The sequence below is a fragment of the Amia ocellicauda genome, chromosome 14 (genome assembly GCF_036373705.1).
Source record: "Amia ocellicauda isolate fAmiCal2 chromosome 14, fAmiCal2.hap1, whole genome shotgun sequence".
Taxonomy (NCBI): domain Eukaryota; kingdom Metazoa; phylum Chordata; class Actinopteri; order Amiiformes; family Amiidae; genus Amia; species Amia ocellicauda.
This window is the reverse complement of record NC_089863.1, coordinates 36100677-36172765: the sequence shown is the minus strand read 5'-3', so window position 1 is coordinate 36172765 and position 72089 is coordinate 36100677. Positions and strand designations below refer to the sequence as shown.

Here is a 72089-nt window from a genome sequence, read left to right as displayed (position 1 = left end):
AGCGGGATTTTCCCCCATTCATCCATTATGCATTTCCTCAGCTGCGCAACTGCACAGGGCCTTCGTTGTCTTAATTTGCACTTCATAGTGCGCCACACATTCTCAATTCGGAGACAGGTCAGGACTGCAGGCAGGCCATGCTAGCACCCGCACTCTCTGCCTACGCAACCATGCGCTTGAAATCTGAGCAGAATGTGGTTTGGCGTTATCCTGCTGAAAAATGCAGGGACGTCCCTGGAAAAGATGATGTCTGGATGGCAGCATATGTTGCTCCAAAATGTGTACATCTCTTTCTGCAAAAATGGTGCCCTCACAGATGTGCGAGTTACATGACAGACAGACACTCATACACACTGTCACACCCACACACACACACACACTTTCACAGACAGGCACACACACACACACACACACACACACTTTCACAGACAGACACACGCACACACACACACACACACACACACACACACACACACACACACTTTCACACAGAGACAGACACACACACACTTACATACATACATACATACATACATACAGTGAGGGAAAAAAGTATTTGATCCCCTGCTGATTTTGTACGTTTGCCCACTGACAAAGAAATGATCAGTCTATAATTTTAATGGTAGGTGTATTTTAGCAGTGAGAGACAGAATAACAACAAGAAAATCCAGAAAAACGCATTTCAAAAAAGTTATAAATTGATTTGCATGTTAATGAGGGAAATAAGTATTTGATCCCCTATCAATCAGCAAGATTTCTGGCTCCCAGGTGTCTTTCATACAGGTAACGAGCTGAGATTAGGAGCACTCTCTTAAAGGGAGTGCTCCTAATCTCAGCTCATTACCTGTATAAAAGACACCTGTCCACAGAAGCAATCAATCAATCAGATTCCAAACTCTCCACCATGGCCAAGACCAAAGAGCTGTCCAAGGATGTCAGGGACAAGATTGTAGACCTACACAAGGCTGGAATGGGCTACAAGACCATCACCAAGCAGCTTGGTGAGAAGGTGACAACAGTTGGTGCGATTATTCGCAAATGGAAGAAACACAAAATAACTGTCAGTCTCCCTCAGTCTGGGGCTCCATGCAAGATCTCACCTCGTGGAGTTTCAATGATCATGAGAACGGTGAGGAATCAGCCCAGAACTACATGGGAGGATCTTGTTAATGATCTCAAGGTAGCTGGGACCATAGTCACCAAGAAAACAATTGGTAACACACTACGCCATGAAGGACTGAAATCCTGCAGCGCCCCCGCAAGGTCCCCCTGCTCAAGAAAGCACATGTACAGGCCCGTCTGAAGTTTGCCAATGAACATCTGAATGATTCAGAGGAGAACTGGGTGAAAGTGGTCTCAGATGAGACCAAAATCAAGCTGTTTGCCATCAACTCAACTCGCCGTGTTTGGAGGAGGAGGAATGACCCCAAGAACACCATTCCCACCATCAAACAAGGAGGTGGAAACATTATGCTTTGGGGCTGTTTTTCTGCTAAGGGGACAGGACAACTGCACCGCATCAAAGGGACGATGGACGGGGCCATGTACCGTCAAATCATGGGTGAGAACCTCCTTCCCTAAGCCAGGGCATTGAAAATGGGTCAAATACTTATTTCCCTCATTAACATGCAAATCAATGTATAACTTTTTTGAAATGCATTTTTCTGGATTTTTTGGCTGTTATTCTGTCTCTCACTGTTAAAATACACCTACCATTAAAATTATAGACTGATCATTTCTTTGTCAGTGGGCAAACGTACAAAATCAGCAGGGGATCAAATACTTTTTTCCCCCACTGTACATACATATATATGGAAAAGAAACATTACAAGTATAAATCACAATAAGATGTAATAAAGTACAGATAAACAAAATGTAATAAAATGTGATCTTTTTGAAAATGCAGGGACGTCACTGGAAAAGATGATGTCTGGATGGCAGCATATGTTGCTCCAAAATGTGTACATCTCTTCTGCAAAAATGGTGCCCTCACAGATGTGCGAGTTACATGACAGACAGACAGACAGACACTCACACCCACACACACACACTTTCACAGACAGACATACACACACACACACACACACTCACTTTCACACAGAGACAGGCACACACACGTACAGACACACACACTCACTTTCACACAGAGACAGACACACACACACACACATACATACATACATACATATGGAAAAGAAACAATACATTTATAAATCACAATAAGATGTAATAAAGTACAGAAAAACTAAATGTAAGAAAATGTGATCTTTAATACACACAAATATGTATGGCTGGTCGGATGCGTCTTGGACTCGGGTTCCTCTTCATTACGTATAACGCTTTTGCCTTTTGCTAAAGCTTTCCGTGGAGGGGATCGTGGGTGAGTTTGTACCATTTTTGGGAGGATCTGCCTTGTTGGGGCGGAGCTGTGATCCAGGTGAACAGCAGATCGGGCATAGGTGGGCATGTGGGCAGAGGAGTAGGAAGGCCGGTCAAGCAAATAAGCTTGCTAAGGTACGCAGCAGCAGCAAGCAGCCCCCCCATCCAGCCAGCCAGCCAGTCTGGCTGGCAGTGACTGAGTGGTTGACAGACGGCAAGCAACGGAATGTACGTGCTCTGTGATGTCATAGCAGTCAGCTGAGAGAGGCTCGTGATGTCATCGCTGAGCTGGCTGGCTGGCTGGCTCTGTGTGTGTGTGTGTGTGTGTCTATGTCTGTCTGTTTTTCTGTTTGTCAGTCTGTCTGTCTGTCTCTCTCTCTCTCTCTCCCTCTCAATTCTATTCATTTGTATTGTCAAAGCAATTGGACATACATACATAGATACATACATATATATATATATATATATATATATATATATATATGTATGTAGCGTAAGGTACACTTTTAAATTTCAATTAAAGAAGTGAATTCATAGTATCACCTTATCACGAATCCTGGAGTCTTGTAGAACTCAATTTCTGTAATAATTGGACGCAGACACCAATTCCAAAGATATAAATTGTCAAATTTATTTAAAAACAAAGACTAAATGTAGCACTACACTAATTATACAAAAGGGAAAAACTAATTAAAATTCAACTCTAGATCAACAAATCAAAGACAAATCACTTCCGTGACCAAATCAAAGACCATGGGATCCCATAGGATAACACACAAATCGTTAAACAAAAAAGGTTATAAACACATTGACTACAATACCGGTTAGTAATTCTAGGAATCACTAAGAAACAGTTGAAAGTGCTAAATTGCAGTTTCAGAAGATGAAAAAAAACAGTAACTGATGGGATATGTAGTACTTTATACTCGAGTGGTCTATGCGATTACACCCTGTTGGTGTTATTAAGAACGCCAAGTACCAGAATGCAGAGCGGGACTGTTTTTTGTGCCGTGACTTGTCGGGGGAAAAAGGCGCAGAAAAAACGGACGAGAAGGTGAAGGTAGTATGGCGGTGATGCACGCGTTGGTGAAGTGGGAAAGCGGGGTCGACAAAGACTCTTACAGCGTGATTCCCACTGCTTGCTTTCGCAATTTTGATTTATTCAGCATTGCTGATGATGACGAAGAGACGACTCGAAACTTCAGAGCAGAGTGGAGAGACACGAACAAACCTCCAAAAGGTGGATGGCCTGTCCATGAAGCGCAGATCATTATGACTGGTAACAATGTTTATTTAAAAAAAAAAAACATTAAAGTCTTTACATGCTATTTGATATATACAATCACAGTATATTTGAAATGAATGTTTAAGTTATTAATGTGTTGTACTTCTAACATACTCTTATAACATGGTAGGTGGTGGTGAGGGCGCTAAAACTCGTCATACTTGACTGGCATTTGTAAGAACGATTTATTGTGTGTTGTGCTTTACAATAAAATCCCCCAAATCACAAAATAAATTAAACCAGATATAATTTAACTTCAGTTTTGATTCAGTGTTGGCTGTTCATCTTAATTTGTATGGTCAAAGCACAGTATTTTTATGACAAATAAATATAATCCCCAAATATCTGTGGACATAATGCAGGGTTTTATTTATTTTATTTTTATTTTAGGAAAAGAAGGCGAACTAAGAAGAAAACTTAATGACCTAACAAAAATGCCCTGTCCTAAAATGAAGAGAGTACCTAAACCAAACAAAAAACTTCAAATTTCAGATGATAGTGACCTTGATGAACCACAGTTACCGGTGAGATAATTACTGCAAATATTAAATAAATGTATTGCAGGATTGTTTTTTTTTAATCATATTCATATATATATATATTTTCATTTTAAACTCTTTTCCTCTCTGAATACAGCACAAAATAAGAAAGAAAACCGATGGAGCTTCAAGAATTAGATCCCGTCATATTCTACAGACATTTAAAGAGTCCAGTGAAGTTGAGCTACAGCAAAAAGTTAAGCAGTTCGAAAAGGAAAACACAAGACTTAAAAATGAAAACCAATGTCTTCGAAACCGTATGATTGATGGTAAGTTTTTTTATTTATAGCAAATAATTCCTTACCTTGATAAATGTTATTCTTCAGTAATTTAGATTCCAGAGTAATGTATTATAGTTGATCATACTGAAGTAATCTAGAACCACAATACAGACTCTTAATGTGCACTGTCTAATAGTTTAATAATACTGATTATTAAATAAAGTTTTTCAACATAACTTCATAATCCTACATTAATGACTATATGCATTACATTAGACCTGGTAATTCTTGTATTTTATCTTTTTTATTTTTTTCGTAGCTAATGTTAATGACCCACAAAAAGGTCAGTTTGCCAATAACATAGAGCAAGTCTCTCAAGTATAATTGCAGGCATTGATGGTTTTGTTTTCACTTTGTATTAAATATATTACTAGAAATGATTATCATTTAATACTAAGGTTTTTTTCTCCAGAGATTCCAGACCTTTTGGACAATCTGAAAAAAATTGTAACAAAAGCCACATTTATCAGCAATGAAGACAAAAGTGTGTCACCATCAAGTGGTTCTGACAGCCCCACAGCAAATTGTTCTGAATCTGACAAAGAATCACCAAAACAGGTATAACACTCTTGGTCTACAATATTACAAAGACAAGGTAAAAATATATATATTGAAAACAAATATTGGTTGTAAACAATCTAATGATGCTACATTATCAGTTATATTCATAGTTATAGTTGATAATAAGAATGTAATTGAATTATGGGTGTCACAGATTCACTGACTTTATTATGTGTGTAAATTAATAAACTTAGAATTGAGACATACTGTGGTCTTTAATAACACATTTCTGTAACAAAATCACAGCCTTACTGATAATGTATTCCACTTAACATAATATAAGAATAGTTTGGGGATAAACTTGTTTTTTATTTACCATTGTCTTTTAGGTGGAAAAGTTCCCAGGCACTGGAGTTTACATTGACAAACTGTCCTGGATCCTTGCAGAGAGGTGCAGCACGAATACGTCATATGCAAGAACCCTGACGGTTGCTGTCTTTGACTTTCCAACATTACTAAAGAGCAATCTTCGTGGTGGTGGCAGCAAGAGAGATCCAACTTCGGAGACATTAAGATCCTCATTGATGTTATTGAGGATCATATACAGCTGCCTTCGGAAGGACACGACGTGTTTCAGTTGCGGGGCTTTGCAGCCCAGCGGGACCCTCTTAATGCCGGACATCAGCTGCCCGAGCCGGTGCGGATGAACGGAGGGACGTTAGACAGCGTTACCTTCCGGGCAGGAGCAGCGAGCGGCAACACCGGGGTGAAAGTGTCGTCTAACACTGTGCCATTAGCCACTAGCTGATTGAGCAGATCAGTGGTTTTTAAGAAGATAACAATGGCAGCAGACTTGATATTTTCACACCCTGCTACCTCCCCAACCGCTAACACACACTGCTCTAGGGGGCAGAACTGCACCGGAGCGATCTTGACTCCATGGCGTCGGGTCAGTTTTTCAAAAGACGCATTCAGGGGGTCCGACCCCCCGACCCGGGAAGAACTACCGGTACTCCCCCCTCCCCTCCCCTGTTCCCCCACAATAAGAAAAGCACTGAAAACAGAAGACAAAATAAACAAACTGAAAAAAGTAAAGCAACAAAAAAACGCAGCCAAAGGACAGAGCTCTCAGCAGCACTCCCGCTCACTGCAGACCCCTCCCACACACTCCCAGCTGAGAGAGAGAGAGAGAGAGAGAGAGAGTTAGTGTCTGTCTGTCTCTCTCTCTCTGTAGATGCATCATAGGGAACATATGTAACAATCTCTCTTTTTGTTTACCAAAAATGAGAATGAACGTATTTCAAGTGGGTGTTGCCTTGGTTGGAAACGTTTTAAGATTATTTATGAAGTGTAAAGTGGATTTGTCTCAGTTCTCCGTAGTTTTCAATGTATGTGCCATTCAGTAGCGTTCATGTTACAGATGTGCCCTATGCAGTGGTAGGGTCAATAAAATGTCAGTAAAACTTTATTTTACCAATTATGGAGGGGAAGAACTGCAAATAGAGGGTCCCCACTAATTATCTAACTTACCAACAACGTTTCAAATTAGGTCTTGCGAAGCTGCCAAATAATGCTGTATAATCGTATGTGTCTTCATACACCGGCTGCTATAGTCTGATAGCTTTGATTATATATATATATATATTTTCTCGTGAACCACAAATGCTATTTGCTTGATTTTTACAGAGTATGTTATAAATACCATTCTTATGAAGCCTGACAAATTGTATGCTGTAATTATGAATATTTTCAAATCATTTGTTTGTTTTTCCTAACATGTTACAAATGTTCCCTATGTGAAAGATGCATTATATCTTAATAACGTCTAAACAATTAAAGATATACAGATTATTATTTTTGGTAAAGTTATAATACATTGCTATTAACTATGTGTGTCAGTAAAAGTTTAAATTTCCTAAAGGATTTTTATTGATCTTGCAAAATAAGTGTTTAGGGAACATTTGTAACATAGAGGTGGGTTAGCCACCGGCTAAGGGCAGCGGCTCCGGCTCCAGCACCGTCACCATGTCGCTGGAAAAGCGCTAAGTGAGCTCACAGTGAGCTCAGTGTAATGTCTGCTCTGGTGAGCTCACAGTGTGACCTAGTCGTGAGTTCACGTCTTCACTGGGTAGTCCTTGACAACTTAATTGACTCAAATCTTGGGCTTAATTGGTCAAAATGACCATTGGTTGAAGGTACTCAGGGACTGATGTGTAGAGAGACTTATTAAACCTGCAGGATTGTGGTTTTCCCAGATCAGAATTAACCAGATCACCACAAAGGAACATGGTAGGTGCTATTGCAACACAGATTACACAAATACATTGAAATCCAAGTTTGCAGTGGTCCTTGGGCCATTGGGTGGTGATCCAGATCACTTCAGCAGGAATTTTGCAGTGGTCTGGACTACAACTCTCTCTCTCTCTCTCTCTCTCTCTCTCTCTCTCTCTCTCTCTCTCTCTCTCTCAATTCAGTGCATTTGAATTGTCAAAGCAATTGGACATGCATACATACATACATACATACATATACACTCACCTAAAGGATTATTAGGAACACCTGTTCAATTTCTCATTAATGCAATTATCTAACCAACCAATCACATGGCAGTTGCTTCAATGCATTTAGGGGTGTGGTCCTGGTCAAGACAATCTCCTGAACTCCAAACTGAATGTCTGAATGGGAATGAAAGGTGATTTAAGCAATTTTGAGCGTGGCATGGTTGTTGGTGCCAGACGGGCCGCTCTGAGTATTTCACAATCTGCTCAGTTACTGGGATTTTCACGCACAACCATTTCTAGGGTTTACAAAGAATGGTGTGAAAAGGGAAAAACATCCAGTATGCGGCAGTCCTGTGGGCGAAAATGCCTTGTTGATGCTAGAGCTCAGAGGAGAATGGGCCGACTCGATTCAAGCTGATAGAAGAGCAACTTTGACTGAAATAACCACTCGTTACAACCGAGGTATGCAGCAAAGCATTTGTGATGCCACAACACGTACAACCTTGAGGCGGATGGGCTACAACAGCAGAAGACCCCACTGGGTACCACTCATCTCCACTACAAATAGGAAAAAGAGGCTACAATTTGCACAAGCTCACCAAAATTGGACAGTTGAAGACTGGAAAAATGTTGCCTGGTCTGATGAGTCTCGATTTCAGAGTCAGAATTTGGCGTAAACAGAATGAGAACATGGATCCATCATGCCTTGTTACCACTGTGCAGGCTGGTGGTAGTGGATGTAATGGTGTGGGGGATGTTTTCTTGGCACACTTTAGGCCCCTTAGTGCCAATTGGGCATCGTTTAAATGCCACGGCCCGTTGTTTCTGACCATGTCCATCCCTTTATGACCACCATGTACCCATCCTCTGATGGCTACTTCCAGCAGGATAATGTACCATGTCACAAAGGTCGAATCATTTCAAATTGGTTTCTTGAACATGACAATGAGTTCACTGTACTAAACTGGCCCCCACAGTCACCAGATCTCAACCCAATAGAGCATCTTTGGGATGTGGTGTGTAGCGTTATGTTGGGTGTATTTGGATAAGAGTATTTGGGCTCTGAGCTGAAGCACGGATCTAAAGAAGACCTCTCCCCCCCAAAGTTATCAGATTTCCTTAGCTCATCAGCTTGGAACTGGTTTGCATCAAAGTGACAGTTTTGGGGAGGATGGCACCGAGAAGAGGCCAAATAGTTTGTTATTCTGCTATGAGATGTCTGGAGAAAGGGGCCTGTGGGTGATAAAAACTCTTTGAAGTGGATGAGAGCCGAAATCCCGACATAGAGCTACGAACCCAGGCCAACCGGCATTTCCAAAAGATGGCATGGATTGACATCAGTCATAAATCCAAAGTCACAAAAGATTAAGTCTGTTTTAGTTACTTGTGATAAATTGTTGATATCCTAAGCGTTGGCATTAGAGTCATTAGGTGATTAATCGAGTACTGTTCTGTTGGGTTGTTACTGAATAGCCAAAACAATGATTACCCAAATGTCCCCATGTGAAGCATTGATTGTTAAGGTACCAGGAACAGAGATTCCTGAATTCCTTGGACAACTAGGCAGTTTGGACTTTGAAGTAGAGTCGCGTCGAACTCAGTTGGTAAACGACACTACGACGCAACTCGAAAAAGAGTCGATAGAGGTGATGAAAGTTATGGCTAGCTTAGCACTTGCGAGCTCAAGGGTAGTGAACTGGATCATAAGCAAGTTTGAAAAACTGAAAAAGCTAGGAGAAAAGTATGCTAAAGCGAAAGAAGAAAGAGCCAAACGGCATGGAATGGTTTTAGAATTTGAAGGAAAGCTAGATACTTGTGGAAAACAAGTCATTGTGTTGAATGCTGAAAAAGAGGACTTAATTGAACAGAGAGAGCAATTAGGAAATGATTTAAGACAATGTCAAGTTGAATTGGAAACAACTCTGATCCAAGTAAAAGGTCTGCAAAATGACAGATGTAAAGCGGTTGAAAATGAAAGGATAGTTTTGAAGGACCGGGATGTTTTGGAAATGTGTCTTTGCAAAACAGTCAGGGAGAAAGATTTGGGCACTGTAAAAATGGAGATACTCGAAGGCGAGGTCATACATTTAAAAAGGGACAGTGAAGAAATGAGGAGAGTAAATCAGGTGCTTAGGGGAGAACTCAAATCAACTGAAGTTGAAAATGAGCGTCTCAAGCAACAAATAGGGGCCCTGAAAGCTGCCTCTTGGTGGGCTGCAAAGCTGACACCTGACAGCATAAAGGAACAGCCGGAACCGGCCAATGCACGGAGTCGCACACCGTCTCCACATTTAGGCCCCGGGTTGCCTCGTCCTGATCGTACCCCTCCCTGTAGTCTTTCTCCATCCAGGGTAAGAAGCTCGTCGCACAGACGAACTTCCTCTCCCGAGAGTCCAGACCGAAAGGTTAACATGCGCCAGTTGAGAGAACTGGCTAAAGATTGTGAAACCTTTAACCCAGCAGACAAGGAAGGAAATGTGGAAGCGTATATTAAGGACATTAAGTATGCTTTGAGTTTCTATCCTGAGGCTACGGAGAAGGAAAAGGTTCTCCTAATCCGCAAAACTACCTCTCGCCAAGTCCATTCTTGGATGGAGAGGCAAGGGTCCATGGTCTGCGATAGGTTTCAACGCTTGTGCAGAGCATTAGTTAGGGACTATTCCAGGTTCATTGATCCAGTGGCAGCAGTGACTGCCGCACACCAGATCAAACAGGGTAAGCATGAGTCCCCCCGTGATTACTATGAAAAGCTTAGGAAAACCTATTTTGCGGGTCAAGATCGACCCGGGGCCGAGGAAGAGGTGAGCTTTAAAGGGTTGTTTGTTGCTAATTTGTTCCCAACGATTAAGGAAATGATCATATTACATGCAGACGCAACGTATATGAACATAGCTGAAATTCGAAAAAATGGCACAGAAAGCTTGGGAAAGCAAGTACAATAGCACTTCTGATCGTAAAGATTCAAGCACCCAAGTACTGGCAAGGCGCTCTGAGAGCCCTATTTCTCCACTGGAGTTAGAGGGGACAGAGATTCAAAGAAGGAAAGAACCTCCCAAGGATGGAATCCAAGACACCCAGGCTTACAATAAAAAAAAGAAATCTGCTCCTAGCCTAGGTGGGTTAACTCAGTCTCTGAGCAATGTTGCAGTTTCTGAGCTACTGCTACGCTTAGCTCTGCTCCCTTTGCCCCCTCTTCCCAAACTGGAAGTTAGTAGCCAGGGTAAAGGGCCGGACTCGCCACCTAAGGAATGACTAGCTCTGGAACCACCCCCTGTCCCCGCCTCTGTGTTTTTGATTGGATGTGAGGAACAGCAGGGGGGTTTCTCTGACACATCAGCCCACTGGGACCTCCCAGTGGGGGAAGTTGCCTGCAGGCAAGCTGAACCTTTGGTGATGTTACTGGGTGATCTGACACAGAGAGGCAGAGCCAAGCAAGTTTACATAGAAGTGACCATTGAGAATGTGTGGGAGTGAGGAGCCTTGTTGGACACTGGGGCTGAAATTTGTTTAATGTCTGCCACCACAATGGGCAACCTGAAACAAATTATGGAAACCTCAGACCAACGACTGAAAGTGGAAGCTTGTAGTGTGAACATTACAAGTTACACAGAGACTAAGGCACAGCTCACTCAAAAGGCATTGTTAGAGTTCACCTTTGGGAAGATTAAGTTGGTTCATCCAGTTTATATTTCCAAATTTGAAACAGAGAAGTTGATCATTGGTCAGGATCTATTGAACAGGTTGTGGGCTCAAGTTGAATCACCAAAGCCTGTGGAATTGAATGACAGATATGATACAGCCACCAAGGTACAACTTCCCAATGAGACCATTTTTTGTGCATGTCCCTAAAGGGGGCACCGGCTTACCATGTAAGCCAACCATTCGAACCCAGGTCCCTACCAACTATTATAGACATAGTGAAGGTCAGGTGCCTGAATAACACCTGAATTCCCAGTCACCTCCCTCTGTTAATCAACTTCCACCTATTGGTTACCGTCAGTAACCATACTCAATACTGAGTAATACCAATTGTTTTTTTGTTTTAATGTACTTGTGTTTTAATATGTAACCTGTATATGTGCTAGTATAGGATTGTCAATTTGATTGGAATACATTCTGCTTAAATAATGAACTATTAGTTTGTTTTCTTTGATTTCTCGGGGTCATGAATGGTGAAGTCCACTGTTGAATTCTGTTACATAACTTTGAGATAAATGCTTAACGTCTTATTTTGTCTTGAAGGGGATAACGCCCTAGTCGACCTCAGTCCCATTCAAGAAAGGGGGTATGTAGCGTTATGTTGGGTGTATTCTGATAAGAGCATTTTAGCTCTGAGCTGAAGCACTGATCTAAAGAAGACCTCTCCCCCCCAAATTTATCAGATTTCCTTAACTCATCAGCATGTGAACTGGTTTACATCAAAGTGACAGTCTTGGGAGGATGGCACCAAGAATGGGCCAAATAGCTTGGAATCCCTGCTGTGAGATGTCTGGGGAAGGGGGCCTGTAGGAAATAAAAACTCTTTGAAATGGACGAGAGCCGAAATCCCGACACAGAGCTACGAACCCGTGCCAACCGGCATTTCCAAAAGATGGCATGGATTGACATCAGTCATAAATCAAGCCCCCCTCCAATAGGACACTGGGGGCTGAAGCCGAAATCCAATCTCACAAACTAAAGAACCAATCACCTATTGATCTGACAGGCGTATAAAGGGTAACGCACGGCATCTCTCTCTCTCTCTCACCTAAACCAGTAACTCGCTGCCACAGCTCAACTTGTATCTCTGTTGCCAGAACCGGAACCAGAAACCAACTAAGTCTTTACCAGCAACAGAAGGGTTAAACTGGGAGAAGGAGATTGAGCCGTACGAAGAATTCTTTTAAAGGACTTTATTAAATAAAGAACTTTACAGACTGCGCTGCCCGCCTGTGCCCAGCCATCCAGCTGGACAATTGACTAAGTCGACTGAATACGAAAGTCATTTAAATAGCTATTTGAGTCTTAAGAAACTTGACCCTTGGAACGAACAGGGCCCTGCTTTCCTCAAAGACTTTGTCTTCAAGTAACTACGGTGGAACCCTGCTTACAAAGAAGATTTTGTGCACAACCTTGGAGCCTTCAAACCAGTGGAAAATCTGTTTGGAAAAGACTCTACATTCGCGAAACCCCAACTTCCAGGTGCATCGACTGAGTGGAAGTTCTTGGACAAAGCCGAACCGGACTGCCTTTGTTCCAAACCACACGGACCTCGTGCCGTGTGCTGTTATCTGAGCCCGAAGCCAGAGAGGCCTCTCTGCGACGAAGTTCACATAAGTTTAACAGTTTGGAGTTTGTGATTCATGACATTTGAGAAATCAATTAGAAATGTTAATCTGTGATTCATAACTCTAGAATGTGTAATATCATTTAGTTTTCTTAAATATAAATGTGTGTTGCATTCAACTGTTTTGTTGATAATTTTAGAAATAAAATCTGTCAACGCCGAGAAATATCTTCTCATTCCTGTTTAACTGTTTAGTCTGAAATTGACACAAGTTAATAGACACCAGATTATAGGTGGCCCTGCCTATCCTTAATCATTGAATAATAATCAGTTAAGGGAAATTGTGGTAACAAGTAATGATAGGATCTTTCTCTCCACCTAAACGTTAATGAGACTGATATATATATAACGAGAAGTTACCTGACATAAATACTAACCTGCATAGTTATTGAATGTCTGACTAACAATACTAATGAGAGACTCACCTTCGTCTTACTAACCGGTATTGTAGTCAATGTGTTTATAACCTTTTTTGTTTAATGATTTGTGTGTTATCATATGCGATCCCATGGTCTTTGATTTGGTCACGGAAGTGATTTGTCTTTGATTTGTTGATCTAGAGTTGAATTTTAATTAGTTTTTCCCTTTTGTATAATTAGTGTAGTGCTACATTTAGTCTTTGTTTTTGAATAAATTTGACAATTTATATCTTTGGAATTGGTGTCTGCATCCAATTATTACAGAAAATGAGTTCTACAAGATTCCAGGATTCGTGATAAGGTGATACTATAAATTCACTTCTTTAATTGAATTTTATAAGTGTACCTTACGCTACACCTTTGACCACCACGTCTTCCTCCTCCCACTGCTTGACCTCTATTGTGACCTGGATCACCTGCCGGCTCCATGTTATCGCTGTGTTGTTGAGGTGGATAGCACGCATTTCACTCGATACTCGTACCACAATGTGAAATCAATCATCAATAACCTGTTGGCAGTATTGGAAAAGCAATTACAAGGGCCTGCATACATACAGTAATGTCAAATCTGATGTGGAAGAACAATTCCTTTATCCCTCTGTTCTCCACCAGGGTTGTGCTGATCGCCTCGATTGGCAAGTTTGCAGTGTGAGGAGTGGATCCATGTCGTCGTTCCTAGGCACTTCACAGCTGTGTGGGTGGTCAGGAGCACCTGGTAGGGCCCTGTCCACCTGGGCTGTTGGGAGGACTTTCTCTTGTGTGCTTTGATATACACAGTCATCTTGCTGGAAGGGGTGGTAAACCTGCTGGGATGGTTCAGTCTGGGCGGCTTTCATCTGTGAATGGACAGCTTCGAAAGCACGTGTTAGTCCCATACAAAAAGACAACATAGCATCATCCATCAAGTGGATGTCCATTTCCCTTACAGACAATGGAGGAGTGATGGAGAGTCTCATAAGTCATCCCATAATAATCTCACACGGAGAAAGACCTGTTTTTCTCAATTTGCTGACGATTTCATTGTCATTAGGACTATAGGAAGGGGATCTGGACGTTTGAGTCCTGTTTGTTTGCATATATTAGACAGCTTATTCTTTAATATCCCATTTTGTTTCTCCACTGCTCCAGCTGACTGAGCCTGATGGGGCAGTGAAAATGTTGTTTACCTCGCAGGGCTTTGCATAGTTCCTGCACTATTGTCCCAGTGAAGTGAGTGTTCCTATCACTGGAAATTTCCCTGGAATGCGAAATCTACATATAACATCCCTTAACTGTATTTTTGCTACTTTTACTACTTCAGCCTTCCTACGGGATAGGCTTCAACCCATTTAGAACACCTATATATTATTACAAGTATATATTCATATCCACAACATTTAAGCTTTTGAACACATCTATTTGCATATTGCAGGATTATGAGCTTGACAAATGTGGCAAGTTCTACAAAATTGCTAAGCTGTTACTATAAAACCTGGGGCAAACCAATTTAAAAGACTGATGCACACATCCCCCCTTTGCCCGTGTGGCCAACACCATGCGCCACATGGGCAAACCAGGGAAAGAGTGCCTGTGAGGCAACCAATGCATTAGCAAATGTTTGAGCTCTCTTATGGAAGGTGCAGTGGCCAGTTGCAATTTCCTGGAGCTTTTACAGTGCATCTCAAATTAAATTTCATCCAGCCCCAGGTCATAAAAGTCAAACCCTAGTTACGACATACATAACACATACATTTTGTTGCTTCAAAGAGAATACAAAAGTCAGCAAAACATTCTTTTTTACAAATTCAGTTTGTAAACTGTATTGTACATATATTTGTTGCGTTTTGATTTATAAACATTATACATTGTACAAATCTTAAGTGAAGGGCAATGGACTGATTCTGACTTCATGGCTGTCATTCTATTCATTTGAATAATGTGACATCTCCACTAATAGTACATTATAAATTAAACTATCAATAGAAGAATATGTGCTACTGCGGACGTCATCTGAGCAGTTTCACAATATATTGTAGATTCCTATAATCTGGAAAACCTTTAATTATAGTATTTTAACTTATTTCTCCACTGAGTCAAGCATCACTTCAGCGTAGTGGACCTCAGCATTGGTCTGTTCAAGTTGCTGTGAGGCTGTCTTTAAAGCCGCGCCCTTGGCCTACTGTGTCTCAACAAGAACACCAGCATCTTCTCCATATGGGTCAGACATCGGTTCCTTCAGGACACGATTCATAATATGCATATCTGCCATGTGGAATAAATCAGTCTGAAGACACAATGTGTGGTTCACACAACATCAGAGATCGTCCTTATAAAAGGCATCTCTATCACATTAGTTGACATTCGCACAATCTATAAGGTTTCTAGTAAAGGGACAATTCAAAATAATAATAATCTTGATTCCAATTTATCTCATTTATCAAATTATTTCAGTACAGCACTCAGCTGTCGTCAGCAGCATCATATCTTCTGTGTTTATTGAATCAGCTTTACTTCCTAGTGTAGATACTCTTTTTGTGTGGAGTTGTCAAAGTTTCAAAACAATGTGCTTATCTTTGTCCTTTTATCTAACTTAAATACCTGAGAACATTACAATAACTATTACAGCAGCTCCTTCAACACCATAGTTAATAGTAGTTGGGTAAATGATGGCAGTTATTAATCTTTGTTTCTCAATTCATTTTTTACCAATAAACCATAATTTGAAATTATTTCCATACTCCTATTATTCCTATTTTCATTATTATTAGTTTTATGCGGTTGTCATCTAGTATGTGACGTATTCGTCTGTATCAACATCAATATTATTATCATTATTAATACAAGCAGTGTAAATTACCATTCATTACACTCTTGCTCTGTTTGTAATAAGTTATGAACCCTTACACGTACTTACAGTCTCTGCCTTGTCTCTGACTTCTCTCTCTCTCTCTCTCTCTCTCTCTCTCTCTCTCTCTCTCTCTCTCATCTCAGGCTGCTTGTCTGCTCAGGCGAACAGGGGGAGCAGAGGAGCACATACGGCCCTTGCCCCCTGCCCCCCTCTTCCTAATTGATAGGGTATTTCTGTTTGTGAAAGGACTATTTCCAAACAGTTTTATAACTTGCCATGACTATGTTTCATTAAATTAGTTATGTTACACCTTTAGTTATACCTGTAGTAACTTCATTATTTTCCCTCATATTCCAGTCAATCACCATCAGAGTCTCTCGTGGCAGTACATTTGTCTCACACAGAACAAACTCTCCTTTCTCAACCGCTTTCAATTTTGGATAACATCGCACTGCATCCCAACAGCTGTTCTTTCTCCTATTCCTAATTTCTTACAAGAAAATGCAAGTTATATTTGATCGATTTGTATTATTACTATTTATATACATTTCACTACATTATTGTAGTTAATGAATGTATTTAATCTTTGGAAAATAAGCCTTTTCATTGATCTCAATAATGATGTCCAGGTACTTCAGGAAAGCACATTTTCAAAAAATGTGTCCAGTCAATGATTTCCCCAACTAAGAACCTGCGTGGGCACTAAGACTGTCCTCCTGCGCGGCTCATGTCTTTATTGTGTCACTTCCTCCTATTGAAGTCCAATCTACACCAGTACAGGTTCAGAAGAACTGTTCCCGAATCCAGATTGAACTGATCAATAGTTAATTTCTTACCTACACATTGTATTTAGGGATCTATTACTAGGGATTTAAAAACTCTTCATTGTGGAACTCATAGCTTCCAAATGAGCACATCGTTAATTTCCTGGAGTATCTGGTTATCTATTTATCAATATGTAAGAAACCTTCACCGAATGTTTGTGGTTGCCTCGGATTCCTATTTCTAAATTTGGCTCTAATTCCATTTCTAACATGTTACTTTTAACTTCTGTATTCGTAAGACCTATTTAAATAACTTAATTTTGTATTATTATTTCTGTTTGCAATAGCATTCTGTGTACAGTTAAATGCTGACTTTCTTGTAGGTCTGTTATTACAACATATTTAACTGGCGTTTTTTAGCTATCATTCTGTAACTATTTGTGACTTATGACTCTCTTAGTCATATTCTGGACTATACAGTACATGAAAAAGTCAAAATATGGACATTTACCTTGCGCAAACTGAAAACGTACAAACATACAAAGAGACACATATTAATTTGTATCCATAGTAAATTCAGATACCATGGTTTTGGTTGGCATGTTATATTGACCTGCAGTGTCTCAAACTACCCTTATTTATTACTTATCTAGTAATTTTCCTTCAGTATCTTGAGGACTGTCATTTATACTGAAAAACATATATATATATTTTTAATTTGTCTTCGGGGCATTCAGATTGAATTATGCCTGTTGTCTTTTCTTTCTTTTCTCTAACAAATGTTTTAAGATAGCTAGCTTTGGTTTCTCATTTCTTAATGCTTTGTATTCCTATTTTGCAAAACCGTTTTTAGGTGCTCAAGTCTATCTGAATCAAAAGTCCCATCTTCTGGAAACCTTAATTTTCTGTCACCTATTGTCCAGTCAAACGCACCGCTTCACTCCATAGTTATCATACATGTACCTTACATGTGTACCTTTAAGTGGCGGGTCGCCCGTCTTACTAGAGCTGTTCCCACACAGTAACACGTTTTCCCATTTTCTATGTATCGTTTTGTACACAACAACCAAGGCGTGCAAGCCCGCAAAATAACAATAAACGACAGGGGAGAAAACATAGCAAAAAACAAGAAAACACAAATAATACTAAATCCTATATAGGAATAACAACAAACATGCTTTTCAATGTTTGCATTTATAGAACTTGTATATAACTTAATGACTTTTCTTCATTTACCATAAACACTATAAACTTCTATAAACTATAAACACGTTATTTTATATTATCACCGGCGTATCAGATATTGAACAATTAATTAGCGCTCCTTTTTTTTTTTTTTTCTAATAGTAGGTCAAACCCACTTAAGCCTGCGGGAACCCAGACAGGAAAACGCAGTCCTGTTCCTTCACAAACAAGAAGACACAGTCAAGTCTATGGTAACCCTAAGAAACCATGCTCCTCGGTTATTGGTGTCAATGGATCTCATTATCCTGAAACTTTCATGATCGAAACATGGAATACTGTTTGTCAGTTTCCATAAAACTATGCATTAAGAGTAATGCAACAGTCACTTATCATTTTGAGCAGCTGTATCAATTGATAGTTAGATCTTTGTAATGAAATGAATAGACAGTGATCTCAGATGTAATGTGTGAATTGCATTTTGAAATGGTAATACTTTGATGTTAAGTTGTGTCATTTTAGTTCAATGAACAAATGATCTGAGGTTGATGTGTATTGTATCCAAGCAATTGTAAAAAAGTGTTAGAGTTTTGAAAAATGTGCATTTTGATCATCGGGTGTGAGTTTAGTGTCTAGAGTTTTGAAAAATGACATCAAGGTTCTGAAATGAGTGCCAAAGTGATTGTAAAAAAGTGTAATATCAGGGGACAGTGGCTATTAGTGATCTGGCCTTCCGTGGCCTCTGTATTAATGTAACAGGTCACATTGTATGTGTACACTGATACTTGATAGTATAATATAGTACAAGTAAAAAACATACATAGGTATCATAGAAGTATTTTGCAGAAATGATTATGGATAGTTATCAAAATGGAGAGGAAATGCTAAATCCAGTCTCCCCAGGCTGAGCTTCTATTGCTGCACCTGCTGGCCCCACTATATGGATAGAGCCACACCAAGTACAAGAGTCTCCCCATTGCTATTTATATCTCCCTATCCAATCTTATATACGTGTCAGGGTGGGGTGCCTATTCCCCTGCATGCTTTGAAACCTATAGCACCTGGGACGCACACTTGGGATCCGGTTCCTCTGCCCCTCACATACACATGAGGAATCCCAGGTGCTCAATACGTCATACTGTCTCGTTCATCTCATGTGTAAACTATGGACAAATACATGACTAAACGTGTTTAGTTGCTTTTCCCAGAATGCTTTGCGCCACGATATGCAAATAACGGGGACTATGATTGGCTCCCTGACATTACCCACACTGCGACTGATGCTACCCATTTCACTACCCAACAAAGACCCATAATATGCGTGTGTCTGTCTGTCTGTCTGTCTGTCAAAGTATGTGTCTGTGTCTGTTTGTGTGTGTTTGTGTGTCTGTCTCTGTGTGAAAATGTGCCTGTCTCTGTGTGAAAGTGAGTGTGTCTGTGTCTGTGTCTGTCTGTCTGTGAAAGTGAGTGTGTGAAAGTGTGTGTGAGTGTCTGTCTGTCTGTCTGTCTTTGAAAGTGTGTGTGAGTGTCTGTCTGTCATGTAACTTGCACATCTGTTAGGGCACCATATGCAGAGATGTACACATATTGTTCCTTTTCCATATACACTCACCTAAAGGATTATTAGGAACACCATACTAATACTGTGTTTGACCCCCTTTCGCCTTCAGAACTGCCTTAATTCTACGTGGCATTGATTCAACAAGGTGCTGAAAGCATTCTTTAGAAATGTTGGCCCATATTGATAGGATAGCATCTTGCAGTTGATGGAGATTTGTGGGATGCACATCCAGGGCACGAAGCTCCCGTTCCACCTGTAGCGTAAGGTACACTTATAAATTTCAATTAAAGAAGTGAATTTATAGTATCACCTTATCACGAATCCTGGAATCTTGTAGAACTCAATTTCTGTAATAATTGGACGCAGACACCAATTCCAAAGATATAAATTGTCAAATTTATTCAAAACAAAGACTAAATGTAGCACTACACTAATTATACAAAAGGGAAAAACTAATTAAAATTCAACTCTATATCAACAAATCAAAGACAAATCACTTCCGTGACCAAATCAAAGACCATGGGATCGCATATGATAACACAAATCGTTAAACAAAAGAGGTTATAAACACATTGACTACAATACCAGTTAGTAAGATGAAGGTGAGTCTCTTGTTAGTATTATTAGTCAGACATTAAATAACTACGCAGGTTAGTATTTATGTCAGGTAACTTCTCGTTATATATATATATCAGTCTCATTAACGTTTAGGTGGAGAGAAAGATCCTATCATTACTTGTTACCACAATTTCCCTTAACTGATTATTATTCAATGATTAAGGATAGGCAGGGCCACCTATAATCTGGTGTCTATTAACTTGTGTCAATTTCAGACTAAACAGTTAAACAGGAATGAGAAGATATTTCTCGGCGTAGACAGATTTTATTTCTAAAATTATCAACAAAACAGTTTAATGCAACACACATTTATATTTAAGAAAACTAAATGATATTACACATTCTAGAGTTATGAATCACAGATTAACATTTCTAATTGATTTCTCAAATGTCATGAATCATGAACTCCAAACTGTTAAACTTATCTGAACTTCGTCGCAGAGAGGCCTCTCTGCCTTCGGGCTCAGATAACAGCACACGGCACGAGGTCCGTGTGGTTTGGAACAAAGGCAGTCCGGTTCGGCTTTGTCCAAGAACTTCCACTCAGTCGATGCACCTGGAAGTTGGGGTTTCGCGAAAGTAGAGTCGTTTCCAAACAGATTTTCCACTGGTTTGAAGGCTCCAAGGTTGTGCACAAAATCTTCTTTGTAAGCAGGTTTCCACCGTAGTTACTTGAAGACAAAGTCTTTGAGGAAAGCAGGGCCCTGTTTGTTCCAAGGGTCAAGTTTCTTAAAACTCAAATAGCTATTTAAATGACTGACACTTTCGTATTCAGTCGACTTAGTCATTTGTCCAGCTGTAAAACTCCACTGATCAGGTGGGCACAGGCGGGCAGCGCAGTCTGTAAAGTTCTTTATTTAATAAAGTCCTTTAAAAGAATTCTTTGTACGGCTCAATCTCCTTCTCCCAGTTTAACTCTTCTGTTGCCGGCAAAGACTTGGTTGGTTTCTGGTTCCGGTTCGGGCAACAGAGCTACAGGTTGAGCTGTGGCAGCGAGTTACTGGTTCAGGTGAGAGAGAGAGAGAAAGAAAGGCCGTGTTTGTCCTTTATAGTCTATCAGATCAATAGGTGATTGGTTCCTGAGTTCTTGAGATTGGATTTCGGTTTCAGCCCCCAGTGTCCTATTGCAGGGGGGCTTGATTTATGACTGATGTCAATCCATGCCATCTTTTGGAAATGCCGGTTGGCACGGGTTCGTAGCTCTGTGTCGGGATTTCGGCTCTCGTCCATTTCAAAGAGTTTTTATTTCCTACAGGCCCCCTTCCCCAGACATCTCACAGCAGGGATTCCAAGCTATTTGGCCCATTCTCGGTGCCATCCTCCCAAGACTGTCACTTTGATGTAAACCAGTTCACATGCTGATGAGTTAAGGAAATCTGATAAATTTGGGGGGGAGAGGTCTTCTTTAGATCAGTGCTTCAGCTCAGAGCTAAAATGCTCTTATCAGAATACACCCAACATAACGCTACACTGGTTAATTCTGTTCTGGGAAAACCACAATCCTGCAGGTTTAATAAGTCTCTCTACACATCAGTCCCTGAGTACCTTCAACCAATGGTCATTTTGACCAATTAAGCCCAAGAATTGAGTCAATTAAGTTGTCATGGACTACCCAGTGAAGACGTGAACTCACGACTAGGTCACACTGTGAGCTCACCAGAGCAGACATTACACTGAGCTCACTGTGAGCTCACTTAGCGCTTTTCCAGCGACATGGTGCCGGTGCTGGAGCCGGAGCTGCTGCTCGGCCTGGGATCCAGCTGATCTTTTTTGAACCGGCCCGCTTTTCCACCGGTTTTGACGTCACTGGATGTGGGCGTTCCCAAGCATGGAGTAGAAGTGGAGAAACACAGCAATAGTAATCAGCACCGAGGCGACTGCGTCTTTAAACCCCATTTAACATCACAATCAAACTCATTCCGCGTCTATGGCAAATCGTAACCCTAATGTTACAAATGTTCCCTAAACACCTATTTTGCAGGATCAATAAAAAATTATTAGGATTTTTTAAACTTTTACTGACACACATAGTTAATAGCAATGTGTTATAACTTTACCGAAAATAATAATCTGTATATCTTTAATTGTTTAGACGTTATTAAGATATAATGCATCTTTCACATAGGGAACATTTGTAACATGTTAGGAAAAACAAACAAATGATTTGAAAATATTCATAATTACAGCATACAATTTGTCAGGCTTCATAAGAATGGTATTTATAACATACTCTGTAAAAATCAAGCAAATAGCATTTGTGGTTCACGAGAAAATATATATATATAATCAAAGCTATCAGACTATAGCAGCCGGTGTATGAAGACACATACGATTATACAGCATTATTTGGCAGCTTCGCAAGACCTAATTTGAAACGTTGTTGGTAAGTTAGATAATTAGTGGGGACCCGCTATTTGCAGTTCTTCCCCTCCATAATTGCTAAAATAAAGTTTTACTGACATTTTATTGACCCTACCACTGCATAGGGCACATCTGTAACATGAACGCTACTGAATGGCACATACATTGAAAACTACGGAGAACTGAGACAAATCCACTTTACACTTCATAAATAATCTTAAAACGTTTCCAACCAAGGCAACACCCACTTGAAATACGTTCATTCTCATTTTTGGTAAACAAAAAGAGAGATTGTTACATATGTTCCCTATGATGCATCTACAGAGAGAGAGAGAGAGACAGACACTAACACTCTCTCTCTCTCTCTCAGCTGGGAGTGTGTGGGAGGGGTCTGCAGTGAGCGGGAGTGCTGCTGAGAGCTCTGTCCTTTGGCTGCGTTTTTTTGTTGCTTTACTTTTTTCAGTTTGTTTATTTTGTCTTCTGTTTTCAGTGCTTTTCTTATTGTGGGGGAACAGGGGAGGGGAGGGGGGAGTACCGGTAGTTCTTCCCGGGTCGGGGGGTCGGACCCCCTGAATGCGTCTTTTGAAAAACTGACCCGACGCCATGGAGTCAAGATCGCTCCGGTGCAGTTCTGCCCCCTAGAGCAGTGTGTGTTAGCGGTTGGGGAGGTAGCAGGGTGTGAAAATATCAAGTCTGCTGCCATTGTTATCTTCTTAAAAACCACTGATCTGCTCAATCAGCTAGTGGCTAATGGCACAGTGTTAGACGACACTTTCACCCCGGTGTTGCCGCTCGCTGCTCCTGCCCGGAAGGTAACGCTGTCTAACGTCCCTCCGTTCATCCGCACCGGCTCGGGCAGCTGATGTCCGGCATTAAGAGGGTCCCGCTGGGCTGCAAAGCCCCGCAACTGAAACACGTCGTGTCCTTCCGAAGGCAGCTGTATATGATCCTCAATAACATCAATGAGGATCTTAATGTCTCCGAAGTTGGATCTCTCTTGCTGCCACCACCACGAAGATTGCTCTTTAGTAATGTTGGAAAGTCAAAGACAGCAACCGTCAGGGTTCTTGCATATGACGTATTCGTGCTGCACCTCTCTGCAAGGATCCAGGACAGTTTGTCAATGTAAACTCCAGTGCCTGGGAACTTTTCCACCTAAAAGACAATGGTAAATAAAAAACAAGTTTATCCCCAAACTATTCTTATATTATGTTAAGTGGAATACATTATCAGTAAGGCTGTGATTTTGTTACAGAAATGTGTTATTAAAGACCACAGTATGTCTCAATTCTAAGTTTATTAATTTACAGACATAATAAAGTCAGTGAATCTGTGACACCCATAATTCAATTACATTCTTATTATTAACTTTAACTATGAATATAACTGATAATGTAGCATCATTAGATTGTTTACAACCAATATTTGTTTTCAATATATATATTTTTACCTTGTCTTTGTAATATTGTAGACCAAGAGTGTTATACCTGTTTTGGTGATTCTTTGTCAGATTCAGAACAATTTGCTGTGGGGCTGTCAGAACCACTTGATGGTGACACACTTTTGTCTTCATTGCTGATAAATGTGGCTTTTGTTACAATTTTTTTCAGATTGTCCAAAAGGTCTGGAATCTCTGGAGAAAAAAACCTTAGTATTAAATGATAATCATTTCTAGTAATATATTTAATACAAAGTGAAAACAAAACCATCAATGCCTGCAATTATACTTGAGAGACTTGCTCTATGTTATTGGCAAACTGACCTTTTTGTGGGTCATTAACATTAGCTACGAAAAAAATAAAAAAGATAAAATACAAGAATTACCAGGTCTAATGTAATGCATATAGTCATTAATGTAGGATTATGAAGTTATGTTGAAAAACTTTATTTAATAATCAGTATTATTAAACTATTAGACAGTGCACATTAAGAGTCTGTATTGTGGTTCTAGATTACTTCAGTATGATCAACTATAATACATTACTCTGGAATCTAAATTACTGAAGAATAACATTTATCAAGGTAAGGAATTATTTGCTATAAATAAAAAAACTTACCATCAACCATACGGTTTCGAAGACATTGGTTTTCATTTTTAAGTCTTGTGTTTTCCTTTTCGAGCTGCTTAACGTTTTGCTGTAGCTCAACTTCACTGGACTCTTTAAATGTCTGTAGAATATGACGGGATCTAATTCTTGAAGCTCCATCGGTTTTCTTTCTTATTCTGTGCTGTATTCAGAGAGGAAAAGAGTTTAAAATGAAAATATATATATATATGAATATGATTAAAAAAAAACAATCCTGCAATACATTTATTTAATATTTGCAGTAATTATCTCACCGGTAACTGTGGTTCATCAAGGTCACTATCATCTGAAATTTGAAGTTTTTTGTTTGGTTTAGGTACTCTCTTCATTTTAGGACAGGGCATTTTTGTTAGGTCATTAAGTTTTCTTCTTAGTTCGCCTTCTTTTCCTAAAATAAAAATAAAATAAATAAAATCCTGCATTATGTCCACAGATATTTGGGGATTATATTTATTTGTCATAAAAATACTGTGCTTTGACCATACAAATTAAGATGAACAGCCAACACTGAATCAAAACTGAAGTTAAATTATATCTGGTTTAATTTATTTTGTGATTTGGGGGATTTTATTGTAAAGCACAACACACAATAAATCGTTCTTACAAATGCCAGTCAAGTATGACGAGTTTTTAGCGCCCTCACCACCACCTACCATGTTATAAGAGTATGTTAGAAGTACAACACATTAATAACTTAAACATTCATTTCAAATATACTGTGATTGTATATATCAAATAGCATGTAAAGACTTTAATGTTTTTTTTTTTTAAATAAACATTGTTACCAGTCATAATGATCTGCGCTTCATGGACAGGCCATCCACCTTTTGGAGGTTTGTTCGTGTCTCTCCACTCTGCTCTGAAGTTTCGAGTCGTCTCTTCGTCATCATCAGCAATGCTGAATAAATCAAAATTGCGAAAGCAAGCAGTGGGAATCACGCTGTAAGAGTCTTTGTCGACCCCGCTTTCCCACTTCACCAACGCGTGCATCACCGCCATACTACCTTCACCTTCTCGTCCGTTTTTTCTGCGCCTTTTTCCCCCGACAAGTCACGGCACAAAAAACAGTCCCGCTCTGCATTCTGGTACTTGGCGTTCTTAATAACACCGGCAGGGTGTAATCGCATAGACCACTCGAGTATAAAGTACTACATATCCCATCTGTTACAGTTTTTTTTCTTCTTCTGAAACTGCAAGCGCACTACATAAAGTTTGGCAAATGAAGAAATTTGGATGATGAGTTTACAATCTTATAAACAGTATTTAAGTAAACCTAGATATGCAATTCCAAAAAGAACAGCATCGAGATGGAGAAACAGGATACAAAAATAATAATACAATGTTTATACTTTTTGTATTTTAATTACAGTATGTAATTATTGCCTTTTGATTTACATTTACAGAAAAAGAACGGCGGCAAACGTGGACTACCCAACAAGAAGCAACAAAGTTACTAAAATATCAGATTCTCAGGTAAGCTTCATGCAGCCATACATGTATAATTATAAAATCAATCCAAAAAATAGACCTTGTTTACCCTACAACTGATTTGAGTGTTAATTCTATTTAAGATATAAAAAAATATTTTGTTTTCTGAACTAATAATCTGTGAACATTCTATTATCTCTATAATTTTAATTAATACATTTATTTTATTATTGGTGGAACATTATATTTTTCAGCTCAGATGATTTCACGTACCATCAATTTTTCTGTTAATAAATGTGCAAAAACAAATCAGATGGATAGGCCCCTACATATGAACATTAAGTTAAAGGCCTAGAGTGAGTGTTCTTCACTTCCAGTCATGGCGGGCCACAATCCAGCTCTTTGTAACTCATCAACAACCAAAGACCTGGGAAAAGGGTTAAATGGCTTCAGTTAAGCCAATTAGGTAATTAAGAGCTCAACTGGAAAAAAAACAGCAGGCATAGGGGTACTTTAGGACCACAGTCACTGATATAACCTACAATGTTGTTGTAATGAAAATCAGCAGACAGTGGGCCTCCTCCAGGACTAAGGTTGAGAAGCACTGGTCTTGAAGACCACAATAACAATCGACCTCAAGGGCTAGGGATATTCGAGGTGATGCTAAACCAGTCCTGAATGTTTAAATATAATGTTATTTTCTTGTAGTGTGCCGTTGCTGTTAATGCAACCAGTTATATTGAGCCATCAAATACAGAAGCTGACGAAAGACATCAACATGTAAATTTAGTTGTAAATTTAAAGTGTGTGTGAAAAGTATTTTGTATATGGAGATTAACCCATAGTTTCACAGATAAATTGTGGACCAGTGATATTCAGGATCTTCAAAACAAGTCCTGAATGCTCAAACTTAACACTTCTTTTTTTAGAGTGTCGTTGCTGTCAATCCAGCCAGTGATGTGGAGCCATCAGATACAGAAGCTGATGAAAAACAACATGTAAATTTCCTAAATTAATATGGTGCATCAAAATACTTATTTAACACTTTCAACTGTTTCTTTGTGATTCCTAAAATTACTTTACAGGCTGGGGCTGGGGGAAGACACTGCGCCCGCCTGGAGAAGCCTGTACAAGCCCCCCTCAATAAGAGAGCTGGCAATCTGCAGTGGAGGGTGTTACACACCATTATTGCTGTCAATTCTTTTATTACTGTTCTTAACCCTGCTGTGTCCGACGCCTGCCCATTCTGTGCTCAGAGAGAGACCGTGTTTCACTGTTTCAGCACTTGCTCTCGGTTGTCACCCATTTTTAGTCTTTTAACTCGTCTTTTTACTGATCTTAACCTGATTTTTAACACAAAGGTTTTTATTTTAGGGGCGCGATACACCAGAAAGACCAAACATGTGGACCAGCTGGTAAACTTCTTGCTGGGCCAGGCTAAAATGGCCGTCTATAAGACTAGGAAGAACAGAGTGTGTGGGGAGGGCAGTGAGGATGCAGTGAGAGTGTTTGCCATGCTGGTCAAGTGCAGAGTCAGACTAGAGTTTAACTATTACAGGCTGATGAATGATTTGGAGAGTTTTGAACAGGTCTGGTGTATTAATGATGCCCTTTGTGAATTGTATGACGGGGAGTTGGTTTTTATTATGTAATTCATTTATAGGGTTTAGTATTTGATGGTTGTTTTGTTGTGTGTATTGGGTTGCTTTCTTTAAAAGTGTACAGATCAGTGGCGGAGTTAATGCTTGTTGGGGGGAGACAAACAAAGGGGAACACTATTTTTTATTGATTTATTTATTTTCTTTTGTATGAATTATTGCGTGTTGCAAACAGGCAATGAAGTCTGATAAAAGTCAAAAAGTCTCTCTCTCTCTCACACACACACACACAGCCAGCAAGACACACAGAGCCAGCCAGCTCAGCGATGACATCACAAACATCTCTCTCAGGTGACTCCTATGACATCACAGAGCACGTACATTCCGTTGCTTGCCGTCTGTCAACCACTCAGTCACTGCCAGCCAGACTGGCTGGCTGACTGGATGGTGGGGCTGCTTGCTGCTGCTGCGTACCTTAGCAAGCTTATTTGCTTGACCGGCCTTCCTCCTCCGCCCACATGCCCACCTATGTCCGATCTGCTGTTCACCTGGATCACAGCTCCGCCCCAACAAGGCAGAGCCTCCCAAGAATGGTACAAACTCACCCACGATCCCCTCCACGGAAAGCTATAGCAAAAGGCAAAAGCATTATACGTAATGAAGAGGAACCCGAGTCCAAGACGCATCCGACCAGCCATACATATTTGTGTGTATTAAAGATCACATTTTATTACATTTAGATTTTCTGTACTTTATTACATCTTTTTGTGATTTTTAAATGTATTGTTTCTTTTCCTTATATATGTATGTATGTATGTATGTATGTGTGTGTGTGTCTGTGTGAAAGTGTATGTGTTTGTGTGTCTCTGTGTGAAAGTGAGTGTGTGTGTGTCTGTCTCTGTGTTTGTGTGTCTGTCTCTGTGTGAAAGTGAGTGTGTGTGCGTGTGTCTGTCTGTGAAAGTGTGTGTGTGTGTGTGGGTGTGACAGTGTGTATGAGTGTCTGTCTGTCATGTAACTCGCACATCTGTGAGGGCACCATTTTTGCAGAAAGAGATGTACACATTTTGGAGCAACATATGCTGCCATCCAGACATCGTCTTTTCCAGGGACATCCCTGCATTTTTCAGCAGGATAACGCCAAACCACATTCTGCCCAGATTTCAAGCGCATGGTTGCATAGGCAGAGAGTGCGGGTGCTAGCATGGCCTGCCTGCAGTCCTGACCTGTCTCCGAATTGAGAATGTGTGGCGCACTATGAAGTGCAAATTAAGACAACGAAGGCCCTGTGCAGTTGCGCAGCTGAGGAAATGCATAATGGATGAATGGGGGGAAATCCCACTTGCTAAACTTAACCAAGTGGTGTCTTCAGTGCCCAAGTGCTTAATAAGTGTTATTAAAAGAAAAGGTGATGTTACATAGTGGTAAACAGTCGACTGTCCCAACTTTCTTGGTTTCTTTTCACTGCTAATGAGATGCTGTAGAGTGAGTTAGTTATATTGCTTTCAGGAGCTCTAATCGTATTGATGAGTTCATGCAGCATTTGTAATTGAATTTCAAAAAGAAATCCTTGCTGTCTGGCCTGTGTGTATGAGATGTACTCTGTCAATCTTTGGCTAACAACTGAAACATTGGTAGAACAGAAATGGCAACATAAAAAAGAAAAGTACATTTTAAAAGAGCACATTAAATAGGATGAATATACAGTTTTTTACAATCACTTTGTCACTAATTTCAGAACCTTGATGTCATTTTTCAAAACTCTAGACACAAAACTCAAAACGGTCATCACTTGTAACACAGGCTGTCCAATGTTCAAAACATTGCATTGTGCATTCATATCTTTAAAGAAACCTTGCACTTGCAGACTTGTTGGTTCAAATAATTCATTTATCATGAAATACCATAGTAACATTTATTTAGATCACCCACACAGAAGATACCGATAGTTTCACTGTGTAGTTGTTCGTACAATCATTAAATATTGTAGTACAAAATATGTGATACATGTTTCATTATGGTACTACATATAAATACATCACTGTAAAAGGAATAGTAGAGAGAATACTACAGACACAGTGGAATCATTGAACAAAATCTGAAATGTATTGATGCAATACAATCAAATCACACCATAGGTTTCTTTGAAGCCATGCAACAATAATTAGCTACAAAAAAGAACAAAACTACAGTAAAATGTCAACTGCAGTGTTCCTCACCTGGCTTAGTGTAAAACAAAGGATTGATTACTGTACTTCTGAATTTCCATCAGCCCTGTGTTCAGGTTCAGGTTCTCACAACCATTTTTCACAAGAGGCATCTTGAAACTGAACATACCTGAACATACTCAGTCATCAGCTGCTTCACTCTGTCTGCATTTCTTTCAAAAGGCACACTATACTCTGTGCTACACATTGGTATGCAGTATACAGTCATTTGACAATTGAGAGTAGCCTAATGTTTAGTGCATGCTGAAGACTTGCCGCTTCTCAGTACGGAAATTTCTGATGATTGAGGCCACAGTTGATCCTGAGTTGATTCTGAGGTTTGATTGAATCATTGTAGCTGCCTCAGTCATGGTCATGCCATGATTTACAACATGCTCTACAACTATTTCTCGGATTTCACTGGACACTATTTGCTGTTGCTGCCGCTGTCTGGTCCGTGGCCTTGTCCTCTACCACGTTCCCCCAACACCTCTCAAATGAGGCCCATGGCTGCCTCTCTGGTGAGGCCTAAGCCCTCCTCTATGACGAGGCCCACGACCACCTCTCAGAAGGGGTGCATGTCCCCTTCCATTCCTTTGACCACCACGTCTTCCTCCTCCCACTGCTTGACCTCTATTGTGACCTGGATGACTTGCCGGCTCCATGTTATCACTGTGTTGCTGGGGTGGATAGCACTCATTTCACTCGATACTCGTACCACAATGTGAAATCAATCATCAATAACCAGTTGGCAGTATTGGAAAAGCAATTACAAGGGCCTGCATACATACAGTAATGTCAAATCTGATGTGGAAGAACAATCATCTTCAACCAGGTTGGAGCGTTAGTTGCAATGCCTTTAATACACGCAGCGTGGAGAGGAACAGTGACTCAAGTAGATCCCAAAGTCGCTCTGCCTTCATTTTAACAGTCAGAGCTTTTATACACAAAAATCAAAGAGCTGGTTATAATCAGAAAGTCATTACTATGTTATCTTAAAAGTTAGCTAAGCAGAATTTATATCATTATAGGACAGAGTTCATAGATCAACACATGGATTAGGGAGCAGGCACTTCAATCATACTGTTTGACATTGTCTCCAAGATTCTCATCGTAAATAACAAACAGAAATCAAACTACCTTCTGGCCTGACCTTCTAGCTTGACCTTATCTTTCTTAAGTATACAAGAGAGAAAAACAGGTATTAGAGAAAAAATTTCTAACTTTCCTTCCACACTGCAAACATGGTGTGGAAAAGTGCTACATGATGATGAATGATGATGAAATATTACATCCATAGATAATGTAGTCCAACTGGTTCATGCTCCTCGTTTATTGATGTCAATGGATCTCATTATCCTGAAACTTTCATGATCGAAACATGGAATATTGTTTGTCAGTTTCCATAAAATTATGCATTAAGAGTAATGCAACAGTCACTTATCATTTTGAGCAGCTGTATCAATTGATAGTTAGATCTTTGTAATGAAATGAATAGACAGTGATCTCAGATGTAATGTGTGAATTGCATTTTGAAATGGTAATACTTTGATGTTAAGTTGTGTCATTTTAGTTCAATGAACAAATGATCTGAGGTTGATGTGTATTGTATCCAAGCAATTGTAAAAAAGTGTTAGAGTTTTGAAAAATGTGCATTTTGATCATCGGGTGTGAGTTTAGTGTCTAGAGTTTTGAAAAATGACATCAAGGTTCTGAAATGAGTGCCAAAGTGATTGTAAAAAAGTGTAATATCAGGGGACAGTGGCTATTAGTGATCTGGCCTTCCGTGGCCTCTGTATTAATGTAACAGGTCACATTGTATGTGTACACTGATACTTGATAGTATAATATAGTACAAGTAAAAAACATACATAGGTATCATAGAAGTATTTTGCAGAAATGATTATGGATAGTTATCAAAATGGAGAGGAAATGCTAAATCCATCTCCCCAGGCTGAGCTTCTATTGCTGCACCTGCTGGCCCCACTATATGGATAGAGCCACACCAAGTACAAGAGTCTCCCCATTGCTATTTATATCTCCCTATCCAGTCTTCTTGATGTCAGGGTGGGGTGCCTATTCCCCTGCATGCTTTGAAACCTATAGCACCTGGGACGCACACTTGGGATCCGGTTCCTCTGCCCCTCACATACACATGAGGAATCCCAGGTGCTCAATACGTCATACTGTCTCGTTCATCTCATGTGTAAACTATGGACAAATACATGACTAAACGTGTTTAGTTGCTTTTCCCAGAATGCTTTGCGCCACGATATGCAAATAACGGGGACTATGATTGGCTCCCTGACATTACCCACACTGCGACTGATGCTACCCATTTCACTACCCAACAAAGACCCATAATATGCGTGTGTCTGTCTGTCTGTCTGTCAAAGTATGTGTGTGTGTGTCTGTGTGTGTCTGTGTCTGTCTGTCTGTGTGTGAAAGTGTGTGTTTGTCTGTCTGTCTGTCTGTCATGTAACTTGCACATCTGTGAGGGCACCACTAATGCAGAAAGAGATGTACACATATTGTTTATTTTCCATATATATGTATGTATGTATGTATGCATGTCCAATTGCTTTGACAATACAAATGAATTGAATTGAGAGGGAGAGAGAGAGAGTAAGAGAGAGAGAGACAGACAGACAGACAGACAGACAGAGAGACACACACACACACACACACACACACACACAGAGAGCCAGCCAGCCAGCTCAGCGATGACATGACGAGCCTCTCTCAGCTTACTGCTATGACATCACAGAGCACGTACATTCCGTTTAACAAATCGTTAAACAAAAAAGGTTATAAACACATTGACTACAATACCGGTTAGTAAGACGAAGGTGAGTCTCTCGTTAGTATTATTAGTCAGACATTAAATAACTACGCAGGTTAGTATTTATGTCAGGTAACTTCTCGTTATATATATATCAGTCTCATTTACGTTTAGGTGCCGAGAAAGATCCTATTTGTTACCACAATTTCCCTTAACTGATTATTATTCAATGATTAAGGATAGGCAGGGCCACCAATAATCTAATGTCTATTAACTTGTGTCAATTTCAGACTAAACAGTTAAACAGGAATGAGAAGATATTTCTCGGCGTTGACAGATTTTATTTCTAAAATTATCAACAAAACAGTTTAATGCAACTCACATTTATATTTAAGAAAACTAAATGATATTACACATTCTAGAGTTATGAATCACAGATTAACATTTCTAATTGATTTCTCAAATGTCATGAATCACAAACTCCAAACTGTTAAACTTATGTGAACTTCGTCGCAGAGAGGCCTCTCTGGCTTCGGGCTCAGATAACAGCACACGGCACGAGGTCCGTGTGGTTTGGAACAAAGGCAGTCCGGTTCGGCTTTGTCCAAGAACTTCCACTCAGTCGATGCACCTGGAAGTTGGGGTTTCGCGAATGTAGAGTCTTTTCCAAACAGATTTTCCATTGGTTTGAAGGCTCCAAGGTTGTGCACAAAATCTTCTTTGTAAGCATGGTTCCACCGTAGTTACTTGAAGACGAAGTCTTTGAGGAAAGCAGGGCCCTGTTTGTTCCAAGGGTCAAGTTTCTTAAGACTCAAATAGCTATTTAAGTGACTGACACTTTCGTATTCAGTCGACTTAGTCAATTGTCCAGCTGTAAAACTCCACTGATCAGGTGGGTCTGTGAAGTTATTTATTTAATAAAGTCCTTTAAAATAATTCTTCGCTCAATCTCCTTCTCCCAGTTTAACTCTTCTGTTGCCGGCAAAGACTTGGTTGGTTTCTGATTCCGGTTCTGGCAACAGAGCTACAGGTTGAGCTGTGGCAGCGAGTTTCTGGTTCAGGTGAGAGAGAGAGAGAGAGAAAGACTGTCCGCTGTTCCTTATAGTCTGTCAGATCAGTAGGTGATTGGTCCCTGAGTTCTTGAGATTGGATTTCGGTTTCAGCCCCTAGTGTCCTATTGGAGGGAGGCTTTATTTATGACTGATGTCAATCCATGCCATCTTTTGGAAATGCCGGTTGGCCTGGGTTCGTAGCTCTATGTCGGGATTTCGGCTCTCATCCACTTCAAAGAGTTTTTATCACCTACAGGCCCCTTTCTCCAGACATCTCATAGCAGAATTCCAAACTATTTGGCCTCTTCTCGGTGCCATCCTCCCCAAAACTGTCACTTTGATGCAAACCAGTTCCAAGCTGATGAGCTAAGGAAATCTGATAACTTTGGGGGGGGAGAGGTCTTCTTTAGATCAGTGCTTCAGCTCAGAGCCCAAATGCTCTTATCCAAATACACCCAACATAACGCTACATATGTATGTATGTATGTATATATGTGTAGAAGGAAAATTAGAAATTATTTTCTTACACCTGTTTTTCTCTCTTGTATACTTAAGAAAGATACGGTCAAGCTAGAAGGTCAGCCCAGAAGATAGTTGGATTTCTGTTTGTTATTTACGATGAGAACCTTGGAGACATTGTCAAACGGTATGACCTACGTGCCTGTTCCCTAAAACCATGTGTTGACCTATGAACTCTGTTCTATAATGATATATGTTCTGCTTAGTTAGCCTTTAAGATAACATTATAATGACTTTCTAGCATGTATGGATGTATGTATGTATGTATATATATATATATATATATATATATATGTATGTATGTATGTCCAATTGCTTTGACAATACAAATGAATTGAATTGAGAGGAAGAGAGAGAGAGAGAGAGAGAGAGAAAGAGAGAGAGAGAGACAGACAGACAGACAGACAGACAGCTCAGCGATGACATCACGAGCCTCTCTCAGCTGACTGCTATGACATCACAGAGCACGAACATTCCGTTGCTTGTCGTCTGTCAACCACTCAGTCACTGCTAGCCAGACTGTCCCTAAGACAAAGTGTACAATACTTCAATTATATCTCCTCCAGACAGATAAAGAGTATTAAGAGCTACGATGAAGTTACCCAGGAGACGTAAAAAGCTTGCATCACCTGGTATTTCCTGGAGGTCACCCATCCAAGTACTAACCAGGCCCTGGCCCGTTTAGTTTCCAAGGTCTGACGAGATCGGGCACGTTCAGGACGGTGTGGCCGCAAGCCGAGATGCCTGGCTGCATGATGTCTCTTAAAGGCTGGCTGGTATTGACGGAATTTCCAGCAAAAAATAAAAAATAAAAAAATAAAAAAATGGAGGGAAAAATAACAGTGCAGGAAAGGGTGTTGAAAGTAGCCGGGAACGTGTACAATTCTTCAATTATATCTCCTCCAGACAGAAAGAGAGTATTAAGAGCTACGATGAAGTTACCCAGGAGACGTAAAAAGCTTGCAGCACCTGGTATTTCTAGGAGATCTCCCATCCAAGTACTGACCAGGCCATGCCCCGTTTAGCTTCCGAGATCTGACGAGACGGGGTGCGTCCAGGACGGTGTGGCCGCAAGCCAAAAAGCCTGGCTGCATGATGTCTCTTAAAGGCTGGCGGGTATTGACGGAACTTCCAGCAAAAAAAAGAAAAATGGAGGGAAAAATACCAGTGGAGCAAATGGTGTTGAAAGTAGCCGGGTACGTGGACAAATCCTCAATTATAACACCTCCAGACAGAAAGAGAGTATTAAGAGCTACAATGAAGTTACTCAGGAGACTAAAAAGCTTGCAGCACCAGGTATTTCCAGGAGGTCTCCCATCCAAGTATTGACCAGGCCCTGCCCCGTTTAGCTTCCAAGATCTGACAAGATCGGGCACGTTCAGGTCAGTGTGGCCGCAAGCCTAGAGAGCTGGCTGCATGATGTCTCTTAAAGGCTGGAGGGTATTGACGGAACTTCCGGCAAAAAAAAAAAGAAAAAAGAAAAATGGAGGGAAAAATATCAGTGCAGCAAAGGGTGTTGAAAGTAGCCGGGTACGTGTACAATTCTTCAATTATATCTCCTCCAGACTGAAAGAGAGTATTACGAGCTACGATGAAGTTACCCAAGAGACGTATAAAGCTTGCAGCACCTGGTATTTCCAGGAGGTCACCCATCCAAGTACTGACCAGGACCTGCCCCGTTCAGCTTACGCGATCTGACGAGATCGAGCGCGTTCAGGACGGTGTGGACACAAGCCGAGAGGCCTGGCTGCATGATGTCTCTTAATGGTTGGCGGGTATTGACGGAACTTCCAGCAAAAAAAAAAAAAAAGAAAAACGGAGGGAAAAATATCAGTGCAGCAAAGGATGTTGAAAGTAGCCAGGAACGTGTACAATACTTCAATTATATCTCCTCCAGACAGAAAGAGAGTATTAAGAGCTACGATAAAGTTACACAGGATACGTAAAAAGCTTGCAGAACCAGGTATTTCCAGGAGGTCCCACATTCAAGTACTAACCAGGCCCTGGCCCGTTTAGTTTCCAAGGTCTGACGAGTTCGGGCGCGTTCAGGACGGTGTGGCCGCAAGCCAAGAGGCCTGGCTGCATGATGTCTCTAAATGGCTGGAGGGTATTGACAGAACTTCCAGCAAAAAAAAATGAAAAAAGAAAAATGGAGGGAAAAATATCTGTGCAGCAAAGGGTGTTAAAAGTAGCCGGGTACGTGTACAATACTTCAATTATATCTCCTCCAGACAGAAAGAGAGTATAAAGAGCTACGATGAAGTTACCCAGGAGACGTAAAAGCTTGCAGCACCAGGTTTTTCTAGGAGGTCTCACATTCAAGTACTGACCAGGTCCTGCCCCGTTTAGCTTCCGAGATCTGATGAGTTCGGGCGCGTTCAGGACAATGTGTCCGCATGCCAAGAGGCCTGGCTGCATGATGTCTCTTAAAGGCTGGAGGGTATTGACGGAACTTCCAGCAAAATTAAAAAAGAAAAAAGAAAAATGGAGGGAAAAATACCACTGCAGCAAAGGGTGTTGAAAGTAGCCGGGTACGTGTACAATTCTTCAATTATATCTCCTCCAGACAGAAAAAGAGAATGAAGAGCTATGATAAAGTTACCCAGGAGACGTAAAAAGCTTGCAGCACCAGGTATTTCCACGAGTTCTCACATTCAAGTACTGACCAGGCCCTGCCCCGTTTAGCTTCCGAGATCTGATGAGATCGGGCGCATTCAGGACAATGTGTCCGCATGCCAAGAGGCCTGGCTGCATGATGTCTCTTAAAGGCTGGAGGATATTGACGGAACTTCCAGCAAAATAATGAAGAAAAAAGAAAAATGGAGGGAAAAATATCAGTGCAGCAAAGGGTGTTGAAAGTAACCGGGTACGTGTACAATACTTCAATTATATCTCCTCCAGACTGAAAGAGAGTATCAAGAGCTACGATAAAGTTACCCAGCAGACGTAAAAAGCTGGCAGCACCTGGTATTTCCAGGAGATCTCCCATCCAAGTACTGACCAGGTCCTGCCCCGTTTCGTTTCCGAGATCTGACGAGATCGGGCGCGTTCAGGTCTGTGTGTCCGCAAGCCGAGATGCCTGGTTGCATGATGTCTCTTAAAGGCTGGCGGATATTGATGGAACTTCCAGAAAAAATAAAAAATAAAAATAAAAATGGCGGGAAAAATATCAGTGCAGCAAAGGGTGTTGAAAGTAGCCGGGTACGTGTACAATTCTTCAATTATATCTCCTCCAGACAGAAATAGAGTATTAAGAGCTACGATGAAGTTACCCAGGAGACGAAAAAGCTTGCAGCACCTGGTATTTCCAGGAGGTCACCCATCCAAGTACTGACGAGGCCCTGCACCGTTTAGCTTCCGAGATCTGATGAGATCGACCGCGTTCAGGACGGTGTGGCCGCAAGCCAAGCAGCCTGGCTGCATGATGTCTCGTAAAGGCTGGAGGGTATTGACGGAACTTCCAGCAAAAAAAAAAAAGAAAAAAGAAAAATGGAGGGAAAAATATCTGTGCAGTAAAGGGTGTTGAAAGTAGCCGGGTACGTGTACAATTCTTCAATTAAATCTCCTCCAGACAGAAAGAGAGTATTAAAAGCTACGACGAAGTTCCCCAGGTGACGTAAAAAGCTTGCAGCACCTGGTACTTCCAGGAGGTCTCCCATCCAAGTACTGACCAGGTCCTGCCCCGTTTAGTTTCCGAGATCTGACGAGATCGGGCGCGTTCAGGACGGTGTGGCCACAAGCCGAGACGCCTGGCTGCATGATGTCTCTTAAAGGCTGGCGGGTATTGACGGAATTTCCAGCATTAAAAAAAAAAAAAAAAATAGAAAAATGGAGGGAAAAATATCAGTGCAGGAAAGGGTGTTGAAAGTAGCCGGGTACGTGTACAATTCTTCAATTATATCTCCTCCAGACTGAAAGAGAGTATTAAGAGCTACGATAAAGTTACCCAGGAGAAGTAAAAAGCTTGCAGCACCAGGTTTTTCTAGGAGGTCTCACATTCAAGTACTGACCAGGTCCTGCCCCGTTTAGCTTCCGAGATCTGATGAGTTCGGGCGCGTTCAGGACAATGTGTCCGCATGCCAAGAGGCCTGGCTGCATGATGTCTCTTAAAGGCTGGAGGGTATTGACGGAACTTCCAGCAAAATAAAAAAGAAAAAAGAAAAATGGAGGGAAAAATACCACTGCTGCAAAGGGTGTTGAAAGTAGCCGGGTACGTGTACAATGCTTCAATTATATCTCCTCCAGACAGAAAAAGAGAATGAAGAGCTATGATAAAGTTACCCAGGAGACGTAAAAAGCTTGCAGCACCAGGTATTTCCACGAGTTCTCACATTCAAGTACTGACCAGGCCCTGCCCCGTTTAGCTTCCGAGATCTGATGAGATCGGGCGCATTCAGGACAATGTGTCCGCATGCCAAGAGGCCTGGCTGCATGATGTCTCTTAAAGGCTGGAGGATATTGACGGAACTTCCAGCAAAATAATGAAGAAAAAAGAAAAATGGAGGGAAAAATATCAGTGCAGAAAAGGGTGTTGAAAGTAGCCGGGTACGTGTACAATTCTTCAATTATATCTCCTGGAGACAGAAAGAGAGTATTAAGAGCTACGATGAAGTTTCCCAGGAGACGTAAAAAGCTGGCAGCACCTGGTATTTCCAGGAGGTCTCACATTTAAGTACTGACCAGGTCCTGCCCCATTTAACTTCCGAGATCTGACGAGATCGGGCGCATTCAGGACGGTGTGGCCACAAGCCGAAAGGCCTGGCTGCATGATGTCTCTTAAAGGTTGGCGGGTATTGACGGAACTTCCAGCAAAAAAAAAAAAAAAAAAAAAAGGAAAATGGAGGGAAAAATATCAGTGCAGCAAAGGCTGTTGAAAGTAGCCGGGTACGTGTACAATACTTCAATTATATCTCCTCCAGACAGATAGAGAGTATTAAGAGCTACGATGAAGTTTCCCAGGAGACGTAAAAGGCTTGCAGCACCAGGTATTTCCAGGAGGTCTCCCATCCAAGTACTGACGAGGCCCTGCCCCGTTTAGCTTCCGAGATCTGATGAGATCGGACGTGTTCAGGACGGTGTGGCCGCAAGCCAAGAGGCCGGGCTGCATGATGTCTCTTAAAGGCTGGCGGGTATTGACGGAACTTCCAGCAAAAAATAAAAAATAAATAAATAGAAAAATGGAGGGAAAAATATCAGTGCAGGACAGGGTGTTGAAAGTAGCCGGGTACATGTACAATTCTTCAATTATATCTCCTGGAGACAGAAAGAGAGTATTAAGAGCTACGATGAAGTTACCCAGGAGACGTAAAAAGCTTGCAGCACCTGGTATTTCTAGGAGGTCTCCCATCCAAGTACTGACCAGGCCCTGCCCCGTTTAGCTTCCGAGATCTGACGAGATCGGGCGCATTCAGGACGGTGTGGCCACAAGCCGAAAGGCCTGGCTGCATGATGTCTCTTAAAGGTTGGCGGGTATTGACGGAACTTCCAGCAAAAAAAAAAAAAAAAAAATGGATGGATGGAAAAATATCAGTGCAGCAAAGGGTGTTGACAGTAGCTGGGTGCGTGTACAATACTTCAATTAAATCTCCTCCAGACAGATAGAGAGTATTAAGAGCTACGATAAAGTTACCCAGGAGACGTAAAAGCTTGCAGCACAAGGTATTTCCAGGAGGTCTCACATTCATGTACTGACCAGGTCCTGCCCCGTTTAGCTTCCGAGATCTGACGAGATCGGGCGCGTTCAGGATGGTGTGGCCGCAAGCCGAGATGCCTGGCTGCATGATGTCTCTTAAAGGCTGGCGGGTATTGACGGAACTGCCAGCAAAACAAAAAAAGAAAAATAGAGGGAAAAATACCAGTGCAGCAAAGGGTGTTGAAAGTAGACGGGTACGTGTACAATTCTTCAATTATATCTTCTCCAGACAGAAAGAGAGTATTAAGAGCTACGATAAAGTTACCCAGGAGACGTAAAAGCTTGCAGCACTAGGTAATTCCAGGAGGTCTCACTTTCATGTACTGACCAGGTCCTGCCCCGTTTAGCTTCCGAGATCTGACGAGATCGGCCGCGTTCAGGATGGTGTGGCCGCAAGCCAAGATGCCTGGCTGCATGATGTCTCTTAAAGGCTGGCGGGTATTGACGGAACTGCCAGCAAAAAAAAAAAAAAAAATAGAGGGAAATATACCAGTGCAGCAAAGGGTGTTGAAAGTAGCCAGGTACGTGTACAATTCTTCAATTATATCTCCTCCAGACAGAAAGAGAGTATTAAGAGCTACGATGAAGTTACCCAGGAGACGTAAAAGGCTTGCAGCACCTGGTATTACTAGGAGGTCTCCCATCCAACTACTGACCAGGCCCTGCCCCGTTTAGCTTCCGAGATCTGACGAGATCGGGCGCATTCAGGACGGTGTGGCCGCAAGCCAAGAGGCCTGGCTGCATGATGTCTCTTAAAGGTTGGCGGGTATTGACGGAACTTCCAGCAAAAAAAAAAAAAAAAAAAAGAAAAATGGATGGAAAAATATCATGCAGCAAAGGGTGTTGACAGTAGCTGGGTACGTGTACAATACTTCAATTATATCTCCTCCAGACAGATAGAGAGTATTAAGAGCTACGATAAAGTTACCCAGGAGACGTAAAAGCTTGCAGCACCAGGTATTTCTAGGAGGTCTCACATTCATGTACCGACCAGGTCCTGCCCCGTTTAGCTTCCAAGATCTGACGAGATCGGGCGAGTTCAGGATGGTGTGGCCGCAAGCCAAGATGCCTGGCTGCATGATGTCTCTTAAAGGCTGGCGGGTATTGACGGAACTGCCAGCAAAAAAAAAAAAGAAAAATAGAGGGAAATATACCAGTGCAGCAAAGGGTGTTGAAAGTAGCCGGGTACGTGTACAATTCTTCAATTATATCTCCTGGAGACAGAAAGAGAGTATTAAGAGCTACGATGAAGTTACCCAGGAGACGTAAAAAGCTTGTAGCACCTGGTATTTCTAGGAGGTCTCCCATCCAAGTACTGACCAGGCCCTGCCCCGTTTAGCTTCCGAGATCTGACGAGATCGGGCGCATTCAGGACGGTGTGGCCACAAGCCGAAAGGCCTGGCTGCATGATGTCTCTTAAAGGTTGGCGGGTATTGACGGAACTTCCAGCAAAAAGAAAAAAAAAAAAAATAGAAAAATGGAGGGAAAAATATCAGTGCAGGAAAGGGTGTTGAAAGTAGCCGGGTACGTGTACAATTCTTCAATTATATCTCCTGCAGACTGAAAGAGAGTATTAAGAGCTACGATAAAGTTACCCAGGAGACGTAAAAGCTTGCAGCACCTGGTATTTCCAGGAGGTCTCACATTCAAGTACTGACCAGGTCCTGCCCCATTTAGCTTCCGAGATCTGACGAGATCGGGCGCGTTCAGGATGGTGTGGCCGCAAGCCGAGATGCCTGGCTGCATGATGTCTCTTAAAGGCTGGCGGGTATTGACGGAACTGCCAGCAAAAAAAAAAAAGAAAAATAGAGGGAAATATACCAGTGCAGCAAAGGGTGTTGAAAGTAGCCGGGTACGTGTACAATTCTTCAATTATATCTCCTGGAGACAGAAAGAGAGTATTAAGAGCTACGATGAAGTTACCCAGGAGACGTAAAAAGCTTGCAGCACCTGGTATTTCTAGGAAGTCTCCCATCCAAGTACTGACCAGGCCCTGCCCCGTTTAGCTTCCGAGATCTGACGAGATCGGGCGCGTTCAGGATGGTGTGGGCGCAAGCCAAGATGCCTGGCTGCATGATGTCTCTTAAAGGCTGGCGGGTATTGACGGAACTGCCAGCAAAAAAAAAAAGAAAAATAGAGGGAAATATACCAGTGCAGCAAAGGGTGTTGAAAGTAGCCGGGTACGTGTACAATTCTTCAATTATATCTCCTGGAGACAGAAAGAGAGTATTAAGAGCTACGATGAAGTTACCCAGGAGACGTAAAAGCTTGCAGCACCAGGTATTTCCAGGAGGTCTCACATTCAAGTACTGACCAGGTCCTGCCCCGTTTAGCTTCCGAGATCTGACGAGATCGGGCGCATTCAGGACGGTGTGGCCGCAAGCCGAGATGTCTGGCTGCATGATGTCTCTTAAAGGCTGGCGGGTATTGACGGAATTTCCAGCAAAAAAAAAAAAAAATATATAGAATAATGGAGGAAAAAATATCAGTGCAGGAAAGGGTGTTGACAGTAGCTGGGTGCGTGTACAATACTTCAATTAAATCTCCTCCAGACAGATAGAGAGTATTAAGAGCTACGATGAACTCACCTAAAGGATTATTAGGAACACCATACTAATACTGTGTTTTACCCCCTTTCGCCTTCAGAACTGCTTTAATTCTACGTGGCATTGATTCAACAAGGTGCTGAAAGCATTCTTTAGAAATGTTGGCCCATATTGATAGGATAGCATCTTGCAGTTGATGGAGATTTGTGGGATGCACATCCAGGGCACGAAGCTCCCGTTCCACCACATCCCAAAGATGCTCTATTGGGTTGAGATCTGGTGACGGTGGGGGCCAGTTTAGTACAGTGAACTCATTTTCATGTTCAAGAAACCAATTTGAAATGATTCCACCTTTGTGACATGGTGCATTATCCTGCTGGAAGTAGCCATCAGAGGATGGGTACATGGTGGTCAAAAAGGGATGGACGTGGTCAGAAACAATGCTCAGGTAGGCCGTAGCATTTAAACGATGCCCAATTGGCACTAAGGGGCCTAAAGTGTGCCAAGAAGACATCCCCCACACCATTACACCACCACCACCAGCCTGCACAGTGGTAACAAGACTTGATGGATCCATGTTCTCATTCTGTTTACGCCAAATTCTGACTCTACCATCTGAATGTCTCACCTCTTTTTCCTATTTGTAGTGGAGATGAGTGGTACCCAGTGGGGTCTTCTGCTGTTGTAGCCCATCCGCCTCAAGGTTGTACGTGTTGTGGCATCACAAATGCTTTGCTGCATACCTCGGTTGTAGCGAGTGGTTATTTCAGTCAAAGTTGCTCTTCTATCAGCTTGAATCGAGTCGGCCCATTCTCCTCTGAGCTCTAGCATCAACAAGGCATTTTCGCCCACAGGACTGCCGCATACTGGATGTTTTTCCCTTTTCACACCATTCTTTGTAAACCCTAGAAATGGTTGTGCGTGAAAATCCCAGTAACTGAGCAGATTGTGAAATACTCAGACCGGCCCGTCTGGCACCAACAACCATGCCACGCTCAAAATTGCTTAAATCACCTTTCATTCCCATTCAGACATTCAGTTTGGAGTTCAGGAGATTGTCTTGACCAGGACCACACCCCTAAATGCATTGAAGCAACTGCCATGTGATTGGTTGATTAGATAATTGCATTAATGAGAAATTGAACAGGTGTTCCTAATAATCCTTTAGGTGAGTGTATATGTATGTATGTGTATGTATGTCCAATTGCTTTGACAATACAAATGAAATTAATTGAGAGAGAGAGAGAGAGAGAGAGAGAGAGAGAGGGAGGAAAATGAGCTCCTAAAAAACATTTGTTTTTATACATAAGCGGATTTAATTTGTCATTTACAAATGAATATATAGCACTATAAACATACACAGAAGACATGGAATAGAAATTCAGAAGAAAAAGTATTCAAAAAATAATAATTTTAAGAGAAACACAAAAAGAAGAAAGCAGAGAGACAGTTCAGGAAGAAAAGTCAGAAAAGAAAAGCTGAAGACAAGAATTGGAGGTAAGAGACAAATAATTACACAAAAAAATATGTATTAATAAAATAAATAAGCATTCTCAGTAGTTGACTCAGCCAATGAAAATGCAGAGCTCCGATTTGAATAGAGTGACAGTAGGAGAGAGCCCAACTGCCACTGAGACTGATAGAAATCTATCAAACAGCAGTCTGACTGCAGAGCTGCCTTTTGAAATCCGATACCCTGAAGACATTCGCTCTGCACAGGCTAAGAAGGACTACAAACAAGCTGTGATGAGAGCATCTCCTGAGACCCTCATCCTAGACTACACCGGTAAAGGAGAAAACAGGGTCAAGAACAATCTACTGTTCTACACCGCCTTTCACAAAACCCTGTGCCAGACATACCCCAATAACAACAAGAGGGGCATTAGCAGAGGCAGGCAGATCTCAGTGCTGGTAGAGAAAGACACAGACAGTGTGATGCTCACTTTTAATGTATACCACAACGGGACCATCATGGTGCAGGGCAGCGAGAGCAGCCTGGACCAATTAGCTCTCGGCTTCCACACCTCAAAGCAGCAGACTGAGGTAGAGAAACAAGAGCCAGAGCCGGCCACCCTGCAGTCTGCCCCCAGCCACACGGAGCCAGACAGTGCCCCATCTCCCACAGACTGCCCCCCTGTCTCCCCAAAACTCTCCAGCAACATTAAAACACTAAAGGAATGCCTATCAGTGCTGGAGCTGGAGTTTGCGGAGTTCAGGGAGCAGACCTTGAGCACCCTGGCCCAGACCTCCTTGTGCGATCAGCTCCGGGATGAGATGCACAGACTAAAGATGCAGCACAAGGCTGAGATCCATGAGCTGAGAGCAGCAGTGAGAGACCTGGAGGAGCAGAGCCAAACCCTGAGGACGGAGCTGCGCAGAGCGAGGGAGGAGCTGACCAGGACACCCCAGCACAGCCAGCTAAGGAGCCTGCAGAGCCAGCTGGAGGAGCTAAGAGAGGAGCTACACATCACTGGAGCACAGAGACTGCACTGCACTGACCCCACAACACCTCCAACCCCTGACGCACCCACTGATCCACCCACACTCCCCACCACTCCTGACACACCCACTATCACCAGACCTGCCACTAATACACAACCCCCTGAAACGCCACTCCCCCAAAACACACCCGCTGCCCCCACCACTCCCGACGCAAACCCGGAGTAGCAGGTCAACGCAGAGGTGGTCATTCTGAGCGAATCCAATGGGAAGTTCCTGGTTGAGAGGCGACTCTTCCCTGGCCGAAAAGTGAAAAAGCTTTGGTGCTCCACAGCACAGAGAGCCCTGGAGCTGCTCTCCAAGAGGAGGCTTTGCCAAGTCAAACACATCCTCATCCACACCGGCACTAACGACCTGAGTGCCCGCAGGGGCGATGTGGCCTCAGCCCTGAGACAGGTAGCAACGAAAGCCACAGAGGAATTCCCAACTGCCAAAATTTCCATCTCCACACTGCTGCCCCGCACAGACGTGCCCCTGCACATCATCCAGGCCATCAACGCAGAAGTGTCCCGAAGATGTGCCCTCCTCCCCAACGTCCACCTGGCACACCACTGAGACATCCAGCCACATCACCTGTATGACCACGTCCACCTCAACAAGACGGGTGTGAGGATCATCTCAAAGGTCCTCAAGGACACAACCCTGGGCCGAAACCCCACACACCCCCACCTCGAGACCAGGAGCAAACCCCCCAGCCCCCGGCCACATCCCCAGCCACCGGCTCCACCCCAGCCCCAGCCCCTGAGACCCCACGGCCCCATTCCCCACCCCCCCATCCCCAGAGGGCCCATCCAGCACAGCAGAGCGGACAGCCGGGGACCAGCACAGCCACACAGCCACGCAGCAGCGGCTTCCAGAGCCTGGAAGCCCGATGCTGCCCAGCTGGCCCAGATAAGGCAACTCCTCAGTGTCATCTGTACCACACTGCTGAGTTAACTGAGCCTCAACACACATATATATGGTTGTGGAGATGGAGAGTAAGAAAAAATGTGATTTAATTATTCTGATATTTTGATGCAAAGATAAAATCTTTGAGTGATTATTATGTATATCCATATATAATTATTAATAGTAATATAATATCAGTTGTAGACCACAAATTAAACTTTCTTATGTAGAAGAGACAAGTATAATAAAATATATTAACATGTCCTTTAAAATAAGCAGTTGGAATATGCAGGGTTTACGCTCCTCAACTTTTGGAATGAAGAGCACAGGCCCTGAACTGATCAACACTGTAAATAGTTCAGATGTTTTCATTCTTGTAGAGACTTGGTGCTGTGCAGATATGTCTATACACTGGATGGATACAATGGATACAGGGAGCTGATTGTGCCCTCCTATAAAAAACCCAAAGTCAGGTGTGGCAGGGCCTCGTGGGGGATTATCGTGTGGTACAGGGAGGAGCTCCGAGCAGCCCTATGCCCAGTACAGAGAGGAGACACACACCTGTGGATGAAAATCAGAAAAGACACCCTACAAAATAACACAGATATATACCTATGTGCAATTTATATGCCACCCGCAGACTCCCCCTACTATAATGAGGAAGGCTTTCATGAGCTTCAAAACGAAATCTGCCACTTCCAGACCCTGGGCTCTGTACTGCTGTGTGGCGATCTCAATGCCAGGACTGGCAGAGAGATGGACTACATCAATACAGAGGGGAACACACACCTGTTCGGAGACTCCCCGCTGTGCCACACACACACCTCCACACTGACACAGCCACGACAGCGTGGTAAACAAGAGCAGGAAGCAGGTAGTGCGCCTATGTAAAAGCCTGGGTCTATATATCATCAATGGCAGGACCAGGGGGTACTCTCTGGGGAGATTCACATACTGCTCGGCTCTGGGCAGCAGTGTGGTGGACTACGCCATAACTGACCTGGACCCACAAGCCAACAATGCGTTTATAGTCAGACAACAATCTCCACTATCAGACCACAGCCAAATAACACTTTACCTAAAAAGATCAGCGCAGCCACAAGTCAGAGCCAAACTTCCCACAAAACTGGTCTCCCTGCCACCCAGTTAGAGATGGTCAGAGCCCAGCACAGAGAACTACACAAGAGCCCTGAATAGTGATGAGATTGAAAACATGTTAGACAGATATCAATCCTCACACTATCAAATAAACCAAAACGGAATAAACTCAGCCACCAAAACACTGAATGAAATATTTGAGAGACTGGCTTTAAAATCAAACATTAAAACAATTAAAAACCAAAATATGAAATCGTCTAAAAGAAAAAAAGAACAGTGGTGTGACCAGGAGTGTGAAACTTCTAGGAAACACCTGAGACATCTCTCCAACACTAAACACAGAGAGCCCGACAACCAGGAGGCTCGCCTCAGCTACTGCCAGGCCCTGCGGCACTACAAGCAACTCCTCAGTAAGAAAAAAGACCACTATATGGGCAGAATAAATACCCCAAAAACAAAAAATGAAATACCAATTCAAAATGGAGAAATCTGGAAAACACACTTTGAAAAATTTTACCAAAATGTTGAAAACAATCCAAAGCCAGAACAGGTTAAAATATTAAAAAACCTAAATAAATTGGAAGAAATCATTAAGAATAACCAAAATCCCTTAGATAACCCATTTACAATACAGGAACTAAAACATCAACTCAAAATCCTCAAACCCAGGAAAGCCAGCGGCCCCGACAGCATCAGCCCTGAGATGCTGAAGCACAGCAGCCCGCAGCTGCAGGAGGCTCTGCTCAAACTCTTTAACCTGGTGCTGAGAGCCGGGTGTTTCCCTGAGGTCGGGAATCAAGGATTGATCACCCCGATTTTTAAAAGTGGAGACAAATTAGACCCCAATAACTACTGGGGCAGCTGTGTGAGCAGTAACCTGGGGAAGGTGTTCTGCAGTATCATCAACGCCCAGATACTGGCCTTCCTTACCAAGCACAGTGTCCTGAATAAGAGTCAGATTGGCTTCCTACCAAAACACCGCACAACCGATCATATTTACACTCTACACACCCTCATAAATAAATATACCCAAAACAATAAAGGAAAAATATTTGCCTGTTTTGTAGACTTTAGAAAGGCATTTGACTCAATCTGGCACAAGGGATTATTTTATAAACTTCTACAGAGTGGTGTAGGGGGTAAAGTTTATGACATCATTAAATCAATGTATTCTGAAAACAAATGCGGAGTTCAAATTGGCAACTCAAGAACAGAGTTCTTCACTCAGGGGCGGGGAGTGAGACAGGGCTGCAGTCTGAGTCCAACACTGTTCAACATCTACATCATCGAGTTGGCCACAGTGTTGGAGCAGTCTGACGCCCGCAGCCTAACTCTCCATGACACAGAGATCAAGTTCCTGCTCTATGCAGACGACCTGGTGCTGCTGTCGCCCACAGAGCAGGGGCTTCAGCAGAACCTGGCGCTGCTAGAGCAGTACTGTCAGAAATGGGCCCTGGCAGTCAATCTGGACAAGACCAGAGTTATGGTTTTCCAGAAAAAAGCCCCATCTCAGGGAAACAGGTACCGCTTCACTCTGGGCAGCACTGGATTAGAGCACTGCACCAGATACAACTACCTTGGCCTGACCATCAGTGCGTCAGGGAGCTTCAGCCTGGCTATAAACGCATTAAAAGACAAGGCACGCCGGGCATTTTATGCCATAAAGACACAATTTGGGAAAACAACAATACCAATAAGTATTTGGATTAAAATATTAAACTCCATCATCCAACCAATCCTGCTATATGGGAGCGAAGTGTGGGGTCCCCTCATGAACCTCAATAACAACAATTGGGACAAAAGCCCCATGGAAATATTCCACCTAGAATTTAATAAAAACATCTTACACGTACACAGAAACGCCCCCACGGCTCTGAGGCTCACAGAGCCCGAACACACAATGACCAAAACAACAACAATTGGGAAAATTGACATGTACCTGAAAAGCAAATACACAAAAGATTAGAGACACGAATTAGAATTACAAAACAAATTGGAATGCTACCAGGCCCTGAATAGAAACATTACATTGGCTGAATACTTAAAAATCCAAAATATAAAAGAGAGACAAAATCTAACTAAATACAGGCTCAGTGACCACAGCCTCGCCATTGAAAAAGGCCGCTACAGAAAATTCTGGGTTGCCAGAGAAGAGCGGCTGTGCAGCCAGTGTGACCTAGGGGAGGTCGAAACACAGGCGCATTTCCTGCTGTCCTGCCCTAAATACACAAAAATCAGGGAGACATACTTTAAAATATTAAAAATGCATATCCCTGAGTTCAGCATGATCCCCGATTGCTGCAAACTCCCCGTCCTGCTGGGAGAGGAGGAGCGCACTGCCTTCTTAGCAGCGCAATATGTATCCACCTGCCACAGCCTGCGAGACAGTGTGTAGACACCAGCCTGTGGCACTCCATTTGCAAAACAAAATAAAAACAGTGATTTTTCTGATGTCATGACACAAATTTTGATACAAACAACAAATATGGTTTATATCCTACTTAATTTTATTTCAATGTGTACTATATTTGTTCCACTGAATCTTGTATTGCAATGTTTTGTCTTGATTGATAGAACATTTGTATCTGCTTTGGCAATATTGTGATAGATCATGCCAATAAAGCACCTTTGAATTGAATTGAAATGAATTGACAGACAGACAGACACACGCACACACACACACACACACACACACACACACACACACAGAGCCAGCCAGCCAGACAGCCAGCCAGCTCAGCCATGACATCACGAGCCTCTCTCAGCTGACTGCTATGACATCACAGAGCACGTACATTCCGTTGCTTGCCGTCTGTCAACCACTCAGTCACTGCCAGCCAGACTGGCTGGCTGGCTGGATGGGGGGGCTGCTTGCTGCTGCTGCGTACCTTAGCAAGCTTATTTGCTTGACCGGCCTTCCTACTCCTCTGCCCACATGCCCACCTATGCCCGATCTGCTGTTCACCTGGATCACAGCTCCGCCCCAACAAGGCAGAGCCCCCCAAGAATGGTACAAACTCACCCACGTTCCCCTCCACAGAAAGCTTTAGCCCAAAATAAGGGACACATTCTGCCCAATATGTCAGCGCCAACCACAGCCTGAGGGACACAGTGACACACGAGCACCGGCTGTAAATATAATGTAAATACTCGTTTGTAATGCATGTCATTGTATTTCAAAAAAGGAATCTGGAAATGGTATACCTATTTTCTTTATTTGTATGTATTAAAGATCACATTTTATTACATTTTCTTTTTCTGTACTTCATTACATCTTATTGTGATTCATAATTCTATTATTTATTTTCCGTGTATATGTATGTATGTATGTATTGTGACAAACCAAGGGGCAGGGTCATACATGGCAGATATGTCAGGCCAGGTCTGCTGCAAGGTGTGTACTCTAGGGTAGAATACCGACCCTAGGCAACTACACTCCCCAGAAACCCTCAGGCAGCCATTCTAGCACCTAATGTGGTCACTTGGTGTTACTTCCTCAATTATTCACCAGGTATATAAGGCGGGCCTGAGAGAGAGAGAAGTGAGAGACAATAGGGTGAGTTATCTGGAAAACAGAGGTAGCTCATAAGGAGAAAGCCAAGACTTATTTATTCCAGACTTTGTTTAAAATAGAATGATTATGTAAGATTAGTTACAACTCCAGTGTGAGTTAGGTTTTGTTTTCAGATTTGTTTTGTTTGAAGTAAACATACAGGCACAGCCCTGTATTTGCAACCTCCTCCCTGGGTCATGACTGGTTTTTACTCCTAAGAAGATCACAGAGAAGACCCGCACATGTGTACAGCCAAGGCGTTTTGTCACATTTGGTGTAGAATGCGGGCAGCACCTCATGAAACCCAGACTGGCTGAGTGAATTTTTTTATCCAAAAAAAAAAAACTACAGGCTGTAATAGCCCAACAGGAAGCGACCAGGGTGCAGCAGGTGGCTCACCAGGATGCTATGCGGATGCATCAGGAAGCACAGCAGGTCCAGCATGATACAAATAAAATGTTTAGAGAAGAGCAGGAAAAGGTGACTAAAGAGCTGAAAGAGAGTGTTGAAGCACTTGCAACCAGGATTGGGCCACAGGGGGCTGCAACCCATTCCACTCCCCGCACCAATCACTTTCTGCAGAAAATGACAAAACAGGACGATGTTGAGGCCTTCCTTATGACCTTTGAGAGGACAGCAGAGAGAGGGATGGCCAAAAGATTCCTGGGCAGGGCTTGTGGCACCTTATCTGGCAGGGGATGCACAGAAAGCGTACTTTGATCTGGAGCTGAAGGACGCCCAGGACTATGATAAATTGAAAGCGGAGATAATGACCCGATTGGGCGTGACCACCGCAGTGAGGGCACATCGGTTTCAGCAGTGGGCCTACCAACCAGGACAACCAATCCGAACGCAGATGTTTGATCTGATCCATCTGGCCAGGAAATGGCTACAGCCAGAGGTCCATTCATCAGCCGAGGTGGTGGAGGCCATAGTCCTTGACAACTACCAACGCTGTTTGCCCAAGGACGTTCGACGCTGGGTTGGCCAGAATGAGGTGCTGTCCGCTGACACCTTGGTGGCCATTGTAGAGCGGTTCTATACAGCCGGAGCAGCAGAGCATGTACCGGAGGTTAAAAACTCGTTCCCCAGGCCATGACGAACCAGCGGACCGGGTAAGATGGTTCCAAAGTACTCTGGGAAACATGACGCGCTGGGTTGGAAGAAAAGAGCAAGACTGGGGGGGGCAAAGGTGGGGCCTAAAGCCGAGACTAAGGGTTATAGGGGGTCACCATCACAACCAATTGTCTGCTACAATTGTGACAAAGTAGGACATATTGCGGCCCACTGCCCAGGTAGAGAGGAACCAATGCAATGTAATGTGTGTGATATGGGGAAAGAGAAACCGGTATTTTATGCCTGCCCTGTTGGGACGGATGTTTTCATAGGCGGAGTACCTAATCCAAAACACATGTGTACAGTGATAGTCGATGAGAAAGAAGTGGCTGCTCTACTCGACTCTGGCAGTATGGTTACACTGGTCACAGAAAAATTAGTAGCGACCAACAAGCTGGATAGACATCAGGAGCTCAGTATCACATGCACACATGGTGACACACGCCCCTATCCCACAGCCCTTGTAAACATACAGACAGAGGCCGGGAAACTAGATTACGAAGTCGGTGTGGTACCCAACATGCCATATGATGTGATACTGGGACGATATTTTCCTAATTTTGGAAAACTAGATAGAAAACATAGTAAATTGGAAATGCACACTGAAAACTGTAAGCCAGAAGTTGCCTTGATCCCACAACTAGAGCTAAAAGTAGACCTGGTTCCAGTTGAGTCGACAGTGAAGGTTTTGGTTGGGGAAAATTAAACTGAAAACATAGGGGTGGAATGTAGTGACGTAGATGACCCTATGGAGGGTGAGGAACCCAGCACTAGCAGGGTGGGTGAGAATCCATTCATAGAGACCCCTGAAGCTGACAATGTAGAAGTGTCAGTGTTAGAGGGACTCCCCACTGATTTTGGCAGCGCACAGGTGCGAGATCTCACTCTACACTATGCTAAAGAAAATGTGAAGGTAGTAAATGGGACCCCTATGACTACTGCAGACCCGCCAACAGCTTATCCTTATTTTATGGTAAAAAATGACCTATTGTACCGTGTAAATAAGATAGGGGTGGACATTGTGGAGCAATTGCTAGTTCCCACCCCATTCAGACGAACAGTTCTCAATCTGGCACATGGGCATATCCTGGGGGGACATCTGGGGATGGACAAAACCAAGGATAGACTCCTGAGGAGGTTTTACTGGCCAGGCGTACATGCAGACGTGACAGAACATTGTAGCTCATGTCCTGAATGTCAACTACATGCTCCTAAACCAGCCTTCAGAAGCCCACTGGTCCCTTTGCCCATCATAGAGACCCCCTTTGCTAGGATAGCTATGGATGTGGTGGGACCTCTCCCGAAATCAGCCAGAGGGCATCAGTATATACTGGTTATTTTGGATTATGCCACCAGGTACCCAGAAGCCATTCCACTGCGGACCATGGCTTCAAAAGGTATTGCAAAAGAGCTAATGTTGATGTGTAGTAGGGTGGGGATACCGAGGGAGATATTAACAGATCAGGGCACACCCTTTATGTCTAAGGTTATGACCGATCTGTGTAAATTGTTGCAGGTTAAGCAGTTGAGAACATCAGTCTACCACCCACAAACAGATGGGTTGGTTGAGAGATTTAATAGGACCCTGAAGTCCATGCTAAGAAAGGTAATCGATAAGGATGGGAAAAATTGGGAATTCATGCTGCCCTACTTGATGTCTGCCATTAGGGAAGTCCCACAGGCTTCCCTGGGCTTTTCGCCTTTTGAACTGTTATATGGGAGGCACCCCAGGGGGATATTAGACATAGCCCGTGAAACGTGGGAACACGAGTCCACTCCTTTCCGGAGTGTAGTCGAGCACATCAATGCTATGCAAGAGAGAATAGCCACAGTCACTCCCATTGTGAGAGAGCACCTAAGGCAGGCACAGGAACACCAACAATTCGCCTATAATCGTCAGGCTACACTGAGGGTGTTCCAGCCTGGTGATAGGGTGTTGGTGTTGGTTCCCACTGTAGAATGTAAATTTCTGGCTACGTGGATTGGACCTTATGAGATTATAGAGCGAATACGGGAAGTGAACTATAAGGTTCAGCAACCCGGCCGCCGACCCCCAGAACAAATATATCATGTCAACTTAATAAAAGCCTGGAAGGACAGGGAAGTGTTGATGTTGACTTACCCCCCTCAGCCACTAGGGACACCGAAGGTGAATATTGCAGCTGCCTTGTCACCTGACCAGTTGAAGGAGGTGAACGACTTGATAATACATAATAGGGAAGTTTTCTCAGGCATACCGGGGCGTACCCATTTAGTCTCTCACAACATTGTGTCTCTCCCAGGAAAGAAGGTAAATATGAGGCCTTACAGGGTACCAGAAGCTCGCAGGAACACTATTAGAAATGAGGTTAAGGAAATGCTGGAGGCAGGGGTTATTGAAGAATCCCACAGTGAGTGGTCCAGCCCTATAGTCATGGTTTCCAAACCTGATGGCTCCTGGAGATTCTGTAATGATTTTAGAAAGGTTAATGAAATTTCAAAGTTTGATGCATACCCAATGCCCCGAGTAGATGAATTGTTGGGAATATTGGGAATGCTCGCTATATTTCAACTATTGACTTAGCCAAGGGCTACTGGCAGATTCCCTTGACCCCGGGTGCCAAAGAAAAAACAGCCTTTGCAACCCCAGATGGTCTGTTTCACTACACAGTGATGCCCTTTGGCCTGCATGGTGCTCCTGCCACCTTTCAAAGGTTGATGGACCACATACTTAGACCACACAGGACGTATGCGGCAGCATATTTAGATGATGTGGTCATTCACAGTCCAGATTGGGAATCACATTTGTCTCAGCTCCAAGCGGTATTGGATTCAATACATGCAGCAGGCCTGATGGCTAATCCAACCAAATGCAATTTGGGGTTGGAAGAGGCCAAATACTTGGGCTATACAGTAGGGAGGGGTATGGTGAAACCCCAAATATCCAAGGTTGAAGCCATAAACTCTTGGCCTAGGCCTGTCAATAAAAAGCAGGTTAGGGCATTTTTAGGGTTAACTGGGTATTACCGGAGGTTTATTCCCAACTATGCTACCTTAGCGGCCCCTCTGACTGATATGACTAAGGCTACAGAACCCAATATGGTTAGATGGGGTGATACAGCAAACCGGGCTTTCCGGAGCCTACAGGAGGCGCTCTGCCGCAACCCCGTTTTAATGGTACCTGACTTTCAGAAAGAATTTATAGTCCGGACGGACGCCTCTGAGGTGGGGATCGGAGTGGTTTTGTCCCAAAGAATGGGTGATCACGAACACCCGGTGTTGTTCCTTAGCAGAAAGTTGGAATCCAATGAAATAAATTATTTGGTAGTTGAAGAAGAATGTTTGGCAGTGAAGTGGGCTTTGGACAGTCTTCGATACTATTTGTTGGGCAGGCACTTCACCCTGATCACTGACCATGCCCCCCTCACTTGGATGCATCGTTCGAAAGACAGGAATGCCCGTGTGATGAGGTGGTTTTTGAGTCTCCAACATTTTCATTTCACCCTGCAGCACAGGCCAGGGAAGGCCATGGGGAATGTTGATGGGCTGTCCCGGGTGCATGCTTTTTTGCGGCTGTCGCTCGACCTATGGGGTCGCAGCTGGGGGGGAGGATGTGGGACAAACCAAGGGGCAGGGTCATACATGGCAGACATGTCAGGCCAGGTCTGCTGCAAGGTCTGCACTCTAGGGAAGAAAACCGACCCTAGACAACTACACTCCCCAGAAACCCTCAGGCAGCCTAATGTGGTCACTTGGTGCTACTTCCTCAATTATTCACCAAGTATATAAGGCGGAAAGATAGAGTCAAGCTAGAAGGTCAGGCCAGAAGCTAGTTTGATTTCTGTTTGTTATTTACGATGAGAACCTTGGAAACAATGTCAAACGGTATGACCTACGTGCCTGTTCCCTAAAACCATGTGTAGACCTATGGACTCTGTTCTATAATGATATATGTTCTGCTTAGTTAGCCTTTAAGATAACATAGTAATGACTTTCTAGCATGTATGCATGTATGTATGTCCAATTGCTTTGACAATACAAATGAATTGAATTGAGAGGGAGAGAGAGAGAGAGAGAGAGAGAGAGAGAGAGAGAGACAGACAGACTGAAAAACAGACAAACAGACACACACACACACACACAGACATACACACACACACACAGAGCCAGCCAGCCAGCCAGCTCAGCGATGACATCACGAGCCTCTCTCAGCTGACTGCTATGACATCACAGAGCACGTACATTCCGTTGCTTGCCGTCTGACAACCACTCAGTCACTGCCAGCCAGACTGGCTGGCTGGCTGGATGTGGGGGATGCTTGCTGCTGCTGCGTACCTTAGCAAGCTTATTTGCTTGACCGGCCTTCCAACTCCTCTGCCCACATGCCCACCTATGCCCGATCTGCTGTTCACCTGGTCACAGCTCCGCCCCAACAAGGCAGATTCTCCCAAAAATGGTACAAACTGATCCACGTTCCCCTCCACGGAAAGCTTTAGCCCAAAATAAGGGACAAATTCTGTAACAACATAATGGATGCCCACCCAACCTGTGACAAAACTGAGAAAAAAGAAAAACGCCAGTCCTCCTGGGGGAGGGACACACAGCCACCCTGGCTGCCCAATATGTCAGCGCCTACCACAGCCTGAGGGACACAGTGACACACGAGCACCGGCTGTAAATATAATGTAAATACTTGTTTGTTATGCATGTCATTGTATTTCAAAAAAGGAATCTGGAAATAGTAAACCTATTTTCTTTATTTGTATGTATTAAAGATCACATTTTTTTACATTTTCATTTTCTGTACTTCATTACATCTTATTGTGATTCATAATTCTATTATTTATTTTCCGTGTAGATGTATGTATGTATGTATGTATGTATGTATGTATATGTATGTATGTCCAATTGCTTTGACAATACAAATGAATTGAATTGAGAGGGAGAGAGAGAAAGAGAGAGAGAGAGAGAGAGAGAGAGAGAGAGGAATATGAGCTCCTAAAAAACATTTGTTTTTATACATAAGCGGATTTAATTTGTCATTTACAAATGAATATATAGCACTATAAACATACACAGAAGACATGGAATAGAAATTCAGAAGAAAAAGTATTCAAAAAATAATAATTTTAAGAGAAACACAAAAAGAAGAAAGCAGAGAGACAGTTCAGGAAGAAAAGTCAGAAAAGAAAAGCTGAAGACAAGAATTGGAGGTAAGACCTTTCACCTATAGAGACAAATAATTAAACAAAAAAATATGTATTAATAAAATAAATAAGCATTCTCAGTAGTTGACTCAGCCAATGAAAATGCAGAGCTCCAATTTGAATAGAGTGACAGTAGGAGAGAGCCCAACTGCCACTGAGACTGATACAAATCTATCGAACAGCAGTCTGACTGCAGAGCTGCCTTTTGAAATCCGATACCCTGAAGACATTCGCTCTGCACAGGCTATAAGGACTACAAACAAGCTGTGATGAGAGCATCTCCTGAGACCCTCATCCTAGACTACACCGGTAAAGGAGAAAACAGGGTCAAGAACAATCTACTGTTCTACACTCAGTACCCCACCGCCTTTCACAAAACCCTGTGCCAGACATACCCCAATAACAACAAGAGGGGCATTAGCAGAGGCAGGCAGATCTCAGTGCTGGTAGAGAAAGACACAGACAGTGTGATGCTCACTTTTAATGTATACCACAACGGGACCATCATGGTGCAGGACAGCGAGAGCAGCCTGGACCAATTATCTCTCGGCTTCCACACCTCAAAGCAGCAGACTGAGGTAGAGAAACACGAGCCAGAGCCGGCCACCCTGCAGTCTGCCCCCAGCCACACGGAGCCAGACAGTGCCCCATCTCCCACAGACTGCCCCCCTGTCTCCCCAAAACTCTCCAGCAACATTAAAACACTAAAGGAATGCCTATCAGTGCTGGAGCTGAAGTTTGCGGAGTTCAGGGACTAAAGATGCACCACAAGGCTGAGATCCATAAGCTGAGAGCAGCAGTGAGAGACCAGGAGGAGCAGAGCCAAACCCTGAGGACGGAGCTGCACAGAGCGAGGGAGGAGCTGACCAGGACACCCCAGCACAGCCAGCTGAGGAGCCTGCAGAGCCAGCTGGAGAAGCTAAGAGAGGAGCACAGAGACTGCACTGCACTGACCCCACAACACCTACAACCCCTGACGCACCCACTGACGCACCCACTGATCCACCCACACTCCCCACCACTCCTGACACCCCCACTATCACCAGACCTGCCACTAATACACAAACCCCTGAAACGCCACTCCCCTAAAACACACCCGCTGCCCCCACCACTCCCGACGCAAAACCCGGAGTGGCAGGTCAACACAGAGGTGGTCATTCTGAGCGACTCCAATGGGAAGTTCCTGGATGAGAGGCGCCTCTTCCCTGGGCGAAAAGTGAAAAAGCTTTGGTGCCCGACAGCACAGAGAGCCCTGGAGCTGCTCTCCAAGAGGAGGCTGTGCCAGGTCAAACACATCCTCATCCACACCGGCACTAACGACCTGAGTGCCCGCAGGGGCGATGTGGCCTCAGCCCTGAGACAGGTGGCAAAGAAAGCCACAGAGGAATTCCAAACTGCCAAAATCACCATCTCCACACTGCTGCCCCGCACAGACGTGCCCCTGCACATCATCCAGGCCATCAACGCAGAAGTATCCCGAAGATGTGCCCTCCTCCCCAACGTCCACCTGGCACACCACTGAGACATCCAGCCACATCACCTGTATGACCACGTCCACCTCAACAAGACGGGTGTGAGGAAGGTCCGTTTTTAGTGTTTCTCTGAACACATCCAAGCTTACCTAGGCGCTACATATTATTTTCAATTACCCGTAATTCTGATCTGTATTTTGGCTTGTTAATAGAAGTTATTGAAGTTGGACTCCTAATTCAAAATAACCAATATGTATCTCAACGTAATTTACTGACAGACATCACTCTTTATCACTTTCACTTTTGAAGGAACTGCTTTGTATTCTGTGTATTGTTTTATTGTAGTGCTGCTTCCTTTCTTGGCCAGGTTTTACTTGCAAAAGTGATTTTATTCTCAATGTAAGCTCAAAGTCAAATAGTTTAAATAAGAAAACAATGTATTGAAATGAGAACATCATGAACCTGTGTAATTGTGCTGAAGGACAAGCACTGAAAGCAGAGAGAATTTTGTGTTTGGCATTGAATAGCCTTAAAGAAAACTATGCCGTTTTTGGAAACTTTCATATTTAAGTTGAATGTAGGCAAAAACATTCCAGTCACTCTGAAGAGAGAATACAGTTTACTGTTCGAATAAGTAGCCCCTGAATTGAAGATAAAAATCAAAAGTGCTGTTCGTAATTAGTTTACACTTTTACATCAGATGTCTTGTTTTTGCTTTCCAAATTGAGGAGTTGTGGCATATAATGTAAATGAAGTTACTTCACTAGTAGTGCGATTTTTTCGTTGTGTATGTGTGTTTGTATATATGAACTCATACATTTTTTAAAGATTGTATTTGGAAAACAAATTCAGGTATAGCACGTGTCCCCCTTTTGAATGGGTTCTATATATAACATTTTAAAACGAATGGTTCTGTGTAGAACGCTATGTTTGGGGGTTCTTCATGTAACCCCTTTGAAGGGGTTCTACATAGAACCATAAAGGGATCCACCAGAGCGATTACTCGAGGAACCCTTTATGGTTCTGTGCAGAACAATTTCTTCTAAGAGTGTGGAGTGTCGCCACACAATTTCTCTCAGAGGGCTTTTGACCAATGGCAATCCAATCCTGAATGACGTCACCACTATCCTGTTGTACTTTATGGGAGAGATGTATTAAGTAGTTTATAATGAGAAGAATAACAATAATCGCCTGTTTTTCATAGTTGCCTATAGGTTTTGTATCCATTGTCTCCTTCATATTAGGAAAGGAAGTTGATCCATAGCCTACTCAGAGACAACTGAGAGTTGGTCTCTGAGCAGCAGCACAAAGGGGTCGAGTCTCTCAATGTCCGTGTGTTGGAGATATTCCACCATATTGGTCCCAGCCTTTAAAACAATGTTAAAGAAGATGTTAAAGATATTGTAGAAATATATTGCAGAAGAGCAGAACTACAATCACACTTTTTCAATGCTATTGCTGTTTTCTACCTCCCTGGTGAGGTACCAATGCGGGAAGTTTGAGAGAGTATTTCTAAAATGTGTATGATCCAATACACACAGTTATTTAAAAAGCTGACGTCTTGTACATGCTCACCAGAACCAAGCCTAATTAAATAACACATTTAATATTAAATAAGTACATGTGCAGTAGCCACTTGGACAATTACAGATCCCCAGGTCAAAACACAACAGAAAGACATGGAAGATCGTATTTTCAAATCACATCTGTGGCCCCCATAACTGTAATTTGGTATTAGTGGGTCAAAGGATTTATTTGGTTCAAGTGATAATAAGATCATATTTTGAAAACAAACACTACAGGATGTCATATTTAAAATGACTGTGAGTACCTTTCTTTAGTGACGGTTCTGAGGGGGGCAGGGATTAGTTGAGTGTGCTAATTGGAGCTGTGAAGTGTGCAGAGAAAATACAAATGTTTTCTTTTAATATGAAAACAAAGAACTTTTTTTTAACACCGACCTGGGATTGTGTTTCTTTCCAAGTTTCCTTATTGTTTCTGAGAAGAGACTGTTCACTTGCAAAGTGAACTGGACCTGTGTGACTCGCAGGTAAGGAGAGCCCGTGTTGAACTAAGATGGCTACAGTGAGTTTTCCTGGACAAAGCTCGGGCAAAGGATAGCGCAGAGTGCACCTGCACCTGAGATTGTGTTGAGAAGCTTTGTGATAAGAGCAGGTAAAGAGGGAAAAGAAACACAAGTATTTTCTTTGTTTGAAGAACACATTTTGTTTTAACTGAAACGGGACTACAACTTTTGAAAGGAAATAGTTGCTAGTGCACTGTATTTTTATTGAGTTTATTAGAAGAAAAAAGCTTATATTTTGGACAGAACGAACTCGTTTGGCATGCAACTAGCAGCAAACGATGTGAAGCAAACAAAACAGTTAGCAAGTTAGCAAGTTACAGTCTGTCCTAGGTCCGGGGGTGCTTATGGTTGTTTATGGGTTCCCTTACCTTAGCCAGTGTCATGTACGGGTGTCCGTACCTTACTGGAGTGTTTGTTTTTATTATAATATATATACATAATATAATATATAATAATGTAATATTTCAGATAAATCGTCACAGTGAGTGACACCAGCATTATTGTTTTTTTGAGAAATAAAAAAACAGAATGTAGAGAAGAAAATGTTGGAAGGAAGTTGGGAGAAAGACTGGTCTCCGAAGGAGCACCGGGACTGGTGGAAGCAACAACAACCAGATAAGACAGAGAAAGGAATTGTGATATTGTGTCAGGTTGGTGAGAATCAAGAAAAGAAAATAACAGAAATGGAAGATCATCATAAACAGTAATGTGAATTGAGAGAAGAAGTTGTGAAAAATACGATAGAATTAATAGAACTACAAGGCAAATTAGAAGGGCAAGAAAAGTGGTCAGAAAAGGTGAAGGTGTAGGTGCGCGATGTGCTGCCGTGTTAGGAGCGCGTCGCGACACAGATCACTCCGAGGACGACAGGCCCGATTGGGATGATTTAGATCGCAAAGCATGGGAATATGAAAAAGGAGGTTTTGCTAGCGCTCCTCCCCCATATAATCCGGAATATAAATCAATCACTGATTTTGGTTATAATAATACATTGTATCCAGATATGACCGCTCTGAAAACGGTCCCAGCTGCACCCATGCAAGTCAAAACTAGACAGAGTAAAGAGGAAGGTCAATCAATAGTCTATACGACTAAAACCCATGTCCCCTTCTCCCCAGGAGAAAAAGAAATGATATGGGCGTCCCTCCCAAAATTAAAACCAAACCAGGGTAACACAACTTTTTGGGATATTCTAGATGAAAAGATGGTTATTCACCTCCTTCACCCGCACGATGTACACATCATCGTGAAGGCTAAATGTCCGCCCAACATTTGGATACAGTTACTACGAGAATATCAGACCGGGGAGTGGGCTAATGTAGCCTCTACAGATGAGGAGGAAATAACAGAACTTTTTCACAATGGATCAAGAAAACTGAGATAGTGAAATAATGAAATAATCGAGTGGGATTATTTGACATTTTATTCTAAATAATCATAAGCTTAAATAATAAGTTATAAGGGCTGTTTGAGACACTGCAGGGTCAATAAAACATGCCACAGATCGGATATCTGAATTATCTTTAGATATCAATGTGTATGTGCTTTGTGTGTTTATGTATATGTATAGTTTGAAGGTGATATAAGGTAAATGTCTATGTTTTGGCAATCATTTTAGAATTATATTTAAAAATGTAACAACAGATTTATCATATTCATGAGGATCTTTGGCTCTATACAGAGTGCCTCAAGCATCAGAAATCAGAAAGAAAGACTATTATAAGAAAAGTAATCCAAAATATACATTGAATAAACAGATGGATAATAATAGTAATACATAAATAGTCATGGTGTCTCCACAAGAAGAACCAGAATTTGTTTGTTAAACATCATGTTATGGACAAGCTCTGTCAAAAGTCAAATTCAAGGAAACGAAAGGCTAGAAGAGAGCCTGGTGCAGCCCTGACAGCCTGTGAAAGCAGGAGAATGTAAACAGTCTGGTGACATGTTACAGTCTTTCAGAAAATGTTTGGTTATTGGTGCCTAGCATATAATACCTGAAATGAAAGTCAAAGTAGACCATGGTTTTAAGATGAGTGATGTAGGAAAAGGGTAAGATACCGCAGAAGTATAAGATTACTATAGATAACTATAGAATAAGTAAGCTCAAGTAATATAAAATGCTTTACAGGAGAAAAGTAAGAATGGAAAGGGAGAGTAAAAGAGAAGGTGTCCTAGGATTATGGGAATCATTATTGAGATCAATGGCCTATTGGCTAATATTTTGTTAGGTACATATATGACTTCAATAAACGAATAATGGAGTGACATCTGTATAAATATAAATAAAACATATTGATAAAAAAACCTGAATACATTTCTTGTAAGAAATTAAGAATAGGAGAAAGAATAGCTGTTAGAATGCAGAGCAATGTTAACCAAAGTTGAAGAGGGTTTGAGTAAGTTGACGAGGGTCTGAGTAAGTTGATAAGGCTTGGGAAGCAGGAAAAGGTGAGTTTGATGTGTGTGAGACAAATGTGCTGCCACTTTTAGCACAGAGAGCTTCTGATGGTGATTGAATGAAACGTGGGAAAATAAATAAACTTGATGTAGGATAAATGAATAAATAATTGAATGAGATATGAGCCGCAGAGACCTCCCACATTGGAAAGTGGACTACAGCAGATAATCCTCTCCTCTCCCAGGGCAGGGTGATTAAGTGGGGATGCGTGTGAAGAGTGCAGGTGGACCCAGGTGAGTTGTGAAAGAAAGAAGAAACAAAAATAATAAGGCACGCGTGCAAACAATCAAAATAATACTAAGTGAATAACAAATTAAACAATAAAGTGAAAGATAATCAACACACAAAATAATGGCAATATAGAACCAAACAAAATACACAAGCCATATTGCATAAAGTGAAGTGAAATATAAATATAATAAGTAATGGTGATTAAGGAGCTAATTAACACCGTCCGTGACATTTACATTGGTTGGGTGTGTGTTTTATTGAAATACAAAATAATTCTATTTTTCCGAAGTGCTGAACTTTAATACAGTCTAGAAAGATTAATATTTTTTGTCTTGGGCTATATTATTATTACCATAGTTTTTCTATTGTATAAGTATCTTGGAGTAGAGGCATAGGTGGGCATGTGGGCAGAGGAGTAGGAAGGCCGGTCAAGCAAATAAGCTTGCTAAGGTACGCAGCAGCAGCAAGCAGCCCCCACATCCAGCCAGCCAGCCAGTCTGGCTGGCAGTGACTGAGTGGTTGACAGACGGCAAGCAACGGAATGTACGTGCTCTGTGATGTCATAGCAGTCAGCTGAGAGAGGCTCGTGATGTCATCGCTGAGCTGGCTGGCTGGCTGGCGGGCTGGCTGGCTCTGTGTGTGTGTGTTTTTCTGTTTGTCAGTCTGTCTGTCTGTCTCTCTCTCTCTCTCTCTCCCTCTCAATTCATTTGTATTGTCAAAAGCAATTGGACATACATACATTCATACATATATATATATATATATATATATATATACATACATACATACATGCTAGAAAGTCATTACTATGTTATCTTAAAGGCTAACTAAGCAGAACATATATCATTATCGAACAGAGTTCATAGGTCTATACATGGTATTAGGGAACAGGCACGTAGGTCATTCTGTTTGACATTGTCTCCAAGGTTCTCATTGTAAATAACAAAGACAAATCAAACTACCTTATGGCCTCCTGACCTTCTAGCTTGACCTTATCTTTCTTAAGTATACAAGAGAGAAAAACAGTTGTGAGAAAAGAATTTCTAACTTTCCTTCCACACATACATACATACATACATACATACATACATACAAACCAGAGGCATGCAAAAAAATATAAAGAGGAAGAAAATGTTGTATAGCACATACAAAAGGGATGGTGATGAAACAAAATACATAGAATATGTTGAGCTGCAAAGAGATCTTAAGAAAGGGATCAGGAAAGCAAAGAGGGAAATAGAAAGAAACATAGCTCTTGGAGCTACAACCAATGCAATGAGCTTTTTTCAAAATTACAACAGCAAGCGGTCAATTAAGGAGGAGGTGAAACAGATAAAGGGCAAAAATTGAGGTATCTTGGAAAACGAACAAGATGTGGCAAATATTCTAAATGAGTATTTCACAGAGGTTTTTACAAAAGAAAAAACAGATGACATGCCACAGGTTGACAATCAATCCAGTCAAACCCTAAGAGAGATGAGGATAAATAAGGAGGAGGTACTAAAGGGACTAGCAGAATTAAAATCAAACAAATCACCTGGGCCAGATGGGATATTTCCAACAGTTCTTAAAGAAATGAGGGAAATTATGTATAGGCCGCTAACTCGATTATTCCAAATGACACTTAGAACAGGGGATGTTCCCACTGACTGGAAGACAGCAAATTTCATACCAATCCACAAGAAAGGGGACAAAACTGAGCCAGGAAATTACAGACCAATCAGTCTCACCTGCATCACCAGTAAAATGTTGGAAAAAATGATTAGACAGAAAATAGAGGAGCATCTCAATGAAAACCATATTCTTGGAGATAGTCAACATGGGTTTAGACGAGGCAGATCATGTCTTACTAACTTAATACATTTTTTTGAACATGGAACTGCAGCTGTAGATCACGTGAAAGCATATGATATGATATACTTAGATTTCCAAAAAGCTTTTGATAAGGTTCCACACCAAAGACTGATCCTCAAATTGGAAGCTGTAGGCATTCAGGGTCATGTAAGTAGATGGATTATGAACTGGTTGATGTATAGGAAACAGATTAGAGGAGTCACTTCTAACTGGAGTGAGGTTGTTAGTGGAGTTCCACAGGGATCAGTACTAGGGCCTTTGCTTTTTCTAATCTATATTAATGATCTGGACTCTGGGATACTTAGCAACCTTGTCAAATTTGCAGATGATACTAAAATAGGTGGCTTAGCAGATACAATCTTGGCAGCACATGCTATTCAGAGGAACTTAGATAAATTCAGTTGTGGGCTGACACCTGGCAAATGAAATTCAATGTGGACAAGTGCAAGGTAATACATGCAGTAAAACAAAAATGTCCACTATAATTACACTATGGGAGGTACAGATCTAGATGAAGTAATGCATGAGAAAGACCTAGGAATCTATGTGGATTCACTTTCTCCATCCAAACAATGTGAGGAAGCAATACAAAAGGCATACAGAATGCTAGGGTATATCGTCAAAAGTGTAGAATTTAAAACAAGGGAAGTAATGTTAAGACTGTACAATGCGCTAGACCTCATCTGGAATACTGTGTACAGTTCTGGGCACCACACTTCAAGAAGGATATTGCTGCTTTAGAGGCAGTTCAGAGGAGAGCAACCAGACTTATTCCAGGTCTGAAGGGAAAGTCCTACTCGGAGAGACTGAGGGAACTGAACCTTTTCACCCTGGAACAGAGGAGATTACGTGGGGACTTGATCCAAGTCTTCAAAATCATGAAAGGTTCCTCAAACCAGAGGAGCTTTTCCAGATCAGCAGGGACACACGCACCAGGGGACAACAAATGGAAATTGGGCTTCAAGGCATTCAAGATGGAAAGTGGTAGAAGCTGAAAGTTTGGGAACATTTAAAAATAGACTGGATAGGATCCATGGATCACTTAGATATTAATGGACACCAAACGAGCATGATGGGTCGAATGGCCTCCTCTCGTTTGTAAACTTTCTTATGTTCTTATGTTCTTATGTTCTTATGAATGTTCCCTAAGCATGTTTCAAATGTTCCCTAATTTATGTTACAAATGTGCCTTAGCACCTCTCTCTCTCTCTCTCTCTCTCTCTCTCTCTCTGTCTCAATTCAGTGCATTTGTATTGTCAAAGCAATTGGACATGCATACATACATACATACATATATATGGAAAATAAACAATATGTGTACATCTCTGCATTAATGGTGCCCTAACAGATGTGCAAGTTACATGACAGACAGACAGACAGACACTCACACACACTTTCACACACACACACACACACACACTTTCACAGACAGACAGACACACACACACACACACACACACACACACACACTTGTATACCTGACACGTATAGAAGACTGGATAGGGAGATATAAATAGCAATGGGGAGACTCTTGTACTTGGTGTGGCTCTATCCATATAGTGGGGCCAGCAGCCACTTAGCAGGTGTAGCAATAGAAGCTCAGCCTGGGGAGACTGGATTTAGCATTTCCTCTCCATTTTGATAAGTATCCATAATCATTTCTGCAAAATACTTCTATGATACCTATGTATGTTTTTTACTTGTACTATATTATACTATCAAGTATCAGTGTACACATACAATGTGACCTGTTACATTAATACAGAGGCCACGGAAGGCCAGATCAGTAATAGCCACTGTCCCCTGATATTACACTTTTTTACAATCACTTTGGCACTCATTTCAGAACCTTGATGTCATTTTTCAAAACTCTAGACACAAAACTCACACCCGATGATCAAAATGCACATTTTTCAATTGCTTGGATACAATACACATCAACCTCAGATCATTTGTTCATTGAACTAAAATGATACAACTTAACGTCAAAGTATTACCATTTCAAAATGCAATTCACACATTACATCTGAGATCACTGTCTATTCATTTCATTACAAAGATCTAACTATCAATTGATACAGCTGCTCAAAATGATAAGTGACTGTTGCATTACTCTTAATTCATAGTTTTATGGAAACTGACGAACAGTATTCCATGTTTCGATCATGAAAGTTTCAGGATAATGAGATCCATTGACACCATTAACCGAGGAGCATGAACCAGTTGGACTACATTATCTATGGATGTAATATTTCATCATCATTCATCATCATGTAGCACTTTTCCACACCATGTTTTCAGTGTGGAAGGAAAGTTAGAAATTCTTTCTCTAATACCTGTTTTTCTCTCTTGTATACTTAAGAAAGATAAGGTCAAGCTAGAAGGTCAGGCCAGAAGGTAGTTTGATTTCTGCTTGTTATTTACGATGAGAATCTTGGAGACAATGTCAAACAGTATGATTGAAGTGCCTGCTCCCTAATCCATGTGTTGATCTATGAACTCTGTCCTATAATGATATAAATTCTGCTTAGCTAACTTTTAAGATAACATAGTAATGACTTTCTGATTATAACCAGCTCTTTGATTTTTGTGTATAAAAGCTCTGACTGTTAAAATGAAGGCAGAGCGACTTTGGGATCTTCTTGAGTCACTGTTCCTCTCCACGCTGCGTGTATTAAAGGCATTGCAACTAACGCTCCAACCTGGTTGAAGATGATTGTTCTTCCACATCAGATTTGACATTACTGTATGTATGCAGGCCCTTGTAATTGCTTTTCCAATACTGCCAACTGGTTATTGATGATTGATTTCACATTGTGGTACGAGTATCGAGTGAAATGAGTGCTATCCAGCCGAGCAACACAGTGATAACATGGAGCCGGCAGGTCATCCAGGTCACAATAGAGGTCAAGCAGTGGGAGGAGGAAGACGTGGTGGTCAAAGGAATGGAAGGGGACATGCACCCCTTCTGAGAGGTGGTCGTGGGCCTCGTCATAGAGGAGGGCTTAGGCCTCACCAGAGAGGCAGCCATGGGCCTCATTTGAGAGGTGTTGGGGGAACGTGGTAGAGGACAAGGCCACGGACCAGACAGCGGCAGCAACAGCAAATAGTGTCCAGTGAAATCCGAGAAATAGTTGTAGAACATGTTGTAAATCATGGCATGACCATGACTGAGGCAGCTACAATGATTCAATCAAACCTCAGAATCAACTCAGGATCAACTGTGGCCTCAATCATCAGAAATGTCCGTACTGAGAAGCGGCAAGTCTTCAGCATGCACTAAACATTAGGCTACTCTCAATTGTCAAATGACTGTATACTGCATACCAATGTGTAGCACAGAGTATAGTGTGCCTTTTGAAAGAAATGCAGACAGAGTGAAGCAGCTGATGACTGAGTATGTTCAGGTATGTTCAGTTTCAAGATGCCTCTTGTGAAAAATGGTTGTGAGAACCTGAACCTGAACACAGGGCTGATGGAAATTTAGAAGTACAGTAATCAATCCTTTGTTTTGCTTTTTACACTAAGCCAGGTGAGGAACACTGCAGTTGACATTTTACTGTAGTTTTGTTCGTTTTTGTAGCTAATTATTTTTGCATGGATTCAAAGAAACCTATGGTGTGATTTGATTGTATTGCATCAATACATTTCAGATTTTGTTCAATGATTCCACTGTGTCTGTAGTATTCTCTCTACTAGTCCTTTTACAGTGATGTATTTATGTGTAGTACCATAATGAAACATGTATCACATATTTTGTACTACAATATTTAATGATTGTACGAACAACTACACAGTGAAACTATCGGTATCTTCTGTGTTACTATGTTACTATGGTATTTCATGATAAATGAGTTATTTGAACCAACAAGTCTGCAAGTGCTAGGTTTCTTTAAAGATATGAATGCACAATGCAATGTTTTGAACATTGGACAGCCTGTGTTACAAGTGATGACCGTTTTGAGTTTTGTGTCTAGAGTTTTGAAAAATGACATCAAGGTTCTGAAATGAGTGACAAAGTGATTGTAAAAAACTGTATATTCATCCTATTTAATGTGCTCTTTTAAAATGTACTTTTCTTTTTTATGTTGCCATTTCTGTTCTACCAATGTTTCAGTTGTTAGCCAAAGATTGACAGAGTACATCTCATACACACAGGCCAGACAGCAAGGATTTCTTTTTGAAATTCAATTACAAATGCTGCATGAACTCATCAATACGATTAGAGCTCCTGAAAGCAATATAACTAACTCACTCTACAGCATCTCATTAGCAGTGAAAAGAAACCAAGAAAGTTGGGACAGTCGACTGTTTACCACTATGTAACATCACCTTTTCTTTTAATAACACTTATTAAGCACTTGGGCACTGAAGACACCACTTGGTTAAGTTTAGCAAGCGGGATTTTCCCCCATTCATCCATTATGCATTTCCTCAGCTGCGCAACTGCACAGGGCCTTCGTTGTCTTAATTTGCAGTTCATAGTGCGCCACACATTCTCAATTCGGAGACAGGTCAGGACTGCAGGCAGGCCATGCTAGCACCCGCACTCTCTGCCTATGCAACCATGCGCTTGAAATCTGGGCAGAATGTGGTTTGGCGTTATCCTGCTGAAAAATGCAGGTACGTCCCTGGAAAAGACGATGTCTGGATGGCAGCATATGTTGCTCCAAAATGTGTACATCTCTTTCTGCAAAAATGGTGCCCTCACAGATGTGCGAGTTACATGACAGACACTCATACACACTGTCACACCCATACACACACAAACACACACTTTCACAGACAGACACACGCACACACACACACACACACACACTTTCACAGACAGACAGACAGACACACACACTTTCACACACAATCACTTTCACAGACAGACACACACACACACTTTCACACAGAGACAGACACACACACACTTACATACATACATACATACATACATACATACAGTGAGGGAAAAAAGTATTTGATCCCCTGCTGATTTTGTACGTTTGCCCACTGACAAAGAAATGATCAGTCTATAATTTTAATGGTAGGTGTATTTTAGCAGTGAGAGACAGAATAACAACAAGAAAATCCAGAAAAACGCATTTCAAAAAAGTTATAAATTGATTTGCATGTTAATGAGGGAAATAAGTATTTGATCCCCTATCAATCAGCAAGATTTCTGGCTCCCAGGTGTCTTTCATACAGGTAACGAGCTGAGATTAGGAGCACTCTCTTAAAGGGAGTGCTCCTAATCTCAGCTCGTTACCTGTATAAAAGACACTTGTCCACAGAAGCAATCAATCAATCAGATTCCAAACTCTCCACCATGGCCAAAGAGCTGTCCAAGGATGTCAGGGACAAGATTGTAGACCTACACAAGGCTGGAATGGGCTACAAGACCATCACCAAGCAGCTTGGTGAGAAGGTGACAACAGTTGGTGCGATTATTCGCAAATGGAAGAAACACAAAATAACTGTCAGTCTCCCTCAGTCTGGGGCTCCATGCAAGATCTCACCTCGTGGAGTTTCAATGATCATGAGAACGGTGAGGAATCAGCCCAGAACTACATGGGAGGATCTTGTTAATGATCTCAAGGTAGCTGGGACCATAGTCACCAAGAAAACAATTGGTAACACACTATGCCGTGAAGGACTGAAATCCTGCAGCGCCCGCAAGGTCCCCCTGCTCAAGAAAGCACATGTACAAACCCGTCTGAAGTTTGCCAATGAACATCTGAATGATTCAGAGGAGAACTGGGTGAAAGTGGTCTCAGATGAGACCAAAATCAAGCTCTTTGCCATCAACTCAACTTGCCGTGTTTGGAGGAGGAGGAATGACCCCAAGAACACCATTCCCACCATCAAACATGGAGGTGGAAACATTATGCTTTGGGGCTGTTTTTCAGCTAAGGGGACAGGACAACTGCACCGCATCAAAGGGACGATGGACGGGGCCATGTACCGTCAAATCATGGGTGAGAACCTCCTTCCCTAAGCCAGGGCATTGAAAATGGGTCAAATACTTATTTCCCTCATTAACATGCAAATCAATTTATAACTTTTTTGAAATGCATTTTTCTGGATTTTCTTGTTGTTATTCTGTCTCTCACTGCTAAAATACACCTACCATTAAAATTATAGACTGATCATTTCTTTGTCAGTGGGCAAACGTACAAAATCAGCAGGGGATCAATTACTTTTTTCCCCCACTGTACATACATATATATGGAAAAGAAACATTACAAGTATAAATCACAATAAGATGTAATAAAGTACAGATAAACAAAGTGTAATAAAATGTGATCTGTTTGAAAATGCAGGGACGTCACTGGAAAAGATGATGTCTGGATGGCAGCATATGTTGCTCCAAAATGTGTACATCTCTTCTGCAAAAATGGTGCCCTCACAGATGTGCGAGTTACATGACAGACAGACAGACAGACAGACACTCACACACACTGTCACACCCACACACACACTTTCACAGAGAGACATATACACACACACACACACACACACACACTTTCACACAGAGACAGGCACACACACACACACACACACACACACATACATACATACATATGGAAAAGAAACAATACTTTTATAAATCACAATAAGATGTAATAAAGTACAGAAAAACTAAATGTAAGAAAATGTGATCTTTAATACACACAAATATGTATGGCTGGTCGGATGCGTCTTGGACTCGGGTTCCTCTTCATTACGTATAACGCTTTTGCCTTTTGCTAAAGCTTTCCGTGGAGGGGATCGTGGGTGAGTTTGTACCATTCTTGGGGGGCTCTGCCTTGTTGGGGCGGAGCTGTGATCCAGGTGAACAGCAGATCGGGCATAGGTGGGCATGTGGGCAGAGGAGTAGGAAGGCCGGTCAAGCAAATAAGCTTGCTAAGGTACGCAGCAGCAGCAAGCAGCCCCCCCATCCAGCCAGCCAGCCAGTCTGGCTGGCAGTGACTGAGTGGTTGACAGACGGCAAGCAACGGAATGTACGTGCTCTGTGATGTCATAGCAGTCAGCTGAGAGAGGCTCGTGATGTCATCGCTGAGCTGGCTGGCTGGCTGGCTCTGTGTGTGTGTGTGTCTGTGTCTGTCTGTTTTTCTGTTTGTCAGTCTGTCTGTCTGTCTCTCTCTCTCTCTCTCTCTCTCTCTCTCTCTCTCTCTCCCTCTCAATTCAATTCATTTGTATTG

At 42.2% G+C, this 72089-nt stretch overlaps 6 non-coding genes and 20 pseudogenes across 6 annotated transcripts; 2 read left to right on the top strand and 24 right to left on the bottom strand.

The window, feature by feature from the left end:
- Positions 1-2308: 2308 nt before the first annotated feature.
- LOC136769182 (U5 spliceosomal RNA) lies at positions 2309-2423 on the top strand. The gene has a single exon (XR_010822140.1). It is a non-coding gene; the product is annotated as a U5 spliceosomal RNA (small nuclear RNA).
- Positions 2424-28219: 25796 nt separating this feature from the next.
- LOC136769190 (U5 spliceosomal RNA) lies at positions 28220-28334 on the bottom strand. The gene has a single exon (XR_010822148.1). It is a non-coding gene; the product is annotated as a U5 spliceosomal RNA (small nuclear RNA).
- Positions 28335-34831: 6497 nt separating this feature from the next.
- LOC136769444 (uncharacterized) lies at positions 34832-34950 on the bottom strand (annotated as a pseudogene).
- A 221-nt stretch (positions 34951-35171) lies between these two features.
- On the bottom strand, positions 35172-35290 carry LOC136769668 (uncharacterized; annotated as a pseudogene).
- Positions 35291-35495: 205 nt separating this feature from the next.
- On the bottom strand, positions 35496-35614 carry LOC136769642 (uncharacterized; annotated as a pseudogene).
- Positions 35615-35830: 216 nt separating this feature from the next.
- Positions 35831-35949, bottom strand: LOC136768938 (uncharacterized; annotated as a pseudogene).
- Positions 35950-36162: 213 nt separating this feature from the next.
- On the bottom strand, positions 36163-36281 carry LOC136768977 (uncharacterized; annotated as a pseudogene).
- A 214-nt stretch (positions 36282-36495) lies between these two features.
- LOC136769012 (uncharacterized) lies at positions 36496-36614 on the bottom strand (annotated as a pseudogene).
- A 217-nt stretch (positions 36615-36831) lies between these two features.
- On the bottom strand, positions 36832-36950 carry LOC136769595 (uncharacterized; annotated as a pseudogene).
- A 216-nt stretch (positions 36951-37166) lies between these two features.
- LOC136769003 (uncharacterized) lies at positions 37167-37285 on the bottom strand (annotated as a pseudogene).
- A 215-nt stretch (positions 37286-37500) lies between these two features.
- LOC136769556 (uncharacterized) lies at positions 37501-37619 on the bottom strand (annotated as a pseudogene).
- Positions 37620-37836: 217 nt separating this feature from the next.
- On the bottom strand, positions 37837-37955 carry LOC136769359 (uncharacterized; annotated as a pseudogene).
- Positions 37956-38175: 220 nt separating this feature from the next.
- Positions 38176-38294, bottom strand: LOC136769011 (uncharacterized; annotated as a pseudogene).
- Positions 38295-38510: 216 nt separating this feature from the next.
- LOC136769594 (uncharacterized) lies at positions 38511-38629 on the bottom strand (annotated as a pseudogene).
- A 216-nt stretch (positions 38630-38845) lies between these two features.
- On the bottom strand, positions 38846-38964 carry LOC136769608 (uncharacterized; annotated as a pseudogene).
- A 220-nt stretch (positions 38965-39184) lies between these two features.
- Positions 39185-39303, bottom strand: LOC136769328 (uncharacterized; annotated as a pseudogene).
- Positions 39304-39524: 221 nt separating this feature from the next.
- Positions 39525-39643, bottom strand: LOC136768970 (5S ribosomal RNA). The gene has a single exon (XR_010822053.1). It is a non-coding gene; the product is annotated as a 5S ribosomal RNA (ribosomal RNA).
- A 214-nt stretch (positions 39644-39857) lies between these two features.
- On the bottom strand, positions 39858-39976 carry LOC136769648 (uncharacterized; annotated as a pseudogene).
- Positions 39977-40185: 209 nt separating this feature from the next.
- LOC136769064 (uncharacterized) lies at positions 40186-40304 on the bottom strand (annotated as a pseudogene).
- A 209-nt stretch (positions 40305-40513) lies between these two features.
- LOC136769212 (5S ribosomal RNA) lies at positions 40514-40632 on the bottom strand. The gene has a single exon (XR_010822170.1). It is a non-coding gene; the product is annotated as a 5S ribosomal RNA (ribosomal RNA).
- Positions 40633-40848: 216 nt separating this feature from the next.
- On the bottom strand, positions 40849-40967 carry LOC136768974 (uncharacterized; annotated as a pseudogene).
- A 210-nt stretch (positions 40968-41177) lies between these two features.
- Positions 41178-41296, bottom strand: LOC136768992 (5S ribosomal RNA). Its single transcript, XR_010822057.1, has one exon. It is a non-coding gene; the product is annotated as a 5S ribosomal RNA (ribosomal RNA).
- A 219-nt stretch (positions 41297-41515) lies between these two features.
- On the bottom strand, positions 41516-41634 carry LOC136769440 (uncharacterized; annotated as a pseudogene).
- A 210-nt stretch (positions 41635-41844) lies between these two features.
- On the bottom strand, positions 41845-41963 carry LOC136769381 (uncharacterized; annotated as a pseudogene).
- Positions 41964-42171: 208 nt separating this feature from the next.
- On the bottom strand, positions 42172-42290 carry LOC136769349 (uncharacterized; annotated as a pseudogene).
- A 29299-nt stretch (positions 42291-71589) lies between these two features.
- On the top strand, positions 71590-71704 carry LOC136769179 (U5 spliceosomal RNA). The gene has a single exon (XR_010822137.1). It is a non-coding gene; the product is annotated as a U5 spliceosomal RNA (small nuclear RNA).
- The last annotated feature ends 385 nt before the right edge of the window (positions 71705-72089 follow it).